General features: G+C 42.9%; 4 protein-coding genes across 4 annotated transcripts in view; 1 reads left to right on the forward strand and 3 right to left on the reverse strand.

Annotated features, from left to right (window-relative positions):
* slc25a3a (solute carrier family 25 member 3a) overlaps window positions 1–2,176 on the reverse strand; it is a gene marked incomplete at both ends in the record, with an annotated part of 5,023 nt that extends 2,847 nt beyond the window's left edge. Inside the window, 3 exons of the mRNA XM_080851298.1 lie at window positions 236–415; window positions 793–920; window positions 2,032–2,176. Coding sequence (XP_080707424.1) covers window positions 236–415; window positions 793–920; window positions 2,032–2,176 — 453 coding nt within the window. The remainder of the gene's footprint in view (window positions 1–235; window positions 416–792; window positions 921–2,031) is intronic.
* A 6,352-nt stretch (window positions 2,177–8,528) lies between these two features.
* tmpoa (thymopoietin a) lies at window positions 8,529–24,130 on the reverse strand (the record flags this gene model as incomplete). The annotated part of the gene is made up of 12 exons (XM_080851557.1): window positions 8,529–10,038; window positions 10,345–10,445; window positions 11,137–11,253; window positions 12,664–12,837; window positions 13,342–13,446; window positions 13,801–13,911; window positions 14,152–14,178; window positions 14,722–14,868; window positions 16,892–17,016; window positions 17,420–17,569; window positions 17,772–17,889; window positions 23,897–24,130. The coding sequence occupies 12 exons, from the start codon at window positions 24,128–24,130 to the stop codon at window positions 9,627–9,629; spliced, it is 1,821 nt and encodes a 606-aa protein (XP_080707683.1). The 3' UTR covers window positions 8,529–9,626.
* A 956-nt stretch (window positions 24,131–25,086) lies between these two features.
* strap (serine/threonine kinase receptor associated protein) lies at window positions 25,087–32,157 on the reverse strand. Its single transcript, XM_080851649.1, has 10 exons — window positions 31,951–32,157; window positions 31,504–31,624; window positions 31,109–31,244; window positions 30,756–30,837; window positions 30,535–30,607; window positions 29,950–30,049; window positions 29,496–29,633; window positions 28,980–29,116; window positions 28,096–28,245; window positions 25,087–25,933 (listed from the first exon to the last, which is right to left on the reverse strand). The coding sequence occupies exons 2-10, from the start codon at window positions 31,613–31,615 to the stop codon at window positions 25,875–25,877; spliced, it is 987 nt and encodes a 328-aa protein (XP_080707775.1). The 5' UTR covers window positions 31,616–31,624; window positions 31,951–32,157; the 3' UTR covers window positions 25,087–25,874.
* Window positions 32,158–33,340: 1,183 nt separating this feature from the next.
* Window positions 33,341–51,868, forward strand: etnk1 (ethanolamine kinase 1). Its single transcript, XM_080851835.1, has 8 exons — window positions 33,341–33,593; window positions 36,685–36,944; window positions 38,165–38,305; window positions 40,446–40,588; window positions 43,526–43,609; window positions 44,375–44,535; window positions 48,346–48,419; window positions 48,581–51,868. The coding sequence occupies exons 1-8, from the start codon at window positions 33,447–33,449 to the stop codon at window positions 48,651–48,653; spliced, it is 1,083 nt and encodes a 360-aa protein (XP_080707961.1). The 5' UTR covers window positions 33,341–33,446; the 3' UTR covers window positions 48,654–51,868.
* Window positions 51,869–62,500: the final 10,632 nt, after the last annotated feature.

The raw sequence follows: 62,500 nt of genomic DNA on the forward strand, positions 1-62,500 counted from the left end.
TTTACATTCCTACACTTTTCATTCCTTAGGTAAAGTAGTATTTGTTGGTACACTCTCTATTGCCTTAAGCCTGATAGATTTCTCCTCTGTACGTGGCTTTGGATAAAAGCATCTGCTAAATGAATAAATGTAAATGTCATCATTTGTGCCTCAGTACCATTCCACATGTAAATGACTGACTGACTGACTGACTGCCTGATCTCCCTAACAGTACCTCTTCCCAATCTCTACCCACCTCCCCCAGCATGTCAGCGTAGAACGACTTGAACATCTCATAGAAGCCAAACTTGCACAGGCCCTGCATGGAGTAGCCAATGAAGGTGGGGGCCCAACCCCTTCCTAGGCCCCTAAACCCATCCTCACGCAGGGTCACAGAGAAGCCAGTGAAGATGGACTTGTACTTGTCTGGGTCAACCTGCAAGACAGAATACACCATGGTTATGAACTTCCATTGAAGATGGACCTGTACTTGTCCGGGTTAACCTGCAAGAAAGAATACACCATGATTATGAACTTTCATTTAAGATGGACTTGTACTTGTCCGGGTTCGGTACTGTTATATATAAGAGAGAGAGAGAGAGAGAGAGAGAGAGAGAGAGAGATACAGAGACAGAGACAGAGAGTATGTTCTTGTCTAAAAGAATGCATCATATTTCTGAATGAGTAATGTGACAGTTGGTGTTCAGTTGGTGACTTGCATCTTAACTCTTGGTGTGTGTCTATTAATGTCTCATCAAAGTAAATATTCACAACACTCTTGATGTCACACTGAAGCAGCGTTGATGCACAGACCTGAATGCGGCATTTGATGAGGTCTAGGGGCACGACAGCCGTGTGTGTGAGGCCGCAGCTCAGGATCCCCCCGAAGCCACACAAGGCATAATATTTATTGGATCCGTACTCGCAGCTCACCTCAGGGTCTGAGGAGCACACACACAGAGGAGGTCAAGCAGGGCAAACAAATATTCCTTATTCCTAAAAACTGCCTATATTCTCCACTGTATGTGAAATAAGAAAAATAAGAAATAGGAAATAAGACCTTAGAGTTCAGAATATGACAGCGATGCAAACATAGCCCAGAATAATGTATCTCTTTTGATGTTATGATTGTTGCAAGGATATATAGTGGGGTGATGCATTATTCAAATGTTGACATTTGTGTTTCATAGCAGCACAAAAGGACCCACCATTTCAAAGCACACAGAGGACAGAGAAATGTCACATACAAAACCAAGCAAAAATTAGCCCAATGTGCCAAAATAAAACGACCTCTTCAGCTAATGTACAGCGACGTTAGCCTGGCGTTGCCATACAGACCACTCTTGAAGTGAAATGGCATGAGGTGTTCTAGCCAAGGTTTTCTGTAGCCTGGACGAGGCCAGTCATACACTAGTGGAATGAAGTTTCAATAAATCACGATATTTTTTATTTTACACCATTTCGACTCACACTTTCAACCAGGAATAGTTTTCTTCCCAAAGTAAAGGGCAAAACTGCTTGCTACACCGGTGGTGAGAAGCTAAGAAGTGTGTCATAAGCCAGCAGACTTCCAGCTCGTGCAGCGCAAACCGGTGAGAAGCTTAGTGACTAGTTGTCACGGTCAAGTTCGAACGCTCATTATACCGATGAGCGGGGAGCTGTGAAAATGTATTTTCTGCGTCAATATTCTTACAACGAAGATATTAGCCTACATGTAACAAGGCCATAACGATACCATGTCCTTCATAGTACAGTAAGGTAGAGTTTGTCCTTCATGCCCCAGTCTGTAAAGCTTACGTGAGGATCCAGTTTAAATAGCCTGTAGTTAGATAGCCTTTATTAATCCTGGATAGTCCTACTGAGCAGGACAAAATTAAAACATTTGTACTTTATACAACTCTAAATGTGTCCATCTGTAATATAATGATGATAAGTATTAGGATTTTATCAGTTTTACAAATTGCTGTGTGTTGAAAGTTTTTGGTTATCAAGAAATCTTGACATATCTTATCAATCGATAAACTTCAAACAGTATATGGATGGCTCTGGTACCTTCAAGTGAGGCCGCTGCGAGTGTACGTTTGAGGTGTGGCTCAACAGGTGTGTCTTGTCCCTGCTCCTCAGCTTCATGGAGGACCATAACCGGGGTGCAGAAGGGGTTTGCCCGGGTGAACTGCGTCAGCGTATATGGATACATCTTCTGGAGCTGAGGGCTGTGGGAATAAAACATGACATTGTGGAAAAAGATAAACTTGTTTGAGGCAACATGGCTGTAAAGGAAACAGCACATGCCCTCGGGGAAACAATCAGTCTGCCATTTTAAGGCTAAGGCAATCAGATTAATTAGCTAGATAAATACAACGTCAGATTGTAATTTGATGGGAGAAAAGTTTGCCAATTCTGTTCATCACTAAAGGCACATAAAGCCTAGTCGTTGAACTGGTTGGTTAGATAGGGTTTGTAAATGTAATCGTAAACAAGATAGATAGTTTTTCATTACCCTGGCTTCTCTGTGGTCCGAAACGGAGCCTCCTCAGTGCAGCGGCTCCCAGGCGTCAACTGACCTTCTGCTAAATCAATCTGTCCTCCCGTTAACTACGTCACTCTCGACAAAGCGGAGACGAGATGCATCCTTTTCAACTTGTAGAGAAGAAAGCCTGTGTGATAAGAATATGGACCACAACACTTAGTTATAGTCCTAAAAGTTTTTTAGATGACTGATTCAGATGACTGATTTAAACCTGTGTTGGTAAAAGTATACGTTTAGGCCTATAAACTATAATGAACCTGTCGATAAAATAATTAGTGGACCAATTCCTTTACTGTGTGAGACAATGGCCCAGGCTTATTGTGTTTTATATGAAGTATAAGTAACTAAATAGTGAGAGTAAGGCAGGTCAAGTTTTATTATGGACCATCACAGAGTACATCAAGCTTACTAGCTACTACAAGACAGTTCAATGGAAGTGAGCGGCTGATCCATAACAGAGGGACTAGTAAGTAGATTATGCCGGCAGAGAAGGGCTATTCTCGGCCGTGAGTCAGGTGAGTCAACCTCCCGCCGTGCTGTGCGCGGAGAATGATCAAAGCAGACTTTTCCCTATATTCTTCAACAGGATTCTCACATAGTCCTGTCCTGGTCATAGATAATTCATGACTTTGGATAATAATGACTCGTGGACTGGAATTCGGATTTAAAACTGAAGTCTAAATTAAACAAGCAATATTTGGGTAGATCAACGCGACTTTGCTTTACGCCTAACACAGGAAAATAACGGATTAAGAAATTGGTTTAAAATAAGTATATAAACAACCCTAATAAGTAGTTATTTTTATTCAATTCGCTCAATATTGTACAGACACAGCACCCCCCACCACAAAACTGCTGTTAAAAGCTATGCTCATTTAAATCTATTAGGTTCAGTCTTAATCCCAAGGTTCAACATACATGTGCTGGCTGCCCAATACTCTGACACAAATCAAAGTGTACAATAGACTATAAATTTCATTAGGTAAACATGCCAAAAATAAAATCACAGATTAAAATAAACACATTTTATTGAAAATATAAATAGTTGTATTGCCATCACACACAAATGAACATACATAGGCTACAAGAGACTAGATCAGTGGTTCCCAAAGTGTGGGGAAGGTCCCCATTAGGTCTATATTAGAAGGGATAGCTAGCCTTATTATTAATACAAGGGACATGCACCTAACATGAACACTGTATGGATTGATCACCCAGTGAAAAGTGAAACATGTTTAAATGTTTTAAACCACAGCTCTGATCAAATAAAACAAAACTAAATGTTTAACTGATAAAATATTATATATAAATATATAATAACTGAAAATAGTTGGACTGATTGACAAAGGTGGGCCTGCCATGAAAAGTTTGGAAACCACTGGACTAGATTTATCCCTGTAAAAAAGAAATGATCACAAGTAACCTATGGTACATGAATCATGGTAAAGGACTGTATGGGTCAGGCGTTAATGTGTTTCAGTCTGGAGAGGAAAGCAAGGCAGACAGGAGGAGAGATAGACAGATGCAATACAAAGATGCAATGAAAGCAGAAAACAACATATCTGGTGTCTGCTTCCCAAAAGTCTTGTTGTGCAATGACCATGGTCATTAAAAGAGCGAGAGAGAGAGAGAGAGAAAGAGAGAGAGAGAGAGAGAGAGAGAGAGAGAGAGAGAGAGAGAGAGAGAGAGAGAGAGAGTATGGTTGTAACTGTATGGGTGTAAAAAGTAAAACATTAACAGGCCAGAACGACAAACAGATATGTACATGAAATGTTTTGCCTACAGATAGAAAATACAGTCATTTTAAAGAGAGGCAGTGAGTGTTGTTTACTGGTGAAACAGACAGGATAAAGGACTGTCAGATAGGGTGATGACGGGGTCCCAGTGTGTGTGTGTGTGTGGTCAGACAAAATTTGAAAGAAAATCTGCAAAAAGGAAAATGTTTTTCCACCATTCAGAAGCCACGTTTGCATTCCACACTGAAAAAAGTCCATTCCAGTGAACCTTGACCTGCACATTTACTGCACAATTATAATGGTAGTACAAAGTGAGGACTACCCATTCCATGGGTGTACACCACTTAGGACCACTGCACCATTAACGCCTTATACGATAATGTAATCAAAGCCACCCAAAAAAATTAAAAACAACGATTTTGTCAAAAAGATAAATTCGCCAACAGTTTCTGCCACCACGATGGAAATCCACTCCCAGGTAAACATGCCAGTGTCCTCAGGCTCTTGAATGACCTCCTCCACGGGTGGAGGTGAAACGATCTCATCGACCTGGAAGATGTAGAGCAGGCAGCCCGTCAGAACACCGAAGACCAGGAAACCAGCTAGCTTTGCCCACAGCGGCATCCAAAACCTACAAAAACAAAGACCATTACAGCACTGCAGAGATGTGATTCATATTGTAACAGCTACTGCTACAGCTATAGCTGATTGACACAGTGCCATTTTAAAGTCCACTCACAGTGCCCCAATAAAGGACATAAATAATATGGAAATGGTACTTACTTATTTAAATGCATTTTTATATATTAATACACATGTTGCAAAGTGTATTTGCTGTTAGGGTTAGTAACAAGGAATAAATGTAGTCATTTAACCTCTGAATACTACTGAATAATAATTGTATTTCTTAGAAGCTTTCGTTCATGTTTTTATTATTTTTATTTTCATCATTCTTAGTATTATTCTCACTTCTGATATGACCACAGCAAACAGATGTTAAAATACCTGTCACTTATATGTTACAACTCTATCTCAGTCTTTTTTCTCTTTCTCTCTCTGATGGTCCTCTCTGCACTTTTGTGGCACACCCAAATATACCCTTTACCTCAGACCCTCCCTCTCACGATACTTTTACTTTCCACTGGTAATTATGTCACACTGATTTCTACTACTTGACTTACTTGATGTCTTTTAGGCCATGGATCCCATTGGGGATAATCTCCTTGTTCCGTTGTCCGAACGCCTTCTGGATCTGTCCAGGTACACAAACAGACACATGTTCCAACTCACGTGGCATAGTGGATAACAGGAAAAAGAGACAGACAGACAGACAGACAGGACAGACAGGACAGACACAGAGGCCGTGGCAGAATAAGAGAAAGACAAATCCTCAGTCCCTCTTCTGTGCCTCAGAATTAAGGTTTGTGCAGCTCTGGTGAAGTAGGCCTATCTGTGTCATGCGAGTAGGTATATTTGAAAAACTTCAATTGAGAGACAGGCAAGACATAAGCACAGTATCACTGCTGCAAAAGGGGATGTACTGAAGGAAAAGGGAAAAAAAGACAGAGTGAAGAGTGAACAAAAGAATGGGCAGAAAGGTAGATGGCTGGACATAGCAATGATGCAAGCAATGGTGAGAGGGGGCTATGCAGAGACAGGATAACGAAAGAAAAAACTTGTAACAGACAAGGGAGAAGAAAGAGAAGAAGAGAAATGGATAGATAAAAGAGAGCAGAGAGGAGAGTTGAATAACAGACAGAGACTAGACAGGGATTAGACTGGCATGTGTAGGAATTGTCCTGCATGTGATTTTGCGATGTGTGTTTGTGCCACTGCCCATCTAGTGCCACCTTGTGTCAAGATAAAAGTCTGGACTCGCCTCTGAACTTGAACTGAAATGACTTGAGGGATAGAGGGAGGATAGCAGACAGATAGACAGACAGACAGACAGACAGACACACAGACACACAGGGGAGTCCAAGGATCAGAAGGTTTTACGCCATTGCTGTTGGCAACCATTGCCCGGGTAAGGATGCGGGTGGTGTGCCACGATGCTTTCCCGTTTGCCACGGCTCCCTCCTTCTTCTCTTCCAACTGGTCCTCAAACCACTGCACCTCCTCTGACCAGTGCACAAACTCCCCAGCCTCTCCATCTGAAAGGCAAGCTTTAAGGCCATCACAATCAAACTGATGTCTTCTGCCTGCCAGGCAACAGGTCTCCACACCTTCTTTAACTGTGTAGTGTTTTTACTTGTAATTAATTGTCAAAGAAAGACTGTGGTTCAATGATGAAATAACTGTGAATGCATGTAGTATGCAAGTACTCTACGGAATGACTGGTCACGTCAGAGTTTATCTCTCAGACTGAGGCCTTTTATTTGCATTTCTTTATATTTGTGATATACTCGTTTGAGTACGAATTTCTATCATCAATGGAGCAGAGCAAGTCATTAAATAACTGGATTATATATTACATTTTGTTCCATCTCAAAAGTAAGTAATGATGTTATCTGGTACCTAACCGGTGAGGATTTGTCCTTAATTCCCCTCTGGTACAGATAGAGGCTATCAGTCAGGTAGCCTTATAAATCCTATGTACTTAGCACGCTAAAATTAAAACGTTTGCTCTTTGACTCTTACTATGGGTTTAATGTACACCTTAAAAAACATGTTTATGAAAACTAATGATAACCTAAAACATTAAGGTCGAATAAACAATGACAACATGAGTTAGTTTACTGTCTTTATAATGGTAGTTCAAAATCCTGAAGTCACTTTGCGCTAACAATATTAAAGAGCATAAAACTGAACATAATGATTTCATAGGGTAATCTTTGTGTTGTACTTACTGTCATAGTCAACCGACGGGAGTTTCTGCTTTGGATGTGCCTCTTCTGGTACTCCCTGAACCGGCTGCTCGTTCTGATGCATGCCGCTGAACGGAGTGCTGAAAGGATTCCACCTGTCCAACTGCGTCAGGGTGTGTGGATACATCTTTAATTGCAACTGGGATCCGGAGAAACAGAAATTAATCACTGATCGTACAATCGCAGAGACCCAATTCTTAATAATGAATTGAAATACGTGTGTGGAACATTTTAATGATAGGCAAATATCATTTTAAAGCAATGGGTTACAAATATGACCTAGTCAAAAGCCAACATACGTGGAAAACTTGAAAACAAAATGTAGACTACAGTTACGCATTGGGTTCTATTCCATCAGGCCTACTTAACGCCTCTGATTAATTAACTGAAAAGTAAATATAACAGCTTAAATAACCAACTGCAGACACGCTGTCCATAGTAGTAAAACAGCAGGGACATTTCATCTGTAGCTTACTGCAATCAGATTAATTAGCACTCTCTCCGGTTGTAGTTTGATGCAATCGTCCACTGTTAACGGAATGTATGACTGCGTCATCTTGGCCACCATCACACGCAAAAGGAAAGGCTATATCAAAGAAGCGAGAAGAGATTTGATTACCGTGATTTTCCTGTGATCGCAACACGGTGCCTCGTTGGTATACAGTGGATCAGAAGTTGCAACTGCCCTTTGGCTAAATCAATTTGTCCTTCCGTTAACTACGTCACGTGAAAGTAGGGAAAACAATCCAGTCACGTCCAACACTGAGGCAAGAGAAATAAAGACAACGTGTTGACAGACTGTTTTTACATTTGGTTGTCTATGCAACTGTCAAATGGTATTAGTGCACAGACTATACAGGAGTATGATGTCCATCTGTGACCCTTTCAATGTGTATATAGAAATATGGCCATACAGTTTACATAATGTTTAAGGTTTACAACTTCGACACAATTGCAGTTTTAGACACCAGTTTTGCAATTGTGTATAGCAGTTTAGCCACTTTGGAATTTCACTAATTAAACGACCAAAGCAAATTAGACCAAAGTAAATCAAGGATTAAGACGCCTCAGTGAAAGTTCAGAGACCCACGACAGAGCGTATTAGGAAGATTACAACGTCTGTAGTAGGAGTCAGTTGAAACAACTTCCCGTTGGGCTCTACGCAGAAATTAAAGCAAATTTATATTAACTCCATTTCTCCAGAAGCACAACTGTGTAGTAAATAAAGATAAACGAGTGACTAGTTAATAAGGGGAACACAGAAGTTGTATGTTGGAAACCAGATTAGTGTGAAAGGTAAATCAAGAAAAAAGGAACGGGATTTTGGATATAAAATTAACAATTTTATTATGATTTCTACAAATTATACAGGACTAACTACAATCATACGAAAAGAAAAAAAAAGTCCACCCCACACTGACGTTTTGCCCATGACTTGGGCTACAAAACCCACCAAATAAATACATTTAAAAATGGACATTTTGTCAGATACTTCAATAGTTTGCTTTGAAAGAGGTCCACAAGTTCCCCACCTCAGTTTTGAATATATCCGCCAATTCTGTGGTTAGCCATTGACAAACATAATAAAACTTGACATTTGTAATGAAACATTATAGAAAAATACTGCAGATACCAGAAATCGCAATCTGCAGACATATATGAACAAAGCAAACCCCCAAGGCAAAATATAAAAAAAACAATTGTTATCCAATACAAATGGGAAGAGTTCACCTGGTTTTAATTCCAATGGAAGCTGACTAGACTGATTTCAATTATCAATATCATAAATTCCACCATAATTCGAGAAAAAAAAAAGAGCATGAAGTTCAGACATTTCTCAACTCCGCCTTCAGATTTTGGACATCTTGGCCAATATTTCTTAAGTGCGGTGGGAAATGTATTATTGTGTGATTAGTACAGGAGTCAAGAAGCAACTCTTAAGGCCTGTACTCGTTAATAAAACAGAAAAATGATCCTTCCTGGTTACATGACAAACCCTTTATTGAAAACACAGACTTTAGTATTTCAACAGTGTATATATATATTATTTAAATACATGACCTACAAAAAAGGTTAATTGGGGATTTGTAAATATCTCATGTGAAATCACAATCAAGGAGTGTCCAACCCACACACAGCAAACTACCTGTGCTGGTGAGGGACAAACAGAGTGAGTCATGATTCCTTCAGCTTTTCCTGAATTCGTCTTGAACATGATAATTGACAGCTTTGTTTCCAGGGGAAAAAACATTGGATCAAGTAGAGACCCGCAATATGTGTTTCTGCCTCTGTCTCTCTTCCTCTCGTACGCACACGCAAATGAAGATGCGAGGATACATGAAAGATAAGATAGTCCATAATGAACCATAATGGAGTATGAGGAAGGGAAGATGTTGTGCAGAGTGGAGCATTTCAGAGGGCAGAAGAGGGGGTGTTGAGAGGGTCGTGTCTGAGTCGGGGTGGGGTAGAGTTGTGTTTGGGGTTTGTCAGGCAGATTGGAGGGGGTGCGTGGGTTCACTTGCTGGTCTGTCCTTCGGGCGCATCCTCGGACTGCTGTGTGAGGAAGCCAAACGGGTTGCTCTCGTTGGTCTCCATGGCCTGGTAGACCAGGAACAGGAAGCCGGCCAGCACACCGAACACCAGCACCTGCACCCACACGGGCATCCAGCGCTGGCGCCGTGACTGGCCACCGATGGGCGCCCTGACTGTGGGGGCAGAGGCCTGCCGAGGAGCGGAGAAGGCGGACGGGGCCGGGGACAGGAGGAGGCGTGTCGAGGGGCGGGACTCCACATAGTTGGAGGATGAAGTGGAGGAGAAGCTGGTCTCGCGCAGCTCCGTCAGTCTGAGACGCGTGTCGTCTAGCCAGCTGTCAGTTGATACTCCGGAGCGTAGTGCTGCGCCGCGGATCGGCCGCCTGCAGGTGGCGCTGGAGAGAGCAGAGGAAGAAAAAGAATAAATGACGAGACGAGAAAACGACAAAAATAAATACAAAAAAATACAACAACATTACATAGTGCTTAACGCAAGGGTCTTACTTACACAACGACATTTACATTCATCATTTGTGTAATGGACTTAAAATTATTCGCAATGTGATTTTCATCTTTAAATCGAGGATACCATGCTTAACAATATTCAAACTTACCATAAGCCACTTGGCAGACACTTTTATCAACAGTAAATAATACTGTGCTATATGGCAGTTTGACCTAGTGGATGGTTAGGAGCTTACCTAATGCCTGTTGGGGTGTTGACATCATTGGGGAACATCTCCTTCAGCACGTCCTTTGCATCTGCTTTGGGGGTGTGCTCCACTGCGGACACCTTCTCTACCTGTGCAGGCAGACACACACACACACACACACACGTTTTACACTTATGAAAGAGGGGAACAGAGATGGGGAGAAAGACAGAGGAAAGGAAAGATACAAAAGTAAAGCATGACCAATTGAACATTAAGAGTGTATGTGTGTTTTTCGTGTGCATGTATGACCGCATGAGAGAGAGAGAGAAAGAGAGAGTGACGTTTTAAGAGACTTAGTCACTCATGATGAGTTTATGGCCATCCAGTCAAACCTCCCTCCAATCACCACTGTGTGTGTGTGTATGTGTGTGAGCTCAATGAGAGAGCCTGGGGAAGACACCCTAGTGAGACTTCAAAAACTCAGGAGAAAGTAAAAAAATGAAATGTCGACCCCATGGAGTCCCTTTCGAAGTGGACAGAAGAGACCACATTCCCATTAACAGAGAATAGAGACACCCAATGTCAAATGTACTCAACCCTATCTTTGAGATAACAAAATGAGTCAACAGATGTGAAAATACAGTTAAGACAAAGTGGTAATCCTTCTGGTTCTGACACATAGCTTTGAGATCAGTGTTCCCGTGGATACCCACAACAAAGAGAGGAAGATGTCAACAGGTGTGCGTTAAGTCCCTTGTTATGGCTTTAGCCTACATACCCTTAGAGTGTCACAATACATCATGCCCTGATGTTTCTAGCCCCATAAAATAGGGTTCCTACCCATGTCTGTGGGGGACTATCTCTCTCCCCCCTCACTGGGGTCACGGGGGAGAGGAAGGGAGTGATTTTCTGCTGTCGTCCATCGCCTTTGGGGACCTCCGTAGACTCCTTGTACACCTGGTTAGGAGAGGGAGGCCCATGTGATAACACCCCCTGGTAGTGATGCGCGGGTTACCCAATTACCCGCGGGCCGGGTGGGTTGGGTAGCAGTTTTCTCTAAGTATCGCGGGTTCGGGTGGGGCGGGTCAAAATAGTCAAAACCCGCAACCCGGAACTTTTGGAATACATAGCCTAGGTGAAATCGCAATTTTGCGTTAGCCTACAGAACTTATCAATTGCATACATCCCACTGTCACAAAGTTATTGCACTCAAAGCTCCCACTCCTGCTAGTCGTCTGAGTTAGGCTACATAACTTTGGTGTCCAACTCACATTTTATTCTATACTTTATATTTTGTAAAAGTATGTTACCTTTTAGAATGGTATAGTTTAAGATACAGCTCCGGTTAGTATATCCCAACACGCCATCCGTAGTTTTTGTTTGCACCGCCAAAACTTCTAGGATGACTCCAATAATGGCTGACTTAATAAGAGAGAAGATTAAAAAAGGCGATGCAAAGGTTGTACGGAAAGCCGACCAAAAGAGCAAGGTGTGGGAGACATTTGGACAAGTCGTGCTGTCCGATGACACCATTGCAGACTACGTCATGTCTTCAATGTGAGGCGCTGTACAAATATGATGGGCATAAAACAGGTACATGTTAGTTTATTTATTAATTTATTTTATTTTGTAGGAACCTCGTAGTCAGGTGAACTATTGAGTATGCTACTTGTTATGAAGTGGCTGTTCCCCTTTTGTTTTAGACAAAACTGCGCTAAGAGTCTAGTTAATCAGATTGTCATATATCTGGGCTACATTGCTTTTGATAGTTTTGCCAGTTAGTGCGTGTGCATTGCCTGCGCTATGTGTCTGTTTGTGGGAACATCATAGATAGACAAAGGCTATGTCTTCCACGCATTTGTTAACAGTTCTTCAATAAATAATTGCGTAAAGCTGTCGTTGTTGTTGTTGTTTGATGTAGACCTGCCGTTGAAGTTTCACAATAATGCGAATTTAGCGCAAATCCTTCTCATTGTGTTAAATTAGGCATAACCCTCAGCCCCAGGCTTTTTTTATTTGTTGTTATTATTATTTTGATTTTTTGCGGGTCGGGCGGGCCGCTTCAGAATTCCCCACGGGTCGGGCGGGGCGGTTTGGAAAATGTCTTGGGTCGGGTTGGGGCGGGTGTTAAAATAACGCCCTCTCGCGCATCACTACCCCCTGGATATTTCACACAGCCATGAAACTACACATGGTTGGACTATTGGAGTCTTAAAAATAACTCTGATCACAATTCAGATTTAACTAACTCTCATTCTTATGAAGAGACCTGTGCACACACACACACATACAGAACCTCACCACCAGTGACAGAACACAGACATTACAAGAGGTGTGCTACCTTGTTGTCACCCACTCAATAGTTACCTGTCCAATGGTCTGGGACACAGGCTTGCGTTGTTTTGGCTGAACAGACGCCGATCCCTGCCTAGTGAACAGGGGAGAAGAGGAGTCCTGCGGACCTTCAATGGCAACAGCAAAGACTGGGGGCTTGGGTGGTTTGATTACAAACCCTGATGGGTTTGGATCCGGAGGTATGGCCTTTGATAGAGAGAATCATCAGTGTAACTGACCTCATCATGACTCAGAAGGAAATGCCCTTATGTAAGAGTCAAAACGAGGAAGCAACTCTGTAACACAGTGCATCAGAGATCTCAGGATGGAGCTGGAGAACCACCAGGAGTTCTGCTTTAAAAGCTAATGTCCTTGAATGTGCAAGTGAACATTCAGGCTAACTGCTATGCTAACCTTTAATTAAAACCCTCACTGTGAAAAAACAATCATGTTTTCTTAGAAGATTCACCTTAGAGTGAGAAATATTATGAAGGTAGACAACGGGACACTTGGTCACACAGGCGTCGGAGCCAGTGGGAGTTCCTCCATGCTAAGAACAAGAAGAAATTCATACAAGCGTTAGATACTAGCCTGTCATTTAGGGTCCACTTAGGAGAAGGGTAGAGCGAGTGGGGGTCGGGGGGGATTGTGCTTAGAGAAAAATAAAACACAAGTGCATCTCAGTGAGAACCAGGGGAAAAGAGGGAGAACCTTTTCTTTTTGCCACGAAGATGACAAGATGTCCTCGTGGATGTTTTCATTCCATGCAGAGGGTTGGAAGGTTTGGGGGTCTTTGACCTGCTTGAAAGCCCCATTCTCCTCGGACAAAGAGTGAGAGCCATTGGAGACAAACAGAGAGTGTGTGTATTTGTGGGATGGAGGGTGCATGCAAAACATGAGTGCATCTGTGAAGGGTCTTGAAGGCACCCGTCACCCAAACACCAGTGATGGATTCACTTTGTAGTAAAAAAAAAAAAAAAAGAAATACCCAAGTTCTGCAAACTACAAGCGTTCTAACCTAATAGAATACAAAATAAAGCCCAAATCTACATCAAACACATATGCATCAACTCCGCCTCTTTCTTTAAGCACCACGGTGACGAAACCTTTGTAAATCTTAATTCTAGTGAGAACTTGGACTCCTCTAGACACCTGAAAGCCCAAGTATACCTGCGCTGGTTTACGGGGCTTGGTAGAGTCCATAGTGTAGGACTCAACCGGGGGAGCTTTGGAAGTTCTGCCCATCGGTTCTGATAGAAACTTGGGGTCTCTTGTCCCGACCTTGAGTAAATGCACAAGGTCATCCAGTATAAAGATTATTAAGAAGCAGTCCAATCACTGGAGATAATTGACAAAGTTACTGGATGGAACACTGACAGACTGTCTTGGAAAAAGTCAAAAAATTGGATAAAGACAACAATGTCCACCTGTAACAATGCAGGACTTGATGCAGGCACATTATACAGCAGATAATTCGTGTTTTGACGCAGACCAACTCCATTTCCTAAGGTGGGGATTTACCTGAGATGGCGAGTTGTCAGGGACGTCCTGGAGGAGAGAGCAGTAACATCTGTGATAATGAACGCTATCAATTTGTTATCCATGATAATGAACAGTCTCCCAAACTGACACTAAAACACCACTGAAGTTGCTAGTCAGAACCACCAATCCCAAACTGACACTAAAACACCACTGAAGTTGCTAGTCAGAACCACCAACAAAGCGAAGTGACCAAACCAAACATGCCACCGTCTGACCGTACACGTGTGCACCAACGTACAGGCTTGTAAACATGTGTACAGGATCACACACACATCTCGTGAAAAGTGCTTTCAGTGATATGTGGACAAGCATACTTGTGCAAATACTGTGAGCTAGCAAGTAAGCAGTGTAAATACAGTTTGTGCGGAAGAGAGAAGTGTTTACACTCAATCACTGAATATCACTGGGCATAGAATCCCTGCTATTGTCTGTACCTCAGCCCAAATACAAACCCAGAAGATGACATGTAAGTGAGGTGAACATGTGGAACTACAGAAGGACAGGGGGAAGTTTGCAGTAGGAGGACAGACAGAGTACATGGCAGTTTACAATGTCATCGCTGGAGATCATGGCCTGCTCAAGCATTGCGGAAGCGCGCCGGTACCGTCTCTTAATGTTCAGCACTGGCTCTTCCTCCTCCTCATCATCTTTCTCATCCATCAATTGCAGTTCCTCCTCTAGCAGCGCTACATCATGCTAAACACACACACACACACACAAAGACAAGTACTTCCACATGACCCACGAACATTAAGGGCCTGCAGAAGCAATCAAGCAACTCCCTGGGAGAAGAGGGCGGAAAATACTGAGCTCTCTATCCTTCTCACACACACACACCCCTAACCCTGGAGTGCAGCCCTGTACAAAGCACCTTGTCCTACACTGTTTCACCACTAGGGGGGGGGCACACACCAACACTGGACACAAGGGACTTGAAAACCCAAAGGGTGGGGTGGAAGTGCTCAGACTGAAAACACATGCCAGAGAGATCACTTCAAACTCAGAGCAGTGCAGTGCAAGTAGACCAAGTGTAGAAAAATGAACCAGTGATCCTTCTTCAGAGAATTGGGAGCAGATGTGATCTGTGATTGTTCATGTGGAGACTAAGTTTGAATAGCAGGAGAATTAAAGGATAAACAATAAGGGAGAAGTCCGGAGGGAAATGATGAATGCTACATTGGCTACATCACCATCGGCAGTTTGGACAAAAGACGGTGATGAGGGGTGGGGGGAGGGGTTTTGGAGGACTACAAGTCTACAGAGATTATAAGAGTGTGTTCACTGAGGGAGAGAGAGAGAGGGAGAAATTTAAATAAAGAGAGAGAGGGGGCAGAAACAAAGAGAGAGGGAGAGAGTGAGCATCACAGCACACAAGAGAGAGAGAGGATGACAGTGCACAAGCAAAGAGAGAGAAAGAGAGAGAATATGTGAGTGAAGAAGGGAGAGAGAGAGAGATCCCTAATCCCAGTCATGTGCTTTGGGAAATGGAATCCTGTTACCTTAGAAAGTGTGTGAGAGAGATGAGGTGGGTGAAATCTGCACACCATGCAAGTGTGTAAGACAGTCAGGAGTCAGGATAGAGATAGGACACCCACAGTTTTCACTCCACAACTCCACCCATATCAACAGTTTCAGAATGTGAAATATTTGTGATTCAAGTTGCATTTCAGAAGACACATAAAATAAAATGTTTATTAATTTAGGTTTATTTTGCCTAAGTTAATTTCATCATAGCACAGACTTTCTTGTATCCATATCCTGTTCTGAAAATTCTAAAAACGTCTGAAATGCCACTGCCACAAAATTGATTTTGAGAGCAATAGTGTGAAAAAAGGATTAAACCAAACAAGACAGATACAGATTATGAGAAACCACTGGAACAGGGCCAGAAATACTTGAAATCACTATCTAGTGATCATCTACCTACGAACACCATCAGAGAATAACTCACATAAGCAATCAAACAAGAAAGTGGTCTAAAAATCCCAATGTAAAGATTCGTCTGTAACAGCTGTTTCCAACAGCTTAAAGTGTTTTAGGATTGAGTTTGCTAAAAGGCAGGGACAGTGGGCTAATCTAAGAATCGAATTGGCCCTGGATTGACCTGACCTCACTGACCCCTGATTGGTTGTGGAGGCTGACTGAGTATCCAATGAATGGCCACCTGCAGCATGAGAGCAAGTCTGAGGCGAAATGGACATTTTATTCCAACACTTCCATTAAAAATATGTATTTATATTTATTTTACAATGATCTGAACATTCCAAACTCATCAGGGCTTCACCTGATGTTAATGGTGAAGACCTGAGCGTTGGAAATGTTGCAGAGGAATAAAATGTATCTGAATCCTTCTTTTTTTTGGATGCGTACACCTTTTCCTAGTTTTGCTACCCAGTCTGAGGCACACAGAGCCTGGGGTGCATGAATGCCTACAGTGTGTGGATCCCTATCAGACCATAGGGTCAGCCGCTTTAGTGGCTTCACATGACTCCGCTTAGCATGTGAGAGAATGAATGACGGAGGGGATCGCTCATTCAAGGAGCGGGCTGTACTGTGTGTGTGTGTGTGTGTGTGTGTGTGTATATAATGGTCATCTCCCTCCCTTGTGTAATCATAGGATTCACAGTGTGTATGTGCTTGTGTGTTCTACACTACTTGCTTGTTGGTGGGTTTGTCCCAGTCACTGTGTGTGTGTGTGTGTGTGTGTGTGTGTTCTTACTCTGTTGTGCTGGCTGCTTCTGGTGCGAGTGGTGACTGGGGTCTTCCCTCTGCTCCTCACGGGCCTCTCCACCACTGGAGCCGGTGTTGGTTCCGGCTCAGGCTCTGGTTCCGGTACGGCCCTCTCTGACAGAACCACAGCCAACATGTGAGTGGACTGAACAAATTAGCCTGTGTCATTACTAGTGCAGTGCAAACAGTGCAGTCTGCTTCTGTCAAGTTCAGCTAATTGTGCCTAACAGTCCTCTAGCTGTCAAAATTAGTGGTTCAAATTTTGTGGTGATTTTGAGTAGGGCTGCCACTCATGACTATTTTACAGATTAGGCGATTAATCTAAAGATTATTTTCCTCCAAAATTTTTTGCTCACTTGCTTACATTTTCTTTGCAGAAATATTGCAAAAATAAGAGAAAATCCCCGCAATTGCGAGAAAACCTAGAATTTGTACGTTTGTGAAAATGCAAGATGGCAAAATCCAAGAGCATGCCATCTGGCATAGTGCGTTTCATCTGAGGTGCTAATACAGTTACCTTCCTCTTTGTCACTGTAATGGTCGGATTCTCCGTTCCCGTTCTGGCTGCCGTCTGTCTCAGGGGGGGCTGCTAGAGGGGCCACAGCCTCAGGAGGCCCCTCGTCCAACAGCTTCTGCAGTTTCCGCTCATACAATTTACGGGTGGAGGCTGAGAGAGAGAGAGAGAGAGAGAGAGAGATTATAACGGAGAACCGCAGGCATCCAAACACCCTACCATTGTCAACCACACACACACACACACACCCACTTATTATTCTATACAGTTGATTAAATGGTACTTGTTGTCGGATTACAATGTTTATGCAAATGGAGGGGACACCCTGTGGTGGGCGGGACATCTGTGCACTCACCCACGATGGGGCCAATCCCGACGCCGTACTTCGAGAGCTGCTCCCTCAGGTCCTCGTCACTCAGCTCCATGACATCCACCTCGGCCGGCAGAGGCTTGTCCGTTTTCCTCGTGGCTTTCTGTCAGGGCCAACAACAACAATCCCTAGCATGAACAGAGCTCAGACACAGGAAATGCAGTACAGAGAGAGCTTCTTTTGACATCTTTGCATGATTAATTAAATAACTAGCTAGTTAGCTAGCTATCCATGATCCGTCATTGAACGGCAATTGAATGACATTAAGACAGCGCCTGCACTAATGACACCCTGTGCTCATTTCAACTTTGACCTCACATCACAAGTGACAGGAAGTCTCTCTGTCCATTAGCCTACTTTTTTACCTTTTAATTTCAACAGTGTACCAAACATTGAGAAATAATAATATTGCATGTCTAGGGACCCTGGAAGATGCAAGCAGGAATCTGAGGATGGACCCCCTTACCCTCTACCCTTACCCATACACATCTACAAAGGTTATCCTGTCAAGCAAATCATTTATTTTGAATTAATATTTATTGAATTATATAATATTTAATTTATATTATTATACATGAATTGTTATAATTACATATGTGTGGACACTTCAAACAGAATAATGCAAGATGATATTTTAGAAGGCAAGGCACCATCCTGTTTATATTGGGACAAATTATTTCAAACTATCCTACCTTCTATAGTAGGCCAATCTGTGGAGACGAATAGGTCTACTTATTGGGATGCATGCAGAAACTTAGGCAAAGGGGATCTCCTTCAGCGAAAGGGGCATAGTTGTATTTAGTCTGCTAGCAGCTTTTATTTCCATTGGTTTGTAGAAAACAATGCCAGCACAGTTCTGCCCTACAAAGCAAAAAGGCAGTAACTGCACAGAGCACTAAACTGAGAAAAATGACCTTAAAGTTATCTTGTTGTCCAGCCCAAGTAGTTGTAGGTAGATTATTGGACATGAGGCAGTATTGTAACTCCATATAACCTTATTATTTTCAGATATTAGTAATTTTATTATTTTTTGTATTTTACCCCCTTTTTACAGTTACTGTATTTTTGCTCTGTATTACTCCTACTTCCGAAGGTTCCATACCAAGTAAGAAGGCAGTAACTTAATACAGTAATGGCGTTTACTGCCTTTTTGCTTTGCTTTACTAGCAGTTTTTGTAGTTACTGTACAAACACCCAACAATTTTCTCCAAAACGACATACATTTGAGATGAGATGTTTTGTTACATGACAAAGAATGCTTTGAATGTTACAAAAAACACAATAACTCATTTTCGCCAAAAAAGGCAGTTACTGCCTTTTTGCTTTGTAGGGCAGAGTTCACATTCACCAATAGCCCTATTTTGGGGATCTTCATATAGTATAACACGTACAGTGGGGGAAATAAGGATTTGACCCCCTGCTGATTTTGCAAGTTTGCCCCTCTTGCAAAGAAATGCGTGATCTATAATTGTAATGGTATTTTAACAGTGAGACAGAATATCAACAAAAAAAAAATCCAGAAAACTGCATTTTATAACAGTTAAGAATTTATTTGCATTTGATTGCGGGAAATAAGTATTCGATCCGCTACCAAACAGCATATTCAGGCTCCCACAGACCAGCTATGTGCCCACGAGGCACACAGATTAGTCCTCATTAGCCCTTAGAAGGTACAATGTCAACTGGTGACGTGTATTAAAGAAACCTGTAAAAAAATAAACTTCACACCTTCAACCTCACCACTATGGGCAAAACCAAAGAGTTTTCCAAGGGGACTATGGATGGGGCCATGTATCATGGAATCTTTGGCGAGAACCTCCTTCCCTCAGCCAGGACATTGAAAATGCATCCTTAAGGATTTGGAGAGAATCTGCAAAAAGGAGTGGACCAAAATCCCTCCTGAGATGTGTTGGTCACCAGGCTTACACTACAAGAAACGTCTGGCATCTGTGCTTATTATAGATCACCCATTACTTTGCAAATGGGAAAACTTGGAAAATCGGCAGGGGGCCAAATACTTATTTTCCCCATTGAAGTTGCATTTCACTGTGTTTCAGCCTAATTGAAAAGCTCCTAGCAAGCCAAGGGTATGGAGACACAGCAGCGGGCTTCTGGATGTGTCATTGTAGTCTCCTGCGCAGTCATAGATTTGAGGTATTGTTGTGGAGAAGAAGGTGACCTGTGGCCCAGTAGGTGTCCTCAACACATTGATCACAGAGGTCCATTTGCGTTGCCTTGGAGACCTTCCCCATAGTCACCACAGGAGGAAACCAGCAGATTTCCCCAGCACTTTCCATCTCTCTCTCTCTTAACATTCAGACTACCAAGATATTCAAAAACTTTGATGAGGTTTTACTGCCCGATAGAGTGCTGAGGGGGAGAGTAGCGGAGACACCCATCCTTTCAGATGGTCCACGAACAGATGTTTCCAGGGCACGAGCCCAAGTCCGACCCATCAATCCTGTTGGACCGGTTTCTTATCAAATAGATCATTTCAGTCTGTTCAGATAGGTCAGAGAGGGAGTCCGAAAAGGTGTGTGTTTGTGAGAGACTGACTGCTGAATATTAAGTTATTCAATAGTGTGCAGGTGAGTAGCATGATCTAGAGCAAGATCTCTTAACAGAGGACACCATCTCTCCATTTATCTGCCCCCCCCCCCCCCCCCCCCCCCCCCCCGCCCCACCCACACATGGCCTGCATCCACTGTTCCCTTCACAGAATGCGGAATGCGCTTGCAGAATGTTAAACCACACTCAGGAAGTCCTGGTAGCACCGGACTAGAGCTCATAGCCTGCTGTAACACACAATCTCGGCTAAATCATTGCCAAGCTTTCAGCGGTCGACAAAGAAAAAAAGCCTACAAACACACTTGTGCCTGTGCACAAACACAGCTCTAAACACATATTTTTACGAGGCGTTTGACACCACTACCAGCAGCAGTGCCAACAGTGCTAACGCTGTGGCAGACTTGGCTGGGTGATAATGAAAGCGTGGGGCAGTTACAGCCACAATCCGCCTGAAGCATATCCACAAACCAAGAACAACAAACAAACATGTGACTGAGGGGAGGCCTAAGGAATGAGAGAGGGGGAGAATTAAGGAGGAGTGGGGAGGGAGAGAAAGAAGAGAGAGAGTAGGAGGTGGGAGAAGGGGGTGGGGGGAAAGACAAGTGAATGAGAGAAATGAGGGACATGAGGAGAGTTTAGACAGAGAGCGGAAGGAGGGAGCGAGGAGACTAGTAGGAGGAGAAGATGACCAGTTTCAGTTCCTCCCCTCTTGGACTGAAGTTCCTCAGTTGGGGCTTACAATGGGGCTGCTCTGGAAGGATGCCCACTGAGTGCAAGTGTGTGTGTGTGTGTGAGAGAGAGAGAGAGACAGTTATATGCACGCGCATAAAAAAAGAGGAAAAAGGATTTTTCATAATCTAAGCATTCCAACTGCAGTGTGAGAGAGACTGCAGAACTTCCATAGCCCTAGGTACCTGAAACCTAGGCAAGGGAGTGTAGAGATGGGTTGCACCTGTCCCAACCCTGGAGGGAAAAATGTCTGGCATGTACCTCACACCTCTGAGTTTGAAGCTGAGACTCGGTACGATGGTTTAGTGACATCAGAAGTCCACAGCTGAGAGTTTGTACGTCTCAAAGTGGAATGAAAACAATTCTCGCCCTCAAGCGCGAAACATTCCCGAAGAGCTAAGTGGTGCAAATGTGGTTAACCACAGTTTAGGTCATCCATTCTTAGTGGTTCCAGCCAATTGCATTTTCAAAACAGTCCCCACAGGCTTTTTGGAACCTCAGTCACCTAAATATCAGTCTTCATAAAACACAGAGGTTTTACTTGATCACTCTTTTCATACTATGGAAGCTATTCAAAGACATAATGTATAGGTGAACAAGGCAGAAAGAAAAACAGTAAGGGGCAAAAACAGAGAGAGAGAGAGAGAGAGAGAGAGAGAGAGAGAGAGAGAGAGAGAGAGAGAGAGAGAGAGAGAGAGATCAAAACGGGGTGTATTGTGCTAAAGACACACACACACACACACAAAAAGCTCATCTAAATGTGCTGATTTTGACATTAGGACTCCAAAAACACACACCAGTGGGGGGTAACCGCCACCCCGTTCTCTAGCAGACAAACTATAAATCAGGCATGACAGGGTGTCGGATTCCTGATGTTGAAATTAGTGTTTAGAGAACTTTACTGGGACTCTGAGCCCCTTTGATGCAGGCGAGGGGAGGGGGAGGGAAAAGGGACACATCTGGCTGCTGCAATGCATTCCTGCTGCAAAAGTATTTCCTCAATAAAGGGAGACTGAGCTGGTTGCAGAAACACCCAGATGCACAGCACACACCAAAGATCCACACAAAGCCAATGGGCATCACTCCTTCACTCACTTATCTGTGCAGAAGGGGGCTGAGAGAGAAAGGGAGAACACGAAAGGACACACGACCAACACCCCACTAGACAAACAAGTAGCAGTTTTTCCCAGTTTTGTTTTTATCCAAATGACGGCTCTGTCCTGTGCACATGGGCACTGGTGATACTAAGTAGCTGGAAACTTTATCAACTTCAAGAGAACACAGAACCTTTTAACAGCTACTGTGTTAGTCCCTCTAGGCGTATCCTCTAGCTACGCCATGAACTGTTGGTAAAGTCTTTCTTTCATGTTTGGTAAAACCTCACACACAACAGGGTGCCCACTGTTTTACAACATTAGCAGTCTATACATACATACATACATACACACACAGACACTACACTACACATGAAATCTAAAACAAACAGACATTTGTCCACCATGACAGACCATGGGAGTTCAAACAACTGTCTGCAGCTGTTCTCTTCATTAAAGCGTAAACCCACCCCCATATCTGAGCCTAACTCCACCCATTGCATAATTTTGAAAAATGCTGAAAGGTGTGCACAGCAAGGACTGTGGAGGGGCTGAGAGTTTCGAATGTGAGCATATCAGTATGTAGATAAGTCCCAACCGGTTCTATCAACGTCAGCATCGGCCTTGCAATGTTCAGGATGAGATTTTAAGCAGTAGATGGCGTGTTGAGTCATTTTTTTTCAACAAATGAAATGTCGATTCTTATGGGGAAAGAAACCCCGAATTGTGTCAGTATTAACACCAGCATTGATGTCCCCCCCCCCCATCATTGCAGACTACAGTGAGCTAGAATAATAATAATATATAATGTATTATTGTTCGTTATTTATTGAGCTGTAAACTGAATGCTTTGACTGTAGCCCAAGTATACACATACATAATAAATGTAATGATGCAGCCTTCCCCGTTTACCCTAACCCCCTCCAAACCATTGCCTATGTGTCCTACACACGCAACGAATGTCAAGGAGAATTGGATGAAAGTGTCAGAAGCTTAACAGGAAAGCTTTCACGAGTGCAAATAACACTAGAAGAATGACAAATAAGGCCTAAAGTAGCATTGTAATTAGTATTAGCTGTAATGTACATATTTCATCAAATCCTTGAGGTATGGTTTCAAAAGAATTTTAACGGTTACCATGGACGTTTAAATTGGCCATCAGGCGTGACGAACCAACAGGAAGTATTTAAGCGGGAAACCGTCGGCCATAGCTCTAGTCAAAGTCAACATGCCGGTTTGTTTTCATCAGCCTTAAATCACATGCAGGGCGCGCACAGTATACAACGTAAAACTTGACCACAAAGACCTGGATAACAAACAGCCTCAGATTAAATGTGTTGAGAACGGCCGAGTAACATTGTAGCTTTACCGTGGGCTACTTACACAACAGTTACAATGTTGCACTTCGTTGACTATCAAACATTAAACACTGTTTTGCACAAGGAATTGTTCCATGCTGTAATAACTTGTACAAGTTATACGAATGATTTATTGTTTAAGTAGACCAACTAGTCATCTCTTACATCAATTAAGGCTATTCTTACTTTTTTAGCCTTTAGGAGTAGGCTACACAGACATAGCCTTTAATGGGTAACACGCAAACAGGCGCGATTCAGCGAGTACATCCAGTCTGTTCAGACTGCAGAGAGAAAAAGTCTGTCAGACTTCATCTGTCCCCAAATTAACTGCGTAGAAAGACTTAAAAGACCCACAACCTACCCTGCCGGAGCGGCTTCTGTTGGAGACCACGGGGGTTGGCAATTCCTCGTCGCTGGAGAACGCTTCTGGAGGGGCGCTTTTCTTCTTGTTTTGCGCAGTCAGATTTTTCAGGTACAGTTGCACATAAACGTCCTTTTTCTGTTCGCCATTAGGAAGAGAGACATTATTGGCCAGAAGTGCAGTCTTTAGTTTGTCTTTCGTGAGAACAGACGGGTCCTCCAAGAATTCCGACATGTTAGCTTCGCCCCAGCGTCAGTACGTCGTATTACGGTGTCTGAAAAGAACATTCTATTTGTATTCTGTCAACCACAGCTCTCTATCCTGGATCCCTATTGGACAGCTGAGTAAAGAAAAACGATTACCATTGGGTATCCCGGTATGCAAATATAGGCGCCCTGAACTTGCAACTACAATAGCAGACTATTACAATTGCTACATGTTATTATGGCAACAATTGTATCAAAGATTACATAGCATAAAGAAATTCGTTTCACTCCCCAGATAATAGGCTACTGCACATTTTATGTATTTATTTTTTAGTTGACTTACTTAGGCTGCTTTTGCTTTCAATTACTTATACAAATCTAAGACTCACTTAGAAATCTAGAGTTTCAGACGGTAATTTATGACTAATATTCTCGTTTTGAAATTTAGAATGGAAATCTATAATTCAAAAAAGAACAGAAACACTCCTGTCCATGACCGAGAAGCTGCCCACTGCTCCTGGAGGATCCTCGAGGAAGGACGATCCGGGATGGGTAAAAAGCGAATAAAAGAGTGAATTCCCAGAGACCTCAGGCCTACGTGTGCGTGTGTGTCCTGGATCGCCTATCATAACACCTGTGTGTTGCAGTGAATCGCTTGTGCAATTAAAAACTGACTGAAAGTCAGCCTTGTTTGTTTGTTTGTATAATGAAACGGAACATACACATACACTTAACTGAAACATACACTTAACTTCTGTGCAACCATAACATAAATATTTATCTCAGTTACATTGTTAAATGCCAGAAGACTTTGTAAAATTACACTTATCAACAAAATCTGTAATAAGGCTGAATGTGCAAAAGTACTAGAGCAGACCACGTTGTGAAAATTGATGCTTTACATGGGCTTATACCACCCTCTTGTGGAGAAACTCAGGTACTAACAGCAAGCACGTTTTCCTGCGAAATACAGTAACACCAAAGGCAAGTCACCATCAGTTTATTTCGTCCACCAAACTAACACGTGTGTGTTTCAACCAAAGACATATAAACAACAGTAAAGAACTTAAGTAACTCGTGAAATTTTTACTTGTGACATATCCCAGCACATCTCAGTGAGAGAAGTACGCACCAAAAACCTCTCCAATTCACAAAGCTACTAGCCTCTTGGGGGGGAGGGGGCACCACCATTACCTCAAAGACAAAGTGTTTGTGTGTGTGTGTGTGTGTGTGTGTGTTTTCATGTGTAAATTCCCTTTACTGAAAACAAATGGAACATTTCTCTATATCATTTCTTGACGTAGTTCTGAAATCACAGACGAAAGAGAGCCCAAAGTGATCACAGTGCTTGGGGGGGAGGGGGGGGGGGTGTTGCTATGAAAGGGACATGGCTAAGGATGGAGTGTGACCGTTGGATAGGAAGCAGGCAGCTGTGAAAATACCGCCCTCACAGGTCTACTGCTTCCCTCCTGTAAGTGTGTGTGTGTGTGTCTGTTTGTTTGTTTGTTTGTTTGTATGTGTGTTTGTGTGAAATCTTTCCCAAGTAGCCCCTGCTCCACCTGTCGTCAGTCCCTGGTGTAGTCGGGTGGCACAGCACCTTTGCAGGGGATTGTAAGAGGGGGTGGGGTGGGTGGGCACAATCTGGTCTTTTAAATGGAACCCTGGCCTCTTCGATCCACCCATTTGATCCAGTCATCTCTCTTTCCCTCCCTCTCTTCCTGCCTTCCTTCCTTTCTTCATTCGTCCGTCTGTGTCCCGGCAGGTGGCGTTCATCAGGCCTTGATCTCAGGAGGGCAGTAGATAGCATCAGAGTTCTCAGACGCCAGCTCTTCTGTTGTACAAGCAACACACACCCAACAAAAAAAAACACACGTCATTCATTCTGGTTGGTCATCTTATGCACACAGAAAATAAGGTTAAGTGAACAGAGATATACACAATATATAAAATGCAGATGTTTGGTCTACACTTATTCGTTTTAAGAAATGCTTTTATCCAAAGCGCCACACAGTTCAGTACAGATTCCCATCTCTCATCAGTATGTATGTTCCCTGTATGCATGCATGCATGCATGCATGTATGCATGCATGTATGCATGTATGTATGTATGTATGTATGTATGTATGTATGTATGTATGTATGTATGTATGTATGTATGTATGTATGTATGATCTGTCTGTGTCAGAGCACGGGCCACCAACACAAACACCTTAGCAACACGAAAAAGGCAAAACCAGAAAACCCCTCACCACTCATTTCTTATGACTGAACTATTAAAATGCACATGAACAGCCATTTTGGACAATAACCAGGAGTGAATTAGAGGCTGCCATACTAAAACAACTAGACTAGATCAGATTGACTAAAACCAACACAGACCCTGACCTTCAGCCAGTCTGCTGGCCTCCTAACTCACTCAGACACACAGAGCGTTCCAGAGCACTGTGGCCATAGAAACTCCCTCCCTGTGCCGCTCGGAAACCCTGCCAGCTTAAATCACAGGGAGACTGTCCAAATCCAACACACAAGCTTCTCTTTCCAAATAAGAAAACTAAAAGTGAAATATCTCAATAACATGGCAGGGGTCTGGGATGCATTCTTCAAGTGAATGTGTTAAACATAGATACAGTGGGGGAAATACAAATGTGACCTCCTGCTGATTTCGCAAGTTTGCCCACTTGCAGAGAAATGCGGGATCTATAATTGTGATGGTAAGTCTATTTTAACAGTGAGAGACAGAATATCAACATCACGGGAAATAAGTATTTGATCCCCTAGAATACCATGACTTATGATTTGGTGGAGCAATCCTTGTTGTAGTTTCATTCTTTATTTAAGTGTACCTTTTCACAGTGGACTTTAACCGCACACTAAAGCCATCCCATATTGTCCCTGAAGACAAAACCAGTTAATTGGAATTGCGTCATCATACCATCACAGTCAGACAGCCCACTCTAAACCAACTCTCAATATTAAATGTACCAGACTAATGCAGCAAAATCGTAGCCCTTTTTTCAGTTACAGCTACTTACAGGGGAAACAGCCTGTGCATTGTCATGCCAGTGTTTAAAGCACACAGACAGGGATAGATATCATGTGTTGCTTTGGCAACATTCTGGAATGTAGCGCTGAGCTCTGACTTGAGTGCCATTTCATGTCTTCTCACTTTCTAGTGGAAAAACCTGTCCATTTGCATGGTCCTGCTTATTTTTTTTTACATCGGCTTTTGTTGGTGTTGAGGCTGACAACACTGCCACAACTGTCTGGAAAAACCAGGTCACCTTTTCAAAATGCTATTGTTACCAGAAACGCCTATCAGCTAGGGAAGCCTGATCTGCCCTTGGTGTTTAGCACCTGGGGCAGACATCTCAGGACAAACTTGCGAGAGTGAATGGAGTGAATGTGCCGTTTCAGCTCGGAGGTGTTTGACTGGTTTGCCAATTGAGGGGGAAAGAACCAAACAAACATCTACGCTTAAAATTATTTTCAAACCCAAATCCAAGCCAAAAAACACTGCATGAGGCAAGCCATACTGTTTATATAAATGGATATATTCTTCTTATTATTATTAATAAGTGGTGATTAATAACAAGTTTCAAAACTTCTTTCTGGAGTATGGCCAACGTTTTATAGTCAACGTTTTATAGTCTGTTTTATAATCTCTTTTTTGGAGAAAACACCCGTAAAGAAGGAGAACGCCACTGTTGACCCAGAAGGGCAGAGAGGGGTCTGGAGCCCGAACTTTCCCAGCAGGATACCACCCCTGGGGCAACGCTCCAAGACGAGTTCATTGTGCCCTTAGACATCACAGCACCACCATGTGTGGAGGGGCTATACAAGCAAAAACAGGGTTCTACAATGTTAGACCCCCCCCCACCCTGTTTTTGGTTGGTCAGGGTTTCTCCTTCTGTTTGTTCACAATCAACCTGCCTCCCACTTGCTACACCTACACCAACCCACACTGTATTAAGGAAAGCGGGAGCCTAAACTCACCAGGCAGGACACACTTCCAGAGGCCGTAGGTCTTGCCCACGGCGGTCTGCCATAGGCGGAGCGTGCCGTCTTCTGAGCCGCTGGCGTAGAGCTCCCCGTCTGGGCTGAACCGCACACAGTGCACTGGCCCAAAGTGGCCTTTATATGACTCTACACACGGGAAAGGAGAGGAGTAGTCAGCATTCACAAACACACACACACACACAGATGTAAAACACCCACTGACATTCACCATGTTAAGCAGCAGTTCAGAGTAACTGGGTAATACTAAGTTTACTTTAGCTGTGCTGACATTGATAGCAACATTCTCTATTGTCCTGTTGGTATTGACTCTTGTTTAGTGGTGTATTTAATGAATAAAGTGTATTCCTTGTTAATGATCGAGCATTCAATAATCCAATCCACCAAACAACTCAAACCAAGAATGAATATCAACAGGAGGATACACTGCTGAGCATTGGCAGAGAATTACCCATATAATAAGCTGTGCGGCTCAAATGCAGGATCCGTACAAGTTGGACATCATTGTAAAGGTAAAATCTCCAAACTTTTTTTTGACAAGTTTAGTTGTGATGTGCTGTGAAACCGTTGCTCACATCATGCTTTAACTAACCCAAAGTGTGTCTTATATGATTGACAGGAACAGCACACAAGGTCAGTCTATGGTGACCCACAAGGTCAGTCTATAGTGACACACAGACACTAACACTCTAAACATACATGTAATATTTGACTATTTGCGTCGTTTAGCTATAATGGACCAGTCTGTAATGAATGCATCATCAATAGATTGGCCTCAGACTTTGGGACCCTGGTCCCGATTATAGCTCTGTGTTTCCCAGAGCTGACCTTAGATGACCCCTTGTGAACTCTGCTGTACTCACCCATCTCCTCTTTGGTGGTGTAGTCATATTTGTAGAGCTTGAAGTCATCGCCGCCTGCCACAAAGTAGTCCTTGTCGGGGTGCAGAGAGGCCGAGTGGATGGATGTTGGAGCATCTACAGTCTTAATGAGGTCCAAACTACACACAGCAAAGACAAAAACCACAAACGTAAACAAGTTTGCATAGATCTATTCATCTATAACTCTATACAGATGCACACAATTCAGCTACACCAACATGGGATGTCCTTTGAACATTACGATCTTACACTCAATACAAATAACATCCCCCCCCCCCCCCCCCCCCCACATTATTCTAGAAGTTGTATAATAAAGGAATGACATAAGTTGCTGTTTATATAGTGTATTTATATCTCTATGTGTAGTTAGAGAGCTAATGGAGGTTAAGAATGAGTTGCGTGATGTCTGAATTGTAGCTTTAAGTGAATTGAGTTCTTGTTGCACTAGTACCATCTCATTTACTAGAGCATTTGGACATTTCAAACATGGTGGAGCACCTGTGGGCGTTGTAGAAAGCCACTGTCTTGCCGTAGGTGATGACAAGGATCTCTCCGTCAGGGATGTACTCCATGCTACTGACAGCCTGGTCAAACGTCAGGGTTTTCACAGCCTCGCTGGAGGTCTTATCCCAAAGGCTGGAAAGACAAAACAATACAGAGATGAACACCAGGGTCACCTATTTGTGTGCTTTTCATTGCCATAGAGACACCAATATGGTAAAGGTCTTTTCTTAAAACAAGACCAACAAGAAAGCGGTAAACAAGGGTGACTAGTTACTTTGTTTCTAAGCTAGAGACACTGTAATATGCTCTATACTCTTTGTTACACAGACACTGAGGTTTTGGGGGAAAGAGGGACAGAGAAGAGGAAGAGGGACAGAGAGAGAGAGAGAGAGAGAGAGAGAGAGCGAAACTAACTAACTAAAGCTCCAAACATATGAGCACGTCTCACCGTATAGTTTTGTCGTCTGCTGCAGAAAGGATCTGTTGGTCATTGTTGCACCAGAGCGCTTTCTTAATAGCCGACGTGTGTCCTGAGATCTCTTGAGGTTCTGGGTGAGGGAGGTGAGCAGGAGGCAGATGATGAAGGCTTAAGATACATCACCATACCAAAGGAGTAGTACACCAACTGAGCTCATATCCAATTGGTATACTTCTCCCATCCAAGCCTTAAAATCACCAATGAATCTGGGTATGTTACTCTCTACAGAGAGATTATATAAAGAATAATGACATCTCTTTTTGGGATTACAGGTCATGGTAGTCAATCCACCACTTATGTTCCATGAAAACCTTTAACCTGACAATATAATGACAGACACAGCAGGTTTTAACATATTACAGGTTATACGTCACTCCAAGTTAAACCTGGAAAACCACCAAAGGACACCAAATACTCTCTAAACACAACCACAATAGATATAAGACGAGCCTGCGTATATTTAAACATCTCTAAATTCACACATGAAGAAGGGTGCTGTTCTCCATCCCTGCGTGTACCACCTCGAAACCAGGAAAGTGTGACTTTATGACTCACCTGCTTCAGGCTTGTTGAGATCATAAATGCGCAACAATTTATCATTCCCTCCAGTTAGCAGATTGTTACTGTCCTATAGACAAGAGGATAAATGAGAGACTACATGTTAATATAGCATCTGCATTATCACCAGAGACCTGGTGGAACTGTTCTTAACCACTGAAAACCTAGCATATGCTCTACATAGAGATGTGTGTGTGTGTGTGTGTGTGTGTGCTAACCTGAGTGAAGTCCACGGTCTTGACAATATGCTTGTGTGCCAGCGTGAGAACTTCTTCGCCGGTCACTGCATCCCACACCTTACTGGGTATCACATAAAAAAATAACAATATCAACTGCATTCACAGCATCCAGAAATAACAAGTATGCGCCATGCCAGCCCAATGATGTACATTATCTGTGACAGTGTGACTCGTCCAACAGGAGTATGTAGGATGTGACATCATGCAAAAATTACAAATCAGGTCTTATGGGTGACACCGCTATACCGCCACTGCAACATCATTCGGCAAGGGCAATACTGCCTGTCTATTTTCACAAACATAACCGTACACGGTAGACATATGGTACTCACGCTGAAAAGTCTGCCGCTGCAGTAGCTGCCTTCGTGGCCTCTTTGTTCAAAGTGGCTCCCCAAACAGCGCCTTTGTGACCCAGGAACGTCCCGATCCAGTCCCCTGTGTCTCCCTGGCGCAACATAGGTTTGCCATCTACAGAAGGTATAAGATGGACACTCACATCTCAACTCGCCTTACATAGGTGAATAGGTAAATTGCAAATCCCGTAACGTTACATTTAAAACTTTCCTATTTTCCCAACTCAAGTATATGCGACTGCCTGAATCAGGTAACGTAAGATTATAACTCTCAACCTTCTAAAAATCACAGCAGCATCAATATGAGCTGACGTTAACCATTGAGGTGCGTTCTTGTCTGCTGTCCAAATGATCACTGAAAATGTCATTGTTACCTTTACAGGCACTTATCAAGAAGTATCCATAGGGAGTTATCCCACTGAAGGCCAGATCTACCACAGGTCTGGTGTGCCCGGAGCAAGTGAGCGGAGTCTGCCTCATAGCCATCACTGGAAACTGGAAATGAATAAGATCATCATGAGCTGGAGCGTCTACTAAGTAGCTGGCTAGCTAGACAGGGAACAACGCCAACGTGGGTAAGGTTATCTATCTAATATTCAATTATTACAAAGGGATGTGAAGAATATGTTCACCTAAGTTACACCTGTCTCAAGAAATCAAGCCGTCTACGTGGTAAATATATCAGCGTCATCCTATCCCCGGATTAGCGAGCAGGCAAGCTAACACATAGCTAGGTTAAAGTTAACGGCTTTCCGATAAAAAGTCACTAGCATTGGCTAGCACACAATAACGGTAATGGTAACTGCTAGCTAGCAACTTACCTTCCGTGAACAAGTGTCAAAAACCAAGGCAGACAAGGCTTATATCGGAACCAAATTTGGAGGATTCGAGGCCGATGCTATCTGCTACAGTTGTGACAAAGAGCTGCACTCCCGGCAAAAATGCTGTGCCACCGGCTACAGTGTGTTTGCAACTCGTGTGGGTGCAATTCTCACACCAACTGTGAGGTTGGCAAGCTCTCAGTAAGCACCGGGGACAGGAAACTGTTTTATGGTCCGTCGGAAATCCACTCTGGGATAAATTGTCCGGGTCGTTATTAGTTACATTATGGATTTGTTCCTATTTCGGGGCAAACAGAATAGTAAACAATTTCACTAGCTTTCAGCTAAGTATGTTAATAATATTATACGTATTAATAGCATGAAAAGCCAAGGAGGTTAAACACAAAAATAAAGAAAACCCAACTATGGCTATTTTTTAATAGCCTACAGAAAATGGTGCAAGAGTATGAAACTGCTTAAGAAGGCTATAAAGAGACGCCAATTATTTGTATTATTATTATTAGTAGTAGTAATAGTTGTAGGCTAGTAGTAGTAGAAGTTGTAGTAATAGTAGTAGTAGTTGTAGATGTCGTGACATGTGTGCGCATGTGCGTGTGTGTGTGTGTGTGTGTGTGTGTGTGTGTGTGTGTGTGTGTGTGTGTGTGTGTGTCTGTCTGTCTGTGTGTGTGTCTGTGTGTAGTATTAGGTTTGTGAGCATGAGTATTTTTTTGCATTTACAAGTTCAGTTCATCAAGAAAGAGAGAAAGTGAAGAGGGGAGAGAGGACGAATGTAGATTGCCTGTGCCTATTATTAATTGAATATTCATTTTTTATTTATGTCCTTTTCTACAGTTAACAAATGTGGCCTGTGTCTTAGCCATACCCTCTCCTAGTTCTGACCGTAGTCTACATTTATGGACAAAGGCATGAGCTGTACTTTTCCTTTTACTTCAAGAGTTGACTAGATAATTTCTAAAGACACTAGTCTCTCTGAAGAGGATTAGAGACGAAACCAATCCAATTTCAAATCAGTGTCATTCGAAAATGTCATAGGTTATGGTAAATTCCAGAAACATAGCTTTTGTAAAGAGGATTGGTGAGACAAAATTATGTCTTTAATGTTAATATATGTAGCCTAGGCTATAGACCAATCATTCTATCCTAGGCCTACCCTACTGATATGATTCATGAAGAGATGGTATTTTTATTTGAGGCTTGATAGCATACGTAGCAAGATGTATGATCGTACGTTGGTGAGCTGGAACCATTGGAGGATTCACTCACTGCAGAACACCGCCGGCTGTGAGTCATTTTTTTACCAGCATGCACTGCGGATTGTCTCCCGAGAGCTGTTCTAGGAGAGGCGTGGTCACTTCACGCCGCATCAAGATTGACCTGGTTTAAATCCACACCCGACCCAGCTCCGCATTCATTGAAAAGTGCACAGCCGACGCTCACAGTTCTCCCAGTGAAAATACTACCCGATCAGTCTGACCATGGCTAACTACATTCATGTACCAGAGGGTGCGCCCACTGTGCCCAAATTAGACGTGACAGTAGACGAAAAAGATTACAGAACTGGGGCGCTGAAACTCATCAAGGAGCTGAGACCCAACTGGAAACCATCAGAGGTCAAAATGAAGGTAATATTGACAACCGTTTTAGGTAGATTCTACCCCGATGTATAGGCATTGGCCATAAATGAACTCCGGGGGTCGTGATATTCTGACGATTTGCTGCCAATTGGATGTTATATAAGGCCGAAACCCTACTCCGACGTTGCGCCTATTGCAAAGCGAAAGCTGCGTCACCAGCGGCTGACAAGGTGGCGATCTTGCCGCCAAGGACTCATCGCTAGGTCTTTAAGCTTGCTTTCGGATCAATGTTTCTAACGACCTCAAAGCCAGCCCACCTCCTACTCACCTGTGCCTGGATTAGCATGTTAACCGAATAAGCTTGTGTGTTAAGAGTGCAGTTTATTGTTGCCACCGTTTTTTCCACCACTGACGACAAATGTAGGCTATAGGTCTGGTAATGGTCTTTCCAGCGAATTACCGGCTGCATTCCAAGATACGATTAATTGTCAGATGAGTGCATTTTACTGCATATCAAAAGCACCTCTGTAACAATATCCAAATCCAATGCGTGGAGACTACAACGTTTCGCTGGTAATTTGCAGCTGCAGTCAGAATGGAATATTTCGCAACTTGTGGTAGCCTACACCTCGACCGTCACATGACAAGACTATTCACATATTTTTCGAGTTTCATTTTTATTCGAAGATTCATATTAGCCTTGCATTTCAGTGCTCAAATAATCGCAGTGAGTGCAGGTCAATCCTGGATTAATTTATGTGACTTGAGATGTATTGAGCCAAAGTGATTACTATCCAGCTACTGACACACAGTGATTCACAGTTTATAATTTTGAATAAGTCTACAGTCCCAGTACTTTTTTGTGCATTGACATGTAGTCTGAAAATGGGCTCGAATTCAGCCTAGAAATAATTAACAGAAAACATCACACAGTTGTCACAGGGAATATAACTTTATAGCTTCAGTTGGTGTTATACCAAGGAGGGGTGTATGGCTGATGGTATAGAGGGCGGTTACATAATAATGCAGATGTTAAAGATGTTCCTTAAACTGCCCCCCTCTTTGTTATGGTCACTGAAAACGAATTTGTTACGTAAGAGATGGTGCCATGAATTTTTTATGCTGTCAGAAACTAGAACCAGTTCCTTAGGTTTTCCCGAGCCTGTTTCATTTTCCTTTGGCTCTCCCAAGACGTTTTGAACTAATATACCTCTTTTCTTGTACACAATCAGTTAATTTACATGACTTGTAGCATTTCAGTCCTCTGAAATACTATTTAAAGTGAAGGCATGGAATTTGAATGGAGGTGGGTGGAAATTTGCATAGACATTAGCCTTCAGTGAGTGTTTTTTGTTTTGTTTGTTTGTTTGTTTTGGCCTAAATACTCAGTCAAAAGGGTTTTCCCGGGGAAATGCACATGTTGCTCCCCTTTCACCTTGGAGCAGGTTTGTATACCTATCAACAGAGAGGAGCAGGTCCTACCAAAACACAGGGACCTGGGTGAGTTGTGACCAAATTCTTAGAACGTTTTTTTAATACACTTCAGGCTACACTGACAGATTCATAAAGGTGCTAACACAGTCCGAATGGTAATTCAAATGTGTATGGTATAAGGTTTTTGATATTTAGAATAGTTAATAACACATTTATAGGCTTCTGATAGGCTTCTGATCTTATTCATGAACCGATGAGTGACTTCCTCGTTTAGCTTAAACACACACATAGGGGTGTGTCACACTCGTGTTACAGGAGTAGTGAGATGGAAAGTGAGAGACCAGGAGGGTGTGTACGCATGTGTGAGGGAGGGAGGAACGCATGGCATAGTGTATGTGTGTGGTATATTGAATAGTGAGATTGTGTGGGTGGGTGTGGTAGGGGAGGGTGGTTGTTATGGAGAGACAGACAGAAGTGTGTGTGCTTGTGTGTGTGTGACTTGGTGTGGATCAGTTTATCAGTGATGTTAAAAATTGTGTACTCAGCACAGGCTGCTGGCCGACTCACACAGAAAAATAAAATTCCAGACATTCCCGCTGTTTCCACTCAATCCCTGATAGTGCACATGATTAGGGCCGGAATTTCGGGCCTCCCAGAAATGTGGACGCTGTTTACCGTTGGAAAACAATGCATCATGGTCCACGGGAGGGGGCAACCACTGTCTGCCCCCCGTTTTGTCTGAGCCTAAATCTAATACCATGTGATTCACGGGGCGGGAGAGGGAAGGGGGCAAAGGAAGCAAGGGAAAACCAGGAGAAAACACTTCAGTCCCAGGGTTCTCGAAAAGATTACAATTAAAGGGGCACTAAAGTGCAGGATTAGACAAAATGTGTCCCAGGACGCAATTGTTTAGCTCTTTTTGTTAGTATCAATTGCCATGTTGTTAGTCGTACGATTTTGAGTAACTAACTAACTTTGTGATTTGGGGCTTGCTGTGTCCTTAAAAATGTAAAAGTTAAGCTTTTCCGATTTGCATCAAGCCTCCATATCCGCCAGTTTCTGGTGATTTGAGTTTGAGCCAGTTTAGCACTGCAGAACTGGGGGGAAGGCAGGCTGAATTGGGGAAGTAGTGGAGGGGACTGTCACTTCCCCCCCGTGAGGGGATATGGCGGGCTTTAAATATCGGCGTCATGGTAATTGGATCAGCGTCTGACTCAGGTGATGGCCGAGGCGTGAGGCGGGAGCAAGTTTAGGGTGAGCTGACGGGCACAGCAGCTGAAGACCAGCTAAAGACCAAAGCAGCACAGCACAAATGTGTTAAAGAACCTGAGTTGTTTCACTTTTTTGTTTCTCTTTCTCCCCCCTTTGTTCCCTGTCTCTTTTGGTTCTCTTTTCCCCTTCTGTCTCTCTCTTACCCCTCTCTCCCTTCCCACTTTCTGTTTATCTTCTTTTCCTCTCTTTCCTCTTCCTTTTGCATACTTCTCTCATTCTCTCTCTCTTTCACTCTTTCTTTCGCATACCCCACTTCTGTCTCCTTGTCACTGTTCCTTTCGCATACCCCTCTTCTCTCTTTCTGTCTTTCATTCTCGCACTCCCTGATCTCTCTCCATCCCCTTAAATAATTTGTTCTCCTCCTCTCTCCATCCCCCCCCCCCCCCCCCCGCTCTCTTTCTCTCTCTCTCTCTCTCTCTCTCTCTCTTTCCAGTCCTTCACCGATGGAATAACAAATAAACTGATTGGCTGTTACATGGGCGGGGTGATGGAGGACGTGGTTCTGGTGCGTATCTACGGACACAAGACAGAGTTGTTTGTAGACCGTGAGAATGAGGTGAAAAGCTTCCGGGTTCTACAGGCCCACCGCTGTGCTCCGCAACTGTACTGCACCTTCAACAACGGCCTCTGCTACGAGTTCCTACGGGGAACCGCACTAGAACCGGAACACATACGCAGTCCGGGGATATTCCGGTAAGTTAAAACACACACTTAGGCAAACACCCATGAAATCACACAAGCACACTGGAAGATTTTTAAATGGAAAAACCAATACAATAGATTGTCAATCAAACTCCTTCAGTGTATCGTAATCTTCCCTTAAACCATAAACCACCCTGTAATGTCTATTTAAGAGATCCTATTGGGGTAGTTTTGGGTTTTTTATTAGATACAAATGTAGTAGACAGACCCTTATAATGCAGTTTCCAGAACACATATAAGCCTAGGGCTATATGAATAAGCAGCCTGTAGTGAACACACCATGAACACGAGCACTAAGGGTATTTTGGAGGATGTCTTGGCAAGGCAAGTGCTTGAAATCGGCTCAGTACATGTAGTCGGCTTTCAAATGTGCATAGGAATGTAATAGGCTGAAGTGTGCTGTATGTTTTAGTAGGCTTTAAAATATGCATTCTGGAGATGAGACATTCTATCCAGCTGTGCAATTGTATCTAAAAAGGCCGCCTGCTTTACATGAAATGACCTTTCACACAAATGGATTACACACTAGTTAGGTCATTCTTTATTTATTTTTTTCAAAAAAGAGGAAGGACACTTAGAAGATAAAACTTGGAGAGTGTTCTTAGGTATGGCATGGTGACACTGATCAACCTAAGCACAGGACCGCCCTGAGAAAAACCTTGTGGGATTCTTCTGATGATAGTGTATCAGTTTTCTCAGTGACGTTAGTCAATGTCACACACACAGACAATTGTGGAGTCAGTCTTGTACTTGTGCTTTCGTCACATACACACACAGACACACACACACACACACAGACACACACACACACACACACACACACACACACACACACACACACACATATAGTTCAGCCACACACATACACATGAATATCTAACCATGTTCAAACAATCGCACTACAGGAGACGCACAGTACTGAGACAGATGTTCTCAACTTTGAATGAACCCACTTGGACAATTCATAGTGTTCTCTAGTTTCTCAAAACATGGACACTATCAGACACACAGTATTTCCCCTCCTTGGACACCACCAGATGCCAAAGCCAACCGTTGTCCTCTCAAATTTCAGTCCCAACTAACCAGTAGCTTTCCGCCCACACACACAACTTGACCAGTTGGTTGTTTAGAGTTCTCTGAGAGATGAGTTGTGTACAGTATATTGATTGATGGAGTGTCTAATGTGTCTGATGTCTCTGTGTCCTACTCAGGCTTATTGCACCGCAGCTAGCTAAGTACCATGCTATCCATGCACACAATGGCTGGGTGCCACAGTCTGACCTCTGGTTCAAGATGGGCAAGTACTTCTCCCTGGTGCCGACCCACTTCAAGGATCCAGCCCAGAACCTGAGGTATGCACGTGAAGGGCAGCGCACCCTCGCCTTTTCTTTCTGTCTGTCTTTCTTTATTGCTTTTTTTTGTTTTAGTTTCAATTTAAATGTTGACTTTCTATTTTCATGTCTATCTGACTTCCTTTTTCTACCTCTCTTACTGTACCACTGCATTACATCTACAAACAGTGACACATCAAGACATTCTGATTGTATCTGTCTTTATGTAGCTACAGAGAAGAATAGGAAGTGTAGCCTACAATGAGCTCCGGTGTGTTCCATTAGAGAAGTGGCGGTTCTAAATGTTACTTTTACAATCTGACACCCGTGCTGTGTTTCTTTTTCAAAAATGTTCTTCTTCCTATTGAAGAGGATCTCCTTTGCATTCCACACAAACTTCTGTCTCTAAGAGTCTTTTACGTAGCCCCTGTTCTTGCATGTTTGCCCAAACATACCACACCTAAGCTTACATAAGAGTACCATAAATTCCTGTCTACTCAACCAGATGGGCTCAACCATAGTCTCTCTTTTTACTGGAGTGTGTGTTTATGAGCCGTTTGCTCGAGGGAACATGTGATCCGTTGTGTCAATGTTCTCCAGTAGCGCAACTTGTTGTACAAGCAACCACCACCATCGGCTCGATAGCCATATACAGATGAAAATGTATATCTGCACTGTGTCTGTTAAGTAAACGCTAAATGTGTCTGCTAAGCATCTGAGTTTTCCTTTAAAACATATCTTGGTTTTTTGATAAATATAGTAAACAAAAACAGAAAATAAAGCTTATAGTTCTATTTACCATATATTACAGATTATTTATAAAACTGGTAAACAATATATTTATATTTGTTTGAAATTACAAATACAATGATAAATAATGTTTTTTTTACTTCAAAATATTATCAAAAATTGTAAATATATTCTTAGAATATCCTAGTGCTATGTAAGCCTATTATGATCCAATCATTTGAATGGACACAAATCAGTTACATATTTGCACATTGTTGCCATATAGCAACCATTACATTTTACCATTTTACAAAATATTTAAACTTTATATATCTAAACTTGTTTTAACAATACAAAAATAAATAAAATAAAACTTTAAGCAAATAAAGAAATAAAAGAAATACAGTAAAATAAAAAAAACAAATAGTGTTTAATTGGTTTGCCTTCAGGTGGTGGCCTTCAAAGTGGCACATGTCTGCAGAGAAGGGAAGTGCTAACAACATTTCCTGGTCATGCAACGTTAAACGTTTAAGTCCCCCTTTTCACAGATAAATACTAAAGAATAAGTTTTATGTTCCTGCATATTAGAAAAACCCAGATAAATTATGTGGAAGAGGAAAAAGAGTGTGTACAAGTTGGAAGCACAGCACATAAGCAGTTTCCTTTTGCATATCATTTTGGCTGGAAAATGCTGCTGTCCTTATTTACCCTATTCTGGCACTCATTGTGTTTACATTGAGGCCTGGAGATGTCCGGCCGCTTAAACTCTAGCTGCGGAAAAAAACTATGGCCAGTGGTTGTGAACCACAGCTACAAGAAAAAACATCATCATCCAGAATGAGTCATACATGTCAGTATACCTGCCCTGTCACCAGAATGCCTCCACAAAAACATTTACATCCCATCGGTGAAACAGGTGAAATGCGTGCTTACAAAGACTGCGCTTACATTAAATAGCCAGAATGAGGTGTAGGTCAAAGTTGAACAATGCTATTTAACATCCAACCACTACTGCTTGGATGTTTGGCAATATATTTTGTAGAGGTGGGTAAAAATCTGTGGCTTAGATTATGGTTATGTAATAACCATGACAACTACATGCTAGTCCTAACGTGGTCATGACGAGTCTCAAAGTCCAGGTGTGATGTCATATGATTTGTCGTGACTTGTGCGTGCTTGAGTGCATGCTCGGGTGTGTGTGAGTATTTGCTTGCATAATGGCTGTAAACATTATTTGGATCTTGCCATGAATTAAAATCCTTACTTGATAATAATGTGTTTGTGTGTGTTTGTGTGTGTGTGGGTGTGTGTGTGTGTGTGTGTGTGTGTTTGTGTGTGTGTGTGTGTGTGTGTGTGTGTGTGTGTGTGTGTGTGTGTGTGTGTGTGTGTGTGTGTGTGTGTGTGTGTGTGTGTGTGTGTGTGTGTGTTCCAGGTTGAGCCGTGAGGTGCCAAGCACGCTCTGCCTGCAGGAGGAGATGCTGTGGCTGAAACAGTCCCTCTCTGGGCTGGGCTCTCCTGTGGTCCTCTGCCACAACGATCTGCTCTGTAAGAACATCATCTACGGCCAGACTGGAGGTGAGTTCGCCACCCCCTGCCCCCTTCCACATACTTCATCACCCTCCCACCCAAACTCCCCCCTACCCTCCACTCCTCTGCCTGTGCCCGTGCACCTGGCCTTTCAGGTAGGCTCAGCTTCTTATGAGTATGCCAGCCAATCACAGCTTGAGTGTGAGCAGCCTCCTCCCTGTCCATCCAATCACAGGGCCTCCTTAAGAGGGAGGTTTTTCCGAGTGTTATGTTTTCGGGGAAGGGTTTTGAGGGTGTGGGGGGAAAGGTAAAGATTGCACTGTGTGTTGGAATGTTGAAAACAGTCACTGCTACATGTAATGAATGCAGAAGGGGTGTGTGCGCGTCTGTGTGTGTATGTGTGTTTTCATGGTGATGCTGTCATAGTGATTTTCTTTACTATGATGATTTTATTTTCAGTTCATGTTTCTGTTGGGAATGCCTTCATTAGTACTCATTAACACAACCCGTCGGATGATGTTTGTATGTGAGGCTGAGAAACAGACTCAGAGGGTCCATATCAGAGGTCCAAGTAAGGGGGGGGGGGGGGGCAATAGGTGTGGGATTTTGGGTGGGGGGTGGGAGGGGGTGTCAATCTCACAGCTCCTTGATTCTCTCTCCTAGGGGGTGTGTCAGCAGCCCAAGCCTGGGGGAGCACACAGGGACCCCACGCCATCGTTTGCGGCCCCCCACTGCTCAAAATCCACAGTAGAACCGCAGAATGTAGAACATTCTCCAGTGCAGAACGTCACAAGAGAGACAACCACAGTCTAGTGCTCAGGAGAACTTACTGTATGAGAACCACAATCTACAGCTCATAAGAGCCACAGAGAGAGACAGACAGACAGAGAGGGAGAGCGAAAAAGAGAAAGAGAGAGAGAGCCACTTCCTCTGTGAAACGTATGAAACCCACAAACCCCCTTCAGTCAGAGAAAAAATGTAAGAGGGGGGAGGTGCTTCTGTTTCTTTTTAAACTGAAAGAAGAAAGAAAAAAACAACTGAAGCCTTTCCTCCCCCTCGCTAAAGAATGTAGACGGCAACAGCATTACTGTTTCTGTGGTTCAGGCATTTCCTGAGAAAAAAACGCATCATCAATATCTCTGTCCGCTCAAATTACAGGCCTATACTTTTAATCTGCCACACAGTCAAAACAAACCAAGAGAAACCAAAACAAACCAAACCATGAGACACAGAGCAGAATAATAACACACTTCCACAGACAGAACCGAAAGCTAAGGCCATCTTACCACTGACAACACACAGGAAACCACCAAGGCTACCATTTGCATAATGGCAGCAGCGACTCACTCTGATTGGGCGCTGCACCGACCAATGGGAAAGCCCGGTTTAAGTAGGTGTGCAACAGCGGAGGAGAAGGAAGGAAAAAAAAGAAAGAAAAAAACTAAACTGGGGAATTGTTTTGTGGCCGTGAAAATGGAGGTGGATAGAGGACAAGGGAGGCGGAGAGGGCTGGAGTGGGTTGGGAGGGGAGGGGGGTTCTGTACAGTGAAGGCTGTGTGTGTTCTGTGACAGATATAAGTGTGTTGCCCCCAAAATGGTCTCCGTCTGCTGCACAGGGGTATAGCCACTGGCTGGAGGTGTTCAGTGGTGTTCCGCTAGGACCACTCCGGGCCCGGTAACGACCTCATGTGTCTCTCTCTGTAGACCCAAACACACTCTTAACCAGGCACACGCACACATACACACACACAGACATTCTCTTAGACACACATATGTTAATTGTAAACCATAAAACATTTAACAACACACTAAAAACTCGACTGGGAAATTTAGACATGTACATTGTCAATCAAGTGTTTATTAGCTTCTGGGTAAAAGTAATTGTGGAGAAACTAATTGGAAAATAAGCTGTGAAATTTGGCCAAACATGTAAAAAGTTGATTCAGGTGACAGGAGTAAGGCTTTGTATTGTGACATCATCTCAGGCCACATCTCAGGAATGTGCACGTGATCCGCTTTGCACTGTTAGTTTCTCGCCTCTAGAGAGCACTGTTGGCTCAAGTCTTTTTTTTCTCTGTCATTCTGCATGGTGTTCTTATTTATTAATAAAACCTCGCATCCTCAGCTCTTTTTATGTTGCCTCCTTGTCTCTGCGTTTCAGCAGTAGGACACCTTTACCTCATGTCAACACTAACCATTTCTTCCAGTGAAGATTTCATTTTGTTTCTCTTTTCCCTCATCTGCCGTCACCACCCCTGTGGCCCGAATGTGTGTGTGTGTGTGTGTGTGTGTGTGTGTGTGTGTGTGTGTGAGAGAGATAAAGATAAAGATAGAGTCAAAGAGAGACTGTCTGTGGCGTACCATCTGTGGCCATAAAAGTGGGTTTTTGGAAAAAGTTGATGAACTTGCATTTTCTCACTCAAACTTTAGTTTCTCTCTTTCTTTCTCTCTCTGCCTCCTTTTTCTCTTTCTTTCCCTGCATTACAAAGTTTGGGTATTCTATCCCCTGACCAACTCATGACTACTGTGGTCATAGTTCTTCAACCCCTTGTTGCTCAGATACAGAACACATGCCCTTTCAAACTACAACACATGCAGCAAAACACTTCCATGTTCGTATTGCAGAGTTTTCCAACTTCTTCCAAACAGACTCTTCTGGTCTTACATGCCTGCATCGGTGCCAGCATTTTTGCGCCCGTATGTCTGTGTGTGTGTGTGTGTGTGTGTGTGTGTGTGTGTGTGTGTGTGTGTGTGAGTGTGTGAAATGCCACTCTAACTGCATCTGTCTCCTCTTTCCAGCATGCAAACCCTTACTCCTTACTACATAAAAAGGTCTCTCTCACCCACACGGAGCTCACAGTCCGTCTAGTCCCTGTGTCTAGCTGACACGATTGCTAGAGCTGTCTCATGTACACATTTTGCCTAAACAGACCCATGTGGACAGGACGCCAGTGCCTCTCTTTAAACAGTGGCCTCTTTTCACAGGCAACGTGAAGTTCATTGACTACGAGTACGCAGGCTACAACTACCAGGCCTACGACATCGGAAACCACTTCAATGAATTTGCAGGTAACGCACCCACTCATGAAAGTAGGGACGGGTATCGCCACCTACCCCTTGATACGATACATATTATATGGTACACATGTGATGATCAACCCACTTTTACAACTGTATCTGAATAGCACTCCTGAAAGTAATTCATTAATTCAAATATGTGTAGAAATAAGTAACAGGCCCTGTGACACATTGTGACATTTACTGGCTTTTATTTGCTACTGCCATCTGCAGGCAATAGGTTGATACTGCAATTCATGCTAACAGTATTGAGAATACACATAAGTAAATAATTCTATACCAAAACAAGACATGAAGGTTTAAATACAGTTTTGTGAAAAAAAGGATTGATACACTGTCACATTTAATACTGAAATCTAATACTGAAATGCATTAATCCCTGAGTCTTGGGATTCCCAGTTGAAATGAAAGCAGAAAGTTTGAGGGAAGAATTCACAGACACGTGGTTGGAATTTTCATTTGAAATTCAGACACAGAAGACCTTGTTATAGTTGAGCTTTCATTTGATACATAAAGCCAAAATTGAATTTATAAAGAGGCATGGCCAATTACTTTCACTGGGTTTTCAGCAGGAGTGAGAGACTATCCCTCATTATAGCGTTAGTTAATACATACATGTGTTAGTGTATACTTGAAATGCAAGGATTGGTCTTTAAGAAAAAAAAAATGTTTGGCCCTTACCTCACTGGGAGGGTTAATGGGGCAGGACTAAATCGCATGCTGCTTTCATTGGTGGGTTTGCTGTGTGACTGACAGGTCTGAGTGACGTGGACTACAGCCTGTACCCTGAGCGGGCTCTGCAGCTCGAGTGGCTCAGGATCTACCTGGAGGCCTTCAAGGAGCACAAGGGTCAGCCCAGCCACGTGTCAGACACGGAGGTGGAGGTGCTCTACGTGCAGGTCAACCGCTTCGCCCTGGTGAGTACACACACACACACACAGACACACACACACACACAGACACACACAGCCCTGGTGAGTACACTCTCACACACACACACACACACACAAGCAGACACAGACACACACACACACACACAGCCCACAGATTAGGCTTGTCACTCCACCCGACCCCTCTAATAGGCTCTTGTCTACTGAGTGCCGAAGGCAGTTTCAGAATAAACAGTGCTCTTGACTGAACTGATCATGCTTTCCATCCAGGTAAAAATAAAAAGCCTTTGTTGTGCAGTCATAAAATAGTAAATAATTGACCTTCCTTGCAGTGGCCTGAGAGTCAGGTCACCTTGGTGATGCCTAGATGAATTACACTGTCAGAGTTAGAGAGAACAAATAAGTGAAAAAAGGGCCGAAATAAAACTGAATCAATTCTTCTGACCAAATGATGTCCTGCCTCTAACACAGTTAGCATCTTTTTTTTACTTCAACCGGCACCAACAAAACTCAATATTAGCTCAATAGTATCACAAATATGCCCATGCCAATTTCGCTCCAATACCATATTATGAGGGTACCTTGTGATGCCATGGAGCTGTTTGTGAAGGGAAAATGTGAGAGTGGGGGAAGGATAGTATAACCATGTTTATAATGTCTATACCGAAACTGCAGAAGTGACACTGGGCAGTGGACAGTATTATTAACCCCCTGCTATAGTGAAGGTTTTTCTGTTTGCTCAGCCAAGGAAGCCAGCCATGTCAAATCACCCTGCCCCCGCTAATAGCTGACCTGTTGCAGGACACATTAGCCCCTGAGTCTGGTTACCATGGTGATGGCTTTATAGAAGCAAACATGTGTGGTACTGCAGAAAAGTTGGTGTATGAGGTCATGCTTAGCAACTACCTCCAGTAACTTCTTTTTACATAGAAAAAAAAGATACAATTGTTTGCCTATAGTGAAAGATGGAGATGGTTATTCAGGTGATTTGTACAAAAAAATACTAAAGCCGTCGTGAAGAGAAATAAAACTGTGTGGCTGATGGTGGATTACTAAACAAGACCTATCAGGGATGTTTGCATGGCAGGAGGACATTCTACCAAAGTCTTGATAGATGACAAAGGGAACACGCACGGGAGTTATTTTTCTGGAGAGCAACTCAGGCTAATATTCTAGGAGACTAACATACAGATACGAGAGGACATGAGTTAGAAACAGAGAGACATGTTTTACATGTTTCCTGAGGAAGTGAGAGATGCCCCCCATGTTTAAGAGCACTGCTTGCCAGGGCCCTGATGAAGAATGCTAGTCTGTCTACAGGCCCATTCAATAGAAGTATAAAACGTATGAAAAAAAGATAACGCATGTAGAACATTTTTAAAACAGTGATGTAAGATGGCATTTCCATGCCTGAATTGTTTTGGAAAAACACTGTGCCAGTTTTAGGGCATTGTACACAAAATATCTGGTTTAGCAGGTAATTCCTCTTAAAAACCAGGCTGTTCTTATCAGCACTGTCTAAAACAGACAGCCTTCATCTCATAAACACTACTGAAGTCAGTACTATGGATACAGCCTTTCTTTACAAAGTCACCATGAAGGGCACTTCCTGAGGTTTTCATGAATGTGCAGGAAGTTCTTAATTATGTGTAGGTGTGTATGAGTGTGGGATGCCTCTTTGATCTTCCAATAATAAAATGTATGCTCTTTCAAGTTGAGGAGACGAGCTCGACCTCGCAAATAAGAAAACGTCATTAAAATGTTCTTCTGTCAAGCTTTGACCTGTTCAAAAATAAATAGGAAAACACAGCCTCTCCATGCAATTAACCAGACTGAAAGAGTTTGGACACTTTAAATTCCCCAATTTGTCGACATTCCATGAAGGAAAGACGTTGTCAGCGAGATGGCCTCACCAACAGAAAGAAACGACAGCCTGAGTATAGGAGAAAAGTCAACCCCTCCTCCTCTCCTCCACTCGCGCTATTTGACCTTGACAAGAAAGGAAACGTAGGACAAAATGTTGAACTCCTTAGTCAAGATTCTCAGTATTGTTCTTCTCTGAAGAACACCAAGGCCTCTGCCTTTAATTGGAAATCTAATGGCATTCTGGCACACTACATTTATTTTGCCAAGCTGGGTTAGAAGTAATTGATTAATACCATTTTGATGTGCTCATAATTGGAGTTCCGTGAGGAAAAGGTATAGTCCACACTTTACTAAAGGTCATTATTCACTCTGTGGTATTTTGAAACCTTCTTTCTTTCGTATTTTCCGCGAGGCTTGTGTGTTGACTCGAGACTGAGAGAAATAACACTGTAGTGCCTCCTGACTTTAATGGTTGGATACCGCTCAAATGTTCTTTGAAAGTGCACAATAGCTCGGCTGTTTGGGAACGTAGCAGGGTTTTGTTGATAAAGTGTTTGAGGAAGTGGGGTTCTCTGGCTCGCAGAACCTGCCTGTTGTTCTGCATCGGAGGAAAAAATGAGAGGGCAGGAGGAGAAAGAGTGAGGGAAATAATGAGAGAAAGAGCCTTGTCATCGTTATTTAATGTGAAGTCCTTAGAGGGGAAATGAGAAATGAGACCCTGACCTGACATTCTACATGTTTGTGTGAATGCAAAGGATTTTGGGTATTTTGTTAAATGTGATCCACATTCTACAAGTTTTCAGAGCCTCCTAAAGGCTCCTTGTCTCTGAGCCAGACAAACGTGGCTCAGAGACAGTTCTCTTTCACTTTTTGCTTCTCTCTCTCTCTCTCTCTTATTCTAGACGAGACAGTACAGTAGGCAACTACTGTGCACACAGAACTACGTCCTTAAAAATGTAGTTTTTCTCTAATAATACTAGTATGCCTGCATATCATAATTCTTATCATCATTTTAGTAGGTGTAGTCAGGTCAATAGTATGTAAATACAAAGTACATGATAGGGAAGAATAACACCAAACAGGTGGTATGTGGTCAACTTCAATGGTATGGTGGGAAGTACTTTAAACACTGTGGAAAAAAAGGGAGAACGCCAACTTCCTTACACAATGACAGGAAGAAGGGATTATGGAAAGACAGAAGAGGGCAAGAAACAAGAGTGAGATGGCTCAGAGGTCAGAGATGGGGGGGGGGGGGGGCTTTTGTAATGTCTCAGGGCCACAGCATGAACAAGCTTGCTCAGCTATTGCATTAACATTAATGTGATATACGGCAACCTTATGATAAACGACATATGTCGATTGTCGATTGGATAAGTATTGACAACCCTAGCAAAAAAGGGAGCAAAAAAAATATGCCAACATAGACATGAAAACAAAAATGACAGGAAGTAGGGATTATCTAGGCAAGCCAGCGAAGTGTCATAACAAGAGAGAATGATCAGAGGGTCATAGGGCGTGCTTTCATAAAATATAACTGCTATGGTATAAACAAGCTCTCTTTAGTGTAGGTAAATGTTTTCAGTTCTCCTTTAAGCTTGCTTAATGTTGATGATCATATATGTTATGGATAAATATGAAATATGGACAGTACAAACAAGCTATCTATGTTATCCTTATATTTAAACAATGTTTATAGATGTTAAAGTCTCCAGTACTACGTTTATCTTGCCATCTGTCGGTTAGTATGTCATGGATAAGTATGGAAAGCCCTAGCTCAATTTTTTCTCTCTTCTGTGTCCTCTGTCCTGTATAATAACCAGTTAGTATGTGATGGATAAGTATGGACAGCCCTAGCTCATTATTATCTCTCTTCTGCGTCCTCTGTCCTGTATAATAACCAGTTACTATGTGATGGATAAGTATGGACAGCCCTAGCTCAATACTGTCTCTCTTCTCTGTCCTGTCCTGTAGGCGTCTCATTTCTTCTGGGGACTGTGGGCTCTTATTCAAGCTCAGTACTCAACCATTGACTTTGACTTCCTGGGGTGAGTGTCAGTCAGCAACTTCCGTCACACATCACTCCAGCACCAAGACGTATTTTTATTCAAGTTCAGTAATCGTTCTAGTGATAGTGCTAATCTCTCTCTCTCTCTCCCTCTCTCTCTCTCTCTGCGCGCTCTCTCTCTCTCTCTCTCTTCCACCTCAGATATGCAGTTCTTCGGTTCAATCAGTACTTCAAGATGAAGCCAGAAGTGATGGCCCTAAACTTTCCAGAATAACTCTGCATGCTCCCAGAGTGCTGTGCCCTCTGAAGAACATCTCCCCCTTGTGGACTCTATGGCCAACTGCATCATAGCCCTCCCACTGGTCTCAACACACCTAATTCGCAAGCTGCAGCAAACCTTCTAAACAAAAAAAAACAAAAAACACAACCAACTAGTGGAGGTAATGTAATAGGTACATGTTTACACCTTAATAACGGTCTCCTATTGCACTGACTCCCATAGACACACACCAGACATTTATCAGATAACACACTGTACAGACTGGACCCCTTACAACCTCCACACGGAACCGTCACACCTGCTGAGAAGGAGTAACTAGCACAACTCCCATAAGAGGAGCCCAGAGAGGACCGACCCAAAACCCCAAACGGACCTCACTAAGGCTTTCTATTCCGGGTTCTGTCACGCCCCAAGTCGGGTCGCCTGGCACAGAACCAACACCAAATACACTGTCCTGGACCACCTTACCTAGCCAAACTAACTGGACCAACTGGATATCTCCCCCATGGGAAACTGCTTCACCTGTTACTCACCTGTTTGTCTGACGGCTCCTCATAATGCCTTCTCTAGTCCTGTGTAGCCCACTATACTGATGATTATAGATGTTATATATCAAGACTTGGGGCATGGGGCCAATGGCCACTAGTTCTGTGAGTTTTGTGGGCGAATTCCACGGTAGTTTTGTTTGTTTACACATCTTTTTCGGGAAAGACTAGGCATCCAGCAGTGTTAGAGGTGTGTGTCGAAGTGATGGTGTGTCTGTGTATGTGTGTGTGTGTGTGTGTGTGTGTGTTTGTGTGTGTGTGTGTGTGTGTGTGTGTGTGTGTGTGTGTGTGTGTGTGTGTGTGTGTGTGTGTGTGTGTGTGTGTGTGTGTGTGTGTGTGTGTGTGTGTGTGTGTGTGTGTGTGTGTGTGTGTGTGTGTGTGTGTGTGTGTGTGTGTGGAGAGATAAGGCCGCAGTGGTTTTTGTCTCTCAGAAAGACAAAAAGATTTGGTTTATGGTTGTCTGTTACTGCAGTGATTGGAAATGTTTGTTTGTTGTGGGTGTGGTTGTATGTATGTTTTTTTCTTGCTGGGTTGTGCGTTTAAATGCAGTCAAGGTGTTGAACATTAATCAGGGACCAACGGCTTGCAGAAGAGATTATTCCTCTTTTTCTTTTAAAGAAGGGTCTTTTTTGTCAATTCCTTATGATGCCACTTGCCCGATGAGTCACTGTGATACGTAGAAACCGAATGGTTTGGTTGTTTTAGCCACCTTTGTTCATCCTCCCTACCCCCTTTCATTTCCCTTTCTCCCTGTGACACGGTGCTGGGATAAAGAGTTACTATACTTCTACAGAAAGAAAAGCTTTCTAAGAAATATCTAGAGTTCGGTGGGGATCACGCTGACCAGTGGTAGTAGCGCTAAAAGCAATTTTTCACTATGTTCGGTTTCTTGGTTAGTTGGTTGGTTTGTTAGCAGGATTACGCAAAACATACAGGCCCAATTTTCATGAATCCTGATGGAAAGGTGTAACCTGGGCCAACGAAGAATCCTTTACATTTTACATTGCTGACTCATGGGTGAAATTAGTTTAGCTTTCGCGAACGTTGCGGAATAAGCCATTAGTTGCACTTTCCCAAATGTTGCAATATGCGGCTGACCTGACCTGCGCTGACCTGAATGTAGTTTCCAGTCTGATCCCCGCTTTAGTCTGAACCCTCTTTGCAGTGGGGTCTGGCCCAGATTGGGCGCTGATCCGGCCCAGTTCTGGTCGTCATCAGGCCCAGATTCGTCCAGCGATCACTGCCATCAGGGCTAGTACACTTACACCAAAGTGCTGAATTGTTTTGCTTGTACATACTGCACATTGTATTTTTCCACCTACAATTAACAATGTATATTAACTTTTTACAGTGAAAAAAAGAGGCAGTTCTTTTTTTATACCTATTTAATTGAAACTGTGTTTGAGAGGACTTTGCAAGTGTGTAGGTGTGTGTATAGTGCATTAATTAGATGTACTCGTCTGTACTGGATGTTGTGTTCAGTTTGGTTGCCTTATTGAGAAGACCGTTTTAATGCACAACAAGATTTGCAGTTCAGTAGACACTGGTTGTCATGGTTACGGGTGGATGGGTGGCACATTTCCATGTGGTCTTTGTGTGGTGAGTAATGTCAGAAACATGTCCCAGTGTGTTTTTGACCCTCACCCAGACCCTTACTGGACAATGACATCACAGTGTCAAAGGCACAAGTGGCACCCCATGACTCCCGTGTGACGTCATGTCACGATGACCAGGTAGCTTTTTCAGAGAATGCACTTTGAAGATGATGAGTGTCATGATGGCCAAACACACACACACACACACTCACACACATAGTCTAAGGTCAATTCAACCCCAGCACATACACATACACATTTACAGTGTGTAGTTCTTGTGTTATGGCCCATGTGGCATCTGCTCAGATTTCACTGTTAATGTTCTGTTTTCCTTGTGTGTGTGTTCTGGGCCTGAAATGAGATTCATAACGATGCCTAAGAGGGTGTGCACACTACACTCTATCGAACAGCTTCCTTCCTTCTTCTCCTGATTCCTTCTTCTCCTGACCCAAGTGAGTGTATTACTTCCAGATGAGTGGTGCTTTAAGATCATTGCAAGCACCTGACCAGCCCAGTCCAAACTTCCTCTTTGTAGTGATCATTCCACCTGGAATGCTGAAAGGGCTTGTTTGGTTGAAGTAGCATAATCACACACTCTGCCCCCCCCCCCCCCTTCTCTCTATCTATCTCTCTCTCTCTCTTTTTTTCTCACACCCAAGAGAGAGAGAGGAATACAAACTTTTTATTTCAAATCCAAATTCCCTTTTTTTCCATTTGTTTGGACCACAATATCTGATCTTCATCCATTGTAAAGGCAAATCTGTTCAGTTGGATAAGAATTTCTGTTGAGCTTGTCTCTTTAAGTCAAAACGAGCCCTACGAAATGACCCTATGGCATGTATAGCTTATGTTGATATGTACAGAACGAATTATATGTTATTTTGCTTGAATTGTGTTAAATGTGAAAAGCTGTAAGAACTGTACATAGAAAAGTTTCATGCTTTTTTTTTTCTATCAAGTGAAATAATCGGGATTTTAAAACTAGTGATGAAAAGTAATAAAGACTGTGAAGTATGTAGCATTTGATTTTTCTGTATACAAGTGCTTGGAATGAAAATAAAAGAATAACTTCCCAATCTTTGTATTGTTCTAATTTATGTGTTTAATTTTTTATAAGAAAGCATGAAAACGATGCAGCAGAAACTAGCTGTCAGCAAGGCTTATTAATGAGATATGACAAGTAGAACACAAGGCAGAAATAAAAGAAAGTTTCACTAATCCCAAGGACTTCTGTCTCCCTCTCTCTCTCACTCATACACACACTCATATCTAACACACACACACACATATATACAACACACTGTTGAACAGATATGAACACATACTTCTCTGCATATCATCCATTTGAGAGGAAGAGTGTAACAATACATGCAAAGAGAATTAGCAGATCATTCTGAATCTCATTTATCTTAATGTGTGCAGTGCTTTTTGTCGAGTGTAATAATTACAACAGCCTTGCAGTTCTCTCAGTCTGTAATTGAATTACCACCACTCCCCCCCGCCCGCCAACACCCCCAAGGGTTTGTGCCTTAATTATGAGATTCAATATTGTCTGTCGACGCCGAGTCTAAATTTCATTTTACTTAAGGTCACAATTCAAACACTTCCCAGCTGAAACACTCACTGCAGTAGGTTGTGTGACACTGACCTCACACACACACACACACACACACACACACACACACACACACACACACCAATCAATCATGCCCTGCAGTAGGCTTGGTTGTTCATTAGTGGTTTTTCACCAACAATACAATTGCCTCTCGCCGCTTAACAGAGCCCAGAACCTGAACCCCCTTAGTGCATGCACAACGGCAACAGGGGCAAGGAAAAACTCCCTGTTAGGCAGGAAGAAACCTTAAGCAGAACCACGGCACATAAGGGGGGACCCATCTGCTTGAGGTCGGCCGGGTGGAGACAGGAAGGTGGGACGGGGGGAAGGGGAAGGGTTGTGTGGCAGAAGGGGAAAGGAAGCAACAGGGGCAATACACAGCCAGCATTTGGTCACTGGACATATGTATACATACATCTGGTGGTAAATACATGATACAGACAAGACCAGATTACTGTGCCAATAGGGTTACTGTTACAGGGGTAGGATGTAGGGACAGAGAAACATTTCGGTGGAGGCAATAATGTATATTGTATATAAATGCTAGCATAGGGTATTGGGTAGAGTAGATATACGGCAATGCAGTGGTGGTGGGTGCGGTTGGCCGAGGGTTTCTCTAGGTAGACCAGGTAGAGAGTCTACATGCAGAGTGGTGGGGGTGGGGAGGGATAGTTCCAGTTCCAGTTGTGTGTTGTGCCATGTCATTCGTTAATTATTAATAAGGTAGGCCTATTACACAATATATCATGCCCACCTCTACAGTTTTGAAGTTGTGTGTTTTTTTTTTACTGTAACAGCAAACCAGAACGCCTCCAACCCCAAGCTGAGACTTCCTAGTTTCCCTTGTGTTTTTTAAAGAGGGCAAAACGTGTGGTAATATTGGAGAACAATTTTATCATAGGCTTCACAGAGATGAAATATAGATAATCCTAGACAGGCATCTGACACAAAACATACATGAATATATAACGTAGACTATCATCGAGACCTTCTCTTACTACTTAAATGGTCTGTGTGATGCTGGCATGACGCCTACAGGGGGCGCGCACACACTATTAAAACAATTGTTCCAAACTCCTGGGACGAGGCTGACTGACAAATACACTGGCTCCTAGGCCATAGTGCGTATTACTGTTATGCATACTGACACAGTGCCTCTGGATTACATTGACGCTAGTGGTGCCATCTTAAATTCGAGCAACGGAGAGCTGAATGCAGATAACAATGCCGTTAGCAGCGGGAGAGGAAACGGGTCAGAGCGTTCATTTATCTTGATTAAATGTGCCAACCTAATTACGAGCGGAGGAAACAGTAATTAGCACAAGTTTCACCTCGTTAATCACAAAAAGGCTCCTTCACTCTATTTTTATCTGATTAATGGCTGTTTAAAGCGTGGCGGGATATTTATATTTTGGGGTAATTGTACACAGCTTGCGAACGCTCCACTTTCCGTTTCGCGGTAACCTCATTATGCTTCTCCATTGTTTTGTCGAAAGACTTGTTAGTACTAATTGTGTATCGCTGCCGTCAAAGAACATCTTTTAAAAACATGCTTTGGAGCTGATGACAAACATTACCAGCAACCTTGCAGGGAGGACGCATTCTCTCCCTCGTTTTAATCAGACACAGAATATGGCCAAATAAATTGACTTAATGACAATAAAACACGTATGCTACTGCAACGACATAATAATGAAACGTTTTGTAGAAGACCAGTAGATACATTGTCGTTGGTGTAGGCCAACACACGCACACCTTCCCTTTGCCTCAGTCCGGTATTCCAGACAGTTAGCCTATACCCTGATTAATCTTTCAGCGTCAATAGCCTACTTCTGGTATTGGTCTGTTTCCGGTCACCCCTTTGGTCCAGATGCATCAAAGCAAAAACGTGATGAGCACTTGCCTATTTTTTTGGTTTCTCTTGGGATGTTAGCTGGCTTGCTTGGCTGCCTGCGAATGGCGGGGGGTTCTTTTGAATCAAAGATGAGATAGAAGAAAAAACATCTGTCGGCAGCCAGATGTTACATTTTTTCTCCCGCGTTGCCAAATTCCATCTCTTCCATTTTAGGCCTTACTGCAGCATGGCAAAGACAGATTCCGCACAATATGCTGCATAATGGAGTAGGATCAAAGTCACAATTGACGGTCTGAGAGATCCTGAATCAGATTAAAATAAAATCACTGCGACAATATGAGCAGCTGGTCATAAACCCTTCAGATAAAGATATTGTTGCAGATTACTGGCGCTATTACAATGCAAACAGCTGCCGCCGGAGAGGATAAATACAATAGGCTCAGAAGTGGAGAGGGATAAAGCACCGAGCGGGGAAAAAAGAAAAACATGTGTTCTCGTCACAAAGGGATTGCCATCCTCAAACGCTTTACACCCTGGAATCCTCCTGGATCAAACAGGCTTTACATCACTTCGCTGCTCAACACTTAACTCTTGTCGAGGCCTGTCGGGCTAATCTGTGTTATTTTGCCATTCTGGTAGGCCCATGCAAGCAATTGTCAGCGAGGGTGGCTTCTGTTAGCCACGTCAAATAATGGGGACAATCCTTTTGTTGTGAGTCTATCTGTCCTTCCCTGAAATCCGCAAGACTACAGTAATTACTGTGTGTTTATGTCACTATTGTCGTCGGGGGAAAGGAGGAGGCCAATAATGTGCGTTAGGCCTTCATTTAGCAAGTCTTCAAAAAGCGTGACAGAGACTGCTGTTGGAGAATCTCACACAGCTAGCTTCTCATGGTGCTAAAATGTTCTGTGCTCTCTCTCTCTCTCTCTCTCTCTCTCTCTCTCTCTCTCTCGCTCTCTCTCTCTCTTTCTCTCTCTCTCTCTCTCTCGCTCTCTTTGTATTTAGCCTAATTTTGCCCTTATTTCCCCAACCACTCAACTCTCTTCAGCGCATGCAAAGGACGCTTTTCTCCGTCTCCACAAGCCTATAGTGGTCATCATTACATTTCAGCGCGAATGTAATTAGGCCAGCCCGCCTCGCCCACTCTGCCTCTCTCTCCAGCCCAGCGCCAACGCCTGCCGAGCCTTTCAGCACCACACAACGCAATTAGACCGAACGGCAGAAGATCCCTGGGTAGCGACCCCGACAAACATCTGGAAAATGAACAGCACTCATAAGCATGTAAGTAGGCTACCCAAGGCGTTTGAAAAGGGCCTCGATGTAAACTTAAGAGACACGTTGGGGATGACAGGGCTAATAAGCAAAAGTGAATTGCATACAATTACTGTTTACAAGCACGTGGGGGCATAGCCAAACCACATAAACTGAGAAGTGTGGATCATAAAAACAGGTGGGCTGATACAATCATTACATGACTACATGATGTAGCCTAAATAAATGTGAGCAAGCCTCTCTCTCTCTCTGTTCCCCGCTCTCTCTCCCCCCCCCCCTCCCCCCAACACACACGCACGCACGCACACACGTAAACACGCACACAATCACATGCACACAAACTGACAGGAGGGTTTGGAATATGATGTAGGCTACATTTTTTATTTCAGGTTATATCTTAATAGTGGAAAGCACAAACTAATAAATCAACACATATTGATCATAGGAAAAATCAAGCGGAGCCAATGTTGTGTAGCCTATTAAGCGGAGCCTCGGTGACAAATAGTCTACATATTGACTCCTGGTGCCTTGTACATTTATGTGAATTTTACCAGGGTCTCTTTTTGTTTCCTCCGAGAATTACTTCACGCACTGGCCAATGTGTTTGACCGTGTTTGGGAAACAAGCAGGTACGTTACTATGGATATAAACCACAGAAGACATGATCTCAGTTTCAAAATGCCAGTCTGAAGGTTCCAACATCTCCGTGCTTCCCCGGTGCCTTGAATGGCATTCTTTGCCACACCGTTCTAGGTTTAATAGAGGGATGGAAAATAACGTGTGATTTACAGAGCTTTACCTGTCTGACAGTTGCAATCCCACGAGACAAAAAAAAAAAAAACACACGGACCACACGGAAGTTTACCTTACATTTCACAAAACGACCAAGAGGTGACAGCAGCGAGCCATCTAAAGCTCGTGGATAACGAATGGAACCCATGCGGCCGAGACGGATACGCCGTTGGACTGTGGACTCCATCATGGGACAAGCTAGAGACATATTTGATAGACAGTGAGATGAGACAAAAAAAATGCGTCCTTTAGAACTGCGCTCTACACTGGGTCGCTACCACGGTAACTATAGATCAGTATTAGCATACCTTCTATTTTGACTGTAGAATCATCGTTAATAATACATATTGTCTCAAATATCTCTAATGTTAATCTATAAAAGATGACTTTAGTGGGCTAGACTACTTTGAATAAAAATGTAATAGTCTGGAAGGATTTAATTGTGAGTTCTGCGTACAGGCAATATACTAGCCTAATATTTAGCAGTTGCATGAAACCTAATCTATTCTCATAGCCTACTCTCCCCATAAATGTATGTCTTTATTTTCCATGATATTACAAATGCCTATTGAAATTGGGGAGCCATTATTATACATAGCTCATTAACATCATATTATTTACATTTATGCAGAATAATAATTAATTCAGACATTCCCTCACAGTCTCTCTATTTTTGCTATCTGCATTAGAGTGTGAGTGAGGAGTGGGAGGAGGAGAGAAGGTAGACAGGGAGAGATGAAGAGGAAGAGAGACAGAAATCCCCCCATCCCTCCTTCCCCCCTCTCTCACACACACTTTAAAGCCTAATTCATCCAGCTATGTGGGAAATACATACATGCAATGCGTTTCTCAACTTCTCAAGTTCCACACATAAAGAATCATGAAAATATCTATTCTGCGCCTGTTAATTAAAATGATGTAGTCGTTTAGGGGAGAATTTCTGCGCCATGACGCCATTGCTGGAGCTCTGAAACTAATGCCTATTTTTCCAGTGCTATGGCACTCTCGACGAAAGTCCCAAAAATAGGACAATGGACCCCATTCTTAAGGGCAGGGCCTATAGTGTGTTTTCACACACGGTTTCTCCTGACGGTAAGAGAGCACGGCTCGGTTCGTCGGTAGTGCCGGGGCGTCGTCGCACTGTTACCTCTGAGTGCCCAGGGCCTGAGGAACAATAGCCCATCTATGCCCCCTTTTTTGGAGGGCGGAGGGCTGGAGGGGTCCTTACCCAGGAGAGTACAACCTTGTCGCCCCGGGCTGGGCGAATCAGAGCCGGGGAAAGTTTGCTTTGGATGAGGCCCTAGTTAGCGGGATTCTTTTTTTTTTTCCTTCTTCTCTCTTTGCTCTCAATTAAATGTGGAATGCAGCTCCGACTCAAAGGCCATCCTGTACACTGTGAAAAAAAGAAAAAAAACAAACAAAAAAGAAAAAATGAGAAGAAATGGTCTCGCTGTGAAAGTAAAAGATTGATATAATCTAATCGAGTCTGAAGGCATTTTCTAATTCCCTCTTCTCTTTTCTTTTCCTTTCTCTGCCTTGGACCCTGGGTGCAACACTGACATCTGACCCTTGCCCGACTCAGCCACGGCACCTAAGCTTTCAAGGCAATGAAGCATTGTGCCCGTCACCATGCCAGAGGCTTCTGCCATTGTTCCCTCTCGCCTGTTTGGCTGTGGGTGTGAATTGTGCTCGCCGGAGATCCTTTCAGCAGAAGCCTGGGATCCGTGGCCTGGTTTTAAAAAGCTCGGGCAGTGTTTACTGAACTCTTTGGTCAGTTTTCTCTCAAGGTGATGGCAAGAGTCCCCTAGCACCTTTTGAAAATGTTAAGACTTCATAATGCGTCTTCTTGCCATCAAGGTAGCCAGCAACAAAAAGCATGCTTTCCAAAAGAAAAATGTTGCCCCCCACCCCCCCCCCCATACGCACGAACAACAAACACATTCTTCATCCGTGCGCATACTTTCAAATCTGTTTTCATTTCCTTCAGAGACAGAGAGAACATCACAAGAGTGACGATCTAAGCGGAGGAAAGGAAAGGTCTTTATTTTTTGCTGGATGAAAAAATCATTCTCATCTGAAATAATTAATATGTCCTTGAGAAAACAACACAAAGGGACCCACAAAGTAAATGAAAGCCATGGTGAAGGGGGAGGAAAATGGCCGATAATTGTTTTCGAGCCTCGTGCTAGCCCCTCAATGAGATTGTTGTGTTGAAAAAAATGTGGTCTTTCTCCTTGTCTTTCTCCTTGTTTTTCGCCCTCTCTCTCTCTCCCTTTCTCTCCCTCTCTCTCTCTCTTTTCTCTCTCGTACCTTTGTCTCTTACATTCAGCCTTGATGTTTACAGTCTCCTTGGCTTTTATGACACGTCAAATTCTGTATGTGTGCCGAGCTTTTAAATCTCTCCTTGACTACATTTTTCTCTCTGTTTGTTCCCCAGTTTTGGTTTTAAACTTTGGTTTCTCATCATGTTAAAGCCTTTCTACCATTGTTATTCACAAATAATCCTCCTTGACTCTCTAACCTCATGTTTGATGTTGGCATGGCCATGAAAAGCCCAGGCCTTTCTATTTGAAACAGCGTTTGTGGATGATTTTACTCTTTCATACTTCGGTCGGAATTTCATTCAAAATCATCCATCTGGCCACTGTTTTTCTGTGTATTTCTGTTATTTTGTTATTGTGTGTGTGTGTGTGTGTGTGTGTGTGTGTGTGTGTGTGTGTGTGTGTGTGTGTGTGAATATTGTGTGTGTTCTTGAATGCAAACACAGGAATGGATTTGTTTCTTTCCTCTGCACACATACATGTGCACATACTGTTTTATTTTATGCAAGCGGTGTTGCCTTACTGACACTTCTGCTAAGTCTGTCTTTGGCTTCATCCGGGATCCAACACTCTCTATAGGTCCCACAGAATCACATTAATCTTTAACATTAATCAACTGTACTTTTGTGATCCCTTTGACTGACCGAGTACATGACCTACCATGCAAAGTGATGTCTCGCTTTTAACCCAGTTATTTCAGTCTAGGTAGGGTAGGTGATGTCTGTGGAGTGGGGTGGGGTAGGTGGGGGGGTGGGGGTGTTGTTGCCCATTGGGTAACCCCAAGGGGTCTTTGGTTTTGCCCTGGCGTCTCTCCAAAACTCCCCAGACACACAACAGCCACTCTTATTTAAGAGTGGAGTTTTCCATACAAATCCGCGTGTGTCATTACAGTTCATGTTCGTAATTATGCCTCAAACATCCCTCAGGGAACACCACAGAGGCCACTTCTTCACAATCCATCCATATGGCGTTTAATTAAAAGTTTTTCTTAAAGAATAAATTGCATTAAATCAATTAAAAATGTGGTGTCATAGCAAAATAATGGGCATAGACTCCTACAACACATGCCAGGAAGAGAAATATAAAAATAACAAAATAATAAGAAAAAAAATGTAAAAGGAGATCTCTCTGTTTGCTCTGTGCAATGGAAAGTGCATATCTGTGTTTAATACAGAGTGAGAAAGAACGAGAGAGAGAGAGAAGGAGAGAGAGAGAGGAATGAAACACCCAGAACAAAATATGCAAAAAGCAAATATCACCAAAGCCTCCTACATGCCATCCTGCCTGGGGCCATGCACATTAACATCGCCCGAGCTATTTCTAGATTCCTCTCTTGGAATTCGAACCATGACAAATGAAGCATTGGAGTTTGGAATTCCTATTTATCTTCCCCATACAGTGTCTCCTGGTTGGGGTTTGGAAGAATAGAGGGGTTTAAGAAAACACAAACAAAAACAACATCTTGCAGGATAAATAAAAAAAATTAAAAAATAGATCCTAACAGCTCTGGGAGAAAGTGAGATAGGGAGAGAGAGAGAGAGAGATTTGTGAAGGAGGTGGAGGAGATGTGTGTTTTTGTCGACAGAGGGCAACAGGAAAGAAAAATGTCTTGATAAAGAGAGAGAGAAAGAAAAAGGGAGAGAGTGTTTGTGTATGTGTTGTCACCTAGGTGGTGTCTATCAGATGATGTGTTTGTGTGTGTGTGTGTGTGTGTGTGTGTGTGTGTGTGTGTGCGTGTTGAGAGGCTTGTCAGTCAGACGAGTACACTGACAGAGCTACACCATGCAGGAGGAGGGGGGAGTGATGTGTTTGTGTGTGTGTGTGTGTGTGTGTGTGTGAGTGTGTGTGTGTGTGTGTGTGTGTGTGTGAGTGTGTGAGTGTGTGGATGTGTGTTTGTCATCATAGGTTATCATGGTGCTCTTATGAGGGTGATATTGTGTGTCCGCAAACGTTTATATAATAGGCATATTACTGCTATGAATACACAAGTTTACACATTACATTACTGCAGTTACTACATCAAGGAAATCAACAGTTTTCAGAGTTTTAAGTATCTATGGCATTTATGTATTTATATAAACTATTTGAACGGTGATCAAATTGAATTTGAGCGCATTATTATTTTGTTACAATGTTTTTTTTTTGTGACTGCTTTCAGAAATAACATATACAGCCGCGGAAAAAATTAAGAGACCACTTCAAAATTATCAGTTTCTCTGGTTTTACTATTTATTGGTATGTGTTAAAGTAAAATGTACATTTTAGTTTTATTCTATAACCTACTGGCAACATTCCTACCAAATTTCAAATACAAATACTGTCATTTAGATCATTTATTTGCAGAAAAATGACAATTTGTCAAAATAGCAAAAATGATGCAGTGTCTTCAGATCTCGAATAATGCAAAAAAAATAGGCTCATATTCATTTTTAAACTACACAATACTAATGCTTACACTTAGGAAGAGTTCAGAAATCAATATTTGGTGGAATAACCTTGATTTAAAATCACAACTTTCATGTGTCTTGGCATGCTCTCCACCAGTCTTTCACATTGCCGTTGGGTGACTTTATGCTACTCCTGGCGCAAGAATTCAAGCAGCTCGGCTTCTTTTCATGGCTTGTGACCATCCATCTTCCTCTTGATCACATTTCAGAGGTTTTTTATAGGATTCAGGTCTCGAAATTGGGCTGGCCATGACAGGGTCCTGATCTGGTGGTACTCCATCCACACCTTTACTGGCCTGGCTGTGTGGCATGGAGCATTGCCCTGCTGGAAAAAACACTTCTCAGAGTTGGGGAACATTGTCAGAGCAAAAGGGAGCAAGTTTTTCTTCCGGGACAACGTTGTACTTTGCCTGGCTGAGGTTTGTAAAAGACCATAAGGATTGAAAAAGCGGACTGGAGGTTCTTCTAAGTTCGTCTTCTCTGATGAGTCCGATTTCACAGTAGGTGCAAGACTCTCTGGCTTGTAGGCCTCTCCAGGTCTCCGTCTAACCATCAGACGACCATGTGTTGGGCAAAGCTGAAAATTGGACTCATCAGAGAAGACGAACTAGAAGACCCTCCAGTCCGCTTTTTTCAATCCTTATGGTCTTTTACAAACCTCAGCCAGGCAAAGTACAACGTTGTCCCGGAAGAAAAACTTGCTTCCTTTTGCTCTGACAATGTTCCCCAACTCTGAGAAGTGTTTTTTCCAGCAGGGCAATGCTCCATGCCACACAGCCAGGCCAGTAAAGGTGTGGATGGAGTACCACCAGATCAGGACCCTGTCATGGCCAGCCCAATTTTGAGACCTGAATCCTATAAAAAACCTCTGAAATGTGATCAAGAGGAAGATGGATGGTCACAAGCCATGAAAAGAAGCCGAGCTGCTTGAATTCTTGCGCCAGGAGTAGCATAAAGTCACCCAACGGCAATGTGAAAGACTGGTGGAGAGCATGCCAAGACACATGAAAGTTGTGATTTTAAATCAAGGTTATTCCACCAAATATTGATTTCTGAACTCTTCCTAAGTGTAAGCATTAGTATTGTGTAGTTTAAAAATGAATATGAGCTTGTTTTCTTTGCATTATTCGAGATCTGAAGACACTGCATCATTTTTGCTATTTTGACCAATTGTCATTTTTCTGCAAATAAATGATCTAAATGACAATATTTGTATTTGAAATTTGGTAGGAATGTTGCCAGTAGGTTATAGAATAAAACTAAAATGTACATTTTACTTTAACACATACCAATAAATAGTAAAACCAGAGAAACTGATAATTTTGAAGTGGTCTCTTAATTTTTTCCGCGGCTGTATATCTCACTGTGCCTGGTAAGGGAGTTTTGTTTTGCTTTTAAG

Source organism: Sprattus sprattus, assembly GCF_963457725.1.
Source record: "Sprattus sprattus genome assembly, chromosome: 14".
Lineage (NCBI taxonomy): Eukaryota > Metazoa > Chordata > Actinopteri > Clupeiformes > Clupeidae > Sprattus > Sprattus sprattus.

Excerpts from the sequence above, each read along its gene's own strand:
- strap (XM_080851649.1), bottom strand. The coding sequence starts at position 31,615 with ATGGCTATGAGGCAGACTCCGCTCACTTGCTCCGGGCACACCAGACCT. Across the intron at positions 31,245-31,503 it reads CTTGATAAGTGCCTGTAAAG|ATGGCAAACCTATGTTGCGC; the intron begins GTAACAATGACA and ends TACCTTCTGTAG. Across the intron at positions 25,934-28,095 it reads CTGGAAGTGTGTCCTGCCTG|AAGAGCTGGCGTCTGAGAAC; the intron begins GTGAGTTTAGGC and ends CTTGTACAACAG.
- etnk1 (XM_080851835.1), top strand. The coding sequence starts at position 33,447 with ATGGCTAACTACATTCATGTACCAGAGGGTGCGCCCACTGTGCCCAAA. Across the intron at positions 33,594-36,684 it reads CATCAGAGGTCAAAATGAAG|TCCTTCACCGATGGAATAAC; the intron begins GTAATATTGACA and ends CTCTCTTTCCAG. Across the intron at positions 40,589-43,525 it reads CATCTACGGCCAGACTGGAG|GCAACGTGAAGTTCATTGAC; the intron begins GTGAGTTCGCCA and ends CTCTTTTCACAG.